This window comes from Thunnus maccoyii, chromosome 23 (genome assembly GCF_910596095.1).
Source record: "Thunnus maccoyii chromosome 23, fThuMac1.1, whole genome shotgun sequence".
Lineage (NCBI taxonomy): Eukaryota > Metazoa > Chordata > Actinopteri > Scombriformes > Scombridae > Thunnus > Thunnus maccoyii.
The window spans coordinates 4,813,724-4,884,707 of record NC_056555.1 but is presented as its reverse complement, the minus strand read 5'-3'; the positions used below and the strand labels follow the sequence as shown (position 1 = coordinate 4,884,707).

At 39.6% G+C, this 70,984-nt stretch overlaps 5 protein-coding genes across 7 annotated transcripts in view; 2 read left to right on the top strand and 3 right to left on the bottom strand.

Moving 5' to 3' along the window:
- Positions 1-19,147: 19,147 nt before the first annotated feature.
- LOC121891068 (cAMP-regulated D2 protein) lies at positions 19,148-37,528 on the bottom strand. Its single transcript, XM_042403800.1, has 8 exons — positions 36,528-37,528; positions 32,206-32,407; positions 31,639-31,772; positions 30,123-30,250; positions 29,776-29,894; positions 29,092-29,232; positions 27,212-27,384; positions 19,148-20,087 (listed from the first exon to the last, which is right to left on the bottom strand). Exons 1-8 carry the CDS (start codon positions 37,011-37,013, stop codon positions 19,635-19,637), a joined length of 1,836 nt encoding a protein of 611 aa, XP_042259734.1. The 5' UTR covers positions 37,014-37,528; the 3' UTR covers positions 19,148-19,634.
- A 940-nt stretch (positions 37,529-38,468) lies between these two features.
- Positions 38,469-51,824, top strand: LOC121891067. 2 transcript variants are annotated; one of them, XM_042403797.1, is made up of 19 exons: positions 38,469-38,703; positions 38,900-38,958; positions 39,061-39,121; positions 39,745-39,899; positions 39,994-40,058; positions 40,171-40,264; positions 41,065-41,328; positions 41,645-41,938; positions 43,491-43,742; positions 44,809-45,123; positions 45,676-45,797; positions 46,298-46,517; positions 46,674-46,829; positions 47,882-48,072; positions 48,846-48,997; positions 49,146-49,403; positions 49,815-49,968; positions 51,197-51,326; positions 51,684-51,824. In XM_042403797.1, exons 1-19 carry the CDS (start codon positions 38,633-38,635, stop codon positions 51,806-51,808), a joined length of 3,138 nt encoding a protein of 1,045 aa, XP_042259731.1. In that variant the 5' UTR covers positions 38,469-38,632; the 3' UTR covers positions 51,809-51,824. The 2 variants fall into 2 exon arrangements, with proteins under 2 accessions (XP_042259731.1, XP_042259732.1); XM_042403798.1 differs by lacking the exon at positions 38,469-38,703 and adding an exon at positions 38,710-38,813.
- Positions 51,825-53,511: 1,687 nt separating this feature from the next.
- krr1 (KRR1 small subunit processome component homolog) lies at positions 53,512-59,762 on the top strand. The gene is made up of 10 exons (XM_042403163.1): positions 53,512-53,621; positions 55,094-55,269; positions 55,707-55,841; positions 56,074-56,199; positions 56,556-56,639; positions 57,173-57,229; positions 58,670-58,840; positions 59,110-59,187; positions 59,419-59,515; positions 59,599-59,762. The coding sequence occupies exons 1-10, from the start codon at positions 53,546-53,548 to the stop codon at positions 59,751-59,753; spliced, it is 1,155 nt and encodes a 384-aa protein (XP_042259097.1). The 5' UTR covers positions 53,512-53,545; the 3' UTR covers positions 59,754-59,762.
- Positions 59,763-60,222: 460 nt separating this feature from the next.
- glipr1a (GLI pathogenesis-related 1a) lies at positions 60,223-64,269 on the bottom strand. The gene is made up of 6 exons (XM_042403164.1): positions 63,942-64,269; positions 62,550-62,798; positions 62,266-62,384; positions 61,809-61,894; positions 61,351-61,377; positions 60,223-61,156 (listed from the first exon to the last, which is right to left on the bottom strand). Exons 1-6 carry the CDS (start codon positions 64,110-64,112, stop codon positions 60,993-60,995), a joined length of 816 nt encoding a protein of 271 aa, XP_042259098.1. The 5' UTR covers positions 64,113-64,269; the 3' UTR covers positions 60,223-60,992.
- A 6,098-nt stretch (positions 64,270-70,367) lies between these two features.
- cmah (cytidine monophospho-N-acetylneuraminic acid hydroxylase) overlaps positions 70,368-70,984 on the bottom strand; it is a 21,319-nt gene continuing 20,702 nt past the window's right edge. For both annotated transcript variants that reach the window (XM_042403161.1, XM_042403162.1), the window contains exon 15: positions 70,368-70,984. This exon is cut by the window's right edge and continues 237 nt beyond it. The gene's annotated coding sequence lies outside the window, so the exon portion shown is untranslated.

Below are 70,984 nucleotides of genomic sequence, written 5' to 3'. Positions count from 1 at the left end.
ACCCCAGGTTACTAAACACTTACACACACAATAAAAGAGTGAAACAAAATTACATGAAAAAGAATGGGCCCAAAATACCGAAATAAACAAACAAAATTACACCCCTGGGGGATTTGACTTGGTCTGTATAGTGAGTGCCAGCATGCACCATTAAATTGTGAGATTTCAGTGTTAAAATCGTTTATTCTCCTACCACTCAAGCAGAATCAGCAAAGTTCACAGTCCAGCCAAAGAATATCAAATTCTCTTAACACCAGTCATTATCACAGTGGATCCTGGTACACCGGCTCACCATCTTTGAAGTGAATCATCATTGAATCATACATCAAAAACCTGACCTGTACAACACAGTCACATTGATATTCAAAAATCTACACCCAACTTCCTTATCTTTTGTTGAACAGTGTACACAAACAAACCAAAAACATTGGTAAGGATTGTTTCTTACCAAAGGGTACAAGAAAGAGGGCTCTCCTGAAGCCTCAAAATGGCGACTGTGAAGCATCATGGAGCAACTGCAGGAAACAATTTTATGTGTGCACTGCATTGCACAGAATATACAGCTACGTTCGGTGCACGAAAACACACACACTTTCTACAATGTGCACATCACTTGTATTACATATATACAATGTTAAAACCAGCTAACTACATCTTGTAGAAGATCCAGCCTTTACAATTTCACATGTAAAACTTGCTTAGTCAGCAGCGCTAACTGTTAGCATATCATGGCTGTGAGTTTAGTTAACAGTTTCTCATTCAGAAACAGTTCAACTCAAGTCCATCTCAAGAGAACAACTTTCATTTGGCTGTTTAACAAGTTTTTTTTCTGACAACCTTCTACCAAAGGAAAGCATCCTCTCTTTCTAGCTTGGAGGACGAAAGTTTTTTTTTTTTTTCCACCCTGTCTCTCTCTCTCAGTACCTCACAGCACACACACAGATCGGAGCCCACTCTCTTTTCACTTCACTTTCAGAACAACATTCAACTGCCTATTAGTTTAATGAACATCAAATTAATTTCTCTCAGACACATAATAGACAGATTTCTTTTCTGCAGCATTCTGAGTAAATAAGACACCCTCAGTAGCCCTCTATGCTAACAGGGTTACACAACACCCAGCTTTATGTGTTCAAGGTTTAGTTTGCACATTAGATGTGTGCTGTTGTTGAAAGGGTGATTCATGTGGATGCTACAGACAAATTTTAGGGACAAAGATGCTCTGGATGCAGACATTATTTTATTTTATTTTTTTAAAATTGTGTCAGATCTTAGCGGTTGGAGCTAAAGAACAACAGATACTCTAGTAAAGTTACATTAGAGTGAAGCTCCAGTGTAAGGCAAAGGCCTTATAATGTCTAATTCTATTGGAACCAACAACAACATGGATACAATTATTAGCTAGTGTGTCAAACTGACCTCTTTTTTTTTTCGCATTTTCCATTTAGCTAACTTATTCTCTCAAAAACAACAGTTCTTTAGCTCAGTGCAAGTTTTATCTAATCTTTATTTGTCTATGTCGGCTGATCATGCAAGCATGCTGAGCAAGCACTTCAACCAGCAACTGGCCAGTTTACAGAGATGAGAGGGTAAGCAGGGTTGGAACTTCTCTCTCTCTCTGGCTCTTTTTTAAAATTCTTCTCACAATTACTTCTGTCACTTTTCGTATACAAGTGCAACACCACAAATGCCTTCCAGGAAAGCCCCACTTCAAAAATAATCATGTCTCGCCCCTTCACTATGGTGGGAAGCTTTTCAATCCGCCTTTGATTGTAACCGTTCTGAACAGCTATAAACATTTTTGCTTTCAGGCGTGGTTGGACAAGACATTGTACGAACATGTTAATTTAAAGCACAGTCAAACCAGAACAGCATCCAACAAGTTTTGTAACTTTTTGAAGCAATCCGAAAATCACATCTACTCCATGCAGCGATTGGCCAGTTGTGTGGATTTGTGAAAGTAAGGCAGGGTTTAAAGCTTTTTTCATTCTTTAAATATCTACTTGCATCACTTTTTTAATGCACTAACAAGTGCAACATCATGAAGGCCTTCAACGAAAGACTGTCCAACAGTGTCCAACAGTGTGCACCATTATCCCCATTTGTACCATTCATAGTATCAAGACTACAAGACACACAAAACAGTTCTTGGATATAGATCTAGGAGGCAGTGTGATGCAGCCAAGAGGAGACTATGACTGCAGCCTTTTAACTCCATCTTCAATTGTGGCCATTCCGAACACAAATATACCATTTTCCTTTAGATGTTGTCATACATGTGATATAGGTTCTTTTCAAGCATACTAAACCCTTTACATTTACAGCACGCCACTTGATGAGGGAGGAGAGAAAGCACATCATGTATTGTCAAATTAATTTAAAATAAATCATATATCGTAGTGAATGAATATATAAGTGATCCACCTGATTCCACCTGTTCTGTAACCATCACTGGATGAAAATTTGACCAGTCTACTCTGCAGCTGATCATCATGATGATTTACTCCTCTGTCCTGGGAGGAATACTTGGAGTACCCAGAAGGATGATAAGCTAATGCTTGTTGACAGATTGGAGCATTTGCAGGTCATTTTCAAAGGAGCCCATATATTAAAATTCTGTGCTGCTCTGACTGCTTACTGACACGATTATTCCACATAAAGAGGAAATGGCCTCATAAACTAACTTTATTTCATGGTCCATAAAACTGCTGGCCTGTGGGACTGTGTCTGATGAGTGGCACAGTTAACTTAAGAAGCAGCCAGGTGCACCTTGAACTGTCTCGGTCATCAGTAGAGCAGCCCTGGGCTCATGGACAGACCGATAAATTTACCCAACAGAGATGAACTTGAACCGCTGCATCGATCCCTCCGTCCATCACCTGGTGGCTGCAGCTCTGTTCTCTTAGCCCCAGTGCTGTGGTTTAATTAGCTGCTAATGACTTTTTTTGAAACAGTGCTAATGTCTTGGCCAGGTTAAAGGTCTGGACCCTGGATACCTTGTCCTTGTAGCCCTCGGTTTCTTTTACTGTAATCCAACCATTTTTACAGGTTATCGCTCTTCCTTTAGTCAGTTGTTGCACTGTATATAGCCATTTTCCATTCCACTTCTAAGAAGCCAATAAAATAACTTACACACAAAGCTACATGTAGCTAGTTAGCAGGTTTATGAGCATGAATGAATGTACTCTGATTAATCCGAGTTGTACAATTGGTTCAACTGGTATTTTTTAGTGGGTCCTTCTCATTATTGATACAATGCGTAAGTACTTTAAATATTAAAATTCTTCTATTGACCAAAAAATGCTGGCTCCAACAAAACTCCAACTCCTGCAAGTAAATGTAAAATCCCCAAATACTCTCTAGAAATGCAAAATAATAAATCCTTTCCTTCCTTGGGTCACAAAAGCTAATTTCATTTGTGTGACAAGACAGTCTCAAATCAAAGGTCCACTTACAAGCACTTTTCGTAGCTTTCAACATGTTCCAGTCATCTTTAGTGAGTGGCTTTGACTTAAGTGGCTCAGGTGTAACATGATCTACCTGTATCTAATAACAAGTTGGCCTCTGCAGTTGGATGTAAATGGCCTCCATGATCTTTCTTTGGTCATCAATGCTCTAATTTATGGCTACATTTCTGCCAGTCCCATGCATGTATTTGGAACTGGTGGCGACCCCCATTGAGTGATTTCAAAATAGTCTTACACATATGGTTCAACATTGTTATGAAACATGTCCTGCGAGTTTTGTATTGATCGGACGAACAATTTCTGATTCATGGTCTAATTTGTGTTAGGTCACGCCAATTTTTTGCATTTGTAGCACCCCCTAGTGTTCGATTTAAATGAAACTTTCAGGGTATGTTTCAGGTATTTACATGGAATTATCAGTTTTTTGAAGATTGGTCAAACAGTTGTTGACTTGTCTATTTATGTGCTGAGCCAAGCCCTTTTGAAGTTCATTGGTCAATATCTTGAAAACTAAATAAGATATCAACAAACTTCATGGAACTTTTGATAAGCTTGGTCAAATAATGATCCACTGAAAATTTGGTAGCAATCGGACCAACGGTCTAGGAAGAGATGTCAAAAATGTGTTTTTCAAAAAATTCTAAATGGTGAGAAATCTATCTAGGTGCAAATGGGTGTGGATTATATGGATAGATTTGTCTGGACCCACAGAATCCAGGAAAATAATTTCGTTTGTGGCCAGCACTTGCACACAACTTCTAATCAATGGGCATTTCATGGGAATTTGTGAAAACATTTCTTAAGAAAAATAATAATAATAAACCAGCACAAAAACAATAGGGTTTCAGACCTTTGGGCTTGAACCCCTAATTATCACTCAAGTCTGCAGTTCCCTACAACTTTAGCATCAATCCCTTTTACCATCAGCAGCAGGAAGCTGTTTTCTGATCTGATAAATCCATTGTATGCTACCTGCCAAGCACCAAACCTACCAAGCAGACAAGCAAAGTTAGCAATTAGCTGGTTGACATAGTGGAGCATTTAGCTGCTAAAGTGCCAGATATTTCCCTCAGTAGGTAATGGACACCAAAACAGAGCCAATATTGAATTTACAACCCTCAGGTGGCCAGAAACACGACTCTAAATGAATGCTAATGTTGCTGTGTGTCTGCTGGATGTGTAAATAGGCACCTGTTTGCTAAAATGTTCACCATATCTGTGAAGGAATTTTCCATATATCAGTATGTCAGCCAGCTGTCCCCTCTTGGGTCAAGCTGTACCTCTCTTCAGGGTATTATGTTTTATCTTGAGACAAGGCTGTCTGAGAAACTAATCCTTATCTGAAAGTTTAACTAGGCATGCAGAGTCAGATATTTTCAGTCAGACTTTTGGAGTAGCATTCATTGTGTCTGGACTACACTTTGACTGTAACCAGATGTCTCCTAAATCAAATAAATCTTCTTGCATAAGACATCCAAGGCTCCTAATACTTATGAATTGACAAGCTCAAGATTTCCATAACAAATTGGTGTTGTCAGCAGGATCTCAACAGAACTAAGACATAGTAAGTGCAAACTTTATTTTCTTTTGCCTTGCCCTGTCTGTGTTTGATTGTAAGGAAACTGTGTATAATTTCTGCAATTTGGCTGTGAACATCTGATATCTGAATAAAATTGGATTTCAGTGTCTGGGGAGCAGAGCTGGGCAGAACATTTCTTTTCACAGGATCTTTTCCTTCAAGTTGATACACGTAAATTTATCGAACCTTTTGAGTTTTGATACTTTTTGCAAATTATGGCGTCAATTTCTCTGTGATACTCTGTTATAGTACATGCACATTTGACAGCAAGTGCTGCCTGCCTTATAAAACTTCTCTTCAATACATTACCAGTCATCATGTATAAATTTACATTAATAAACAGTGTTTCCCACAGGATTTTGTAAGACTGTGGTGGGGGCACTTCAGACCCTCTAGGGGGCTCCAGGGGCATGCTCCCCCGGAAGAAAATTTTGTCAAATTTAAAGTTAAATGCATCAATCTGGTGTGTTTTGAGAGCATAATTAGGAGGCTGGATCTATGAAGAACTTTGTGCCCTTGTAAACAATTTAATCATAAACAAATATAATTAACTATTCTAACTATTTTTTGACATATTTTTTGTGTTAACCACTTATTTCTGTTGAAAACAGGACAAAAAATTAGAGCTGCAATGATTAATCGATTAGTTGATTGACAAAAAAATCAATCGGCAACTATTTTGATAAACAATTTTTTTTTTAAGGAAAAATACCAATGATGTATTTATTGCAGCTTCTCAAATATGAGGATTTTAAGCTTTTTGTGTCATACATGATAGTAAACTGAATATATTTGGATTCTGACTAAATGTGACATTTGAAGACATCACATATCATAACCAACTATAACTATTTTCTGACATTGAGTTGTGTTACTTGTTTCAGCTTGTTTCACAGGAGGACAAAACATCAGTTAATGCAGGTTTAATGATTTGTGCCACTTTGCTCAGAGATATCAGTTGAGCTAAAATTAAAAAAGGTTTGTTTAATTGCATTTACTGAGACTTCCAGGGTGTCACTGAACATGGTGTCAGCTCAGAGGCAGCAAAGCCTGTCAGTCACTCTGGATACCCAGTGTGAGTGGCAGAAGAACCAATGATACCGGGCGGCGGCAGAGGAGGCTGCACCTCTGTGTGGTTCAAAATGAGTCCAGCCGACTTCACTGCACTCAGCACTGGAGCATGGAAACAGAAATGAGCTGTTTGTTTCCAATACAGCTAGTTTTGCTCGTAGATAACATTAAGACAAGACATTAATGTTTATAGTCGCTCATGTTGTTGCAAACTGACACTTGAAAAAAGACAATGAAATACACTTGTAATGCCAGCACTGAGATAAACTTGTTGCTGTATCTTTCAGTAATTCCTCTCCTTATTGGTGAAATATGACAAAATGAAGTTGCAGCTTTGTGTTAACTTGGAGCCGTGATGGTTGGCTTAGCATGTCTATAGGTAGTAGCAGCTGCTAATAGCTAAAGCTACCCATATTTACCCTGCATGCAGCAGGGCTCTGGTGTTGGCAGCTGAGTGAAAACATACCTGAATCATTTCACACAAACAACTCACCTTCAGACAAACCCAACAACAAAATCGCGAGCACAACAAGCTTTAGCATTGCTAAAGCAACAATGTTGAAATATCTGTTATTGTGATAAGTGTAAAAATATTTTCGGTTCATTATGAAACTGTGGCAGGACAAATTAGACTGTGGTGGGCAGCCACAGTCAAGGTAATTAATGGGAAACACTGCTAAAAGATAAAGATAAAATATTAATTTTAATGCACTGATTCAGCATCCCACTTGTATGTAGGTAGGCTATGTAAACTCAATACAAAGTTACAGAAATGTCACTGACCAACGAGCTGCCATTTCTTTTAGAGGGGCAAGCAGCAGACGTCCTAGTTCAAGAGAGCAGTTTGTTCAATTTCGTTCACTTAAACCTACTGTCTGTCTTAACTTGAGTCTGTTTCAGTCGCTTCTCTTTCACTCATACGCCCCAGTTTGAGAGAACAGTTCCTTTGATCTCGTTCAGTGAGTAGCTGCCAGGCTGTCTCGACTCAAGTCACTCATTGACGTCCTCATTTGACACAATGATTCCTGCTCATTCATTGGTTGTCCCGCTTCCTATGTTTTGAGCGACTGCACCACCATAGCAGGCAGCGTGAGCACTACCCTGGGATAACAGCGAGTGGACATGGGTAGTATGAGTGGGAAAAGTCTGGGATTCATGACATTCAGTACGTTCGACAGGCTGACCCAGTACATACTGGACACTAAAAAGAGTTGATGAAAGAGATTTGTTTGTTCTTTTTTTACTCATCACTGCTGGGGAGTGATGACTGTGCATTACATATGTGTGCAGACATCAAAACTGATAAAGTTGTAATATGCAGAAAAGAAATCAAGTGAGATGAGAAATGGTTTAACTCAATATGTTGTCTGAAATAGGTTAAATTAAAAGCTGGTGTCTGTGGTCAGTTAGTAAATTTGAGGCTCCTCCCTGGGGGGTGGAGTGTTTTTTCTGGACCAGCTTCAGGTTGCAGTCTGACATAGATAAAATTGATCAAATTCACGAGTGGAATTACACCCTCAGGAAGACATTCTGATAGATAAGCGGGAGGCTTATTCCGGTGTAATTGATATCAGTGAGTCTATGTCCACAGGGAAAGGAGATTCTGGAAATGCTTCTGGCTTCAGAGATATAGACGCCGATAAAGTGTACATGGGTTCATTTAATATGAATAAATAAATGGTTATTGTCAAATTGCTGCCACTGACATAAAAAACATAAAAAATAAAAATTGGACTAGAAGAGAGCAGAGATTTTTGGATGCTGGAACAGGATTTATTGATATTGTCTGCGTGTTGTGTGTCTAATGCTGTACTGTGAATGTTGCAAGTGTGGGTAGTGGTCAGTCCACAGCAGAGGTTAACCCTGAAACAGTGAATCACTCACCAAATGACGCTAAAACTCCAAATTCACCAAAAGACGCTGAACCTCCAAAGATGAAGCAAAAAGATCCTGCTGCTAATAGTCCAGCAGAGACAAAATCATACTATGAGGCACTGTTTTCCCCTCGAATGCCTGCAGGAATAGTAGGGAGGCAGAGAAAACGGGGTTATGTGTTAGCGTTCACAGCGCTCATGTGTGACTGGTCAAATAGTGAGTGGTCGTATGAGGGATCGTTTGAGGAAACTGCGACTGGCAGAGGCGATGACTGACCCCAACAAAGGAAATCCAACCTGGGATTTCAAATAATGAGAGAGTGTGTGCGAGTGTGGGCTGGAGCTGTGGGAAAGATGAGAGAGCGTACACACAGCAGCAAGACACAGTGGTTGAAAAGGAAAAAGGAAAAAAAAAAAACGGGTGCCGGTTTCAGGAAAGCAGCAACTTTATGACTAGCAAAGTTGGGGACTAACCAGTTACATATAATGGCGTTGCATAATCATATTACAATATAAATGTAATTCTAATTATAAATTTAAAATTCCAGTCTTAATTCTAGTTATATTGGAGAACTTTTAATATTTTTCTGACAGTAATCAGTATTGAGTACTGTTGTGAGGTTTATACTACCTGGTTTAAATGCATGCTTTTAGGCAGGGACTACAAGATCAACTGTAGTGAAGGAAAAAAAAACCAAAGATGAATGTGTGAGAGAAAGGCAATTCAAAGATCGGTTTATAATAAAAGCTTTGAATAAAACATTAAAAGCATCAAGACAAGGTGTAAACAATTAAAAAGAGCTAGAGGGTACAAAGGAGCAAATGTCCAGTCTAGTTTTATATAAATAATGCAATATATATATAGACCTTTTTTGATTTAACATGATTGATGTGTGTGACAATTACTGAACACAATTTTTCACTCTTATTTTATCTTTATCTAATCCTCATCCTCATTGAGATTAAAATCTCTTTTCCAAGAAGAGATCTGAGAACAAGAAACATTCATAAAACAAATCACAATCAGGCTTAGGGAGGCCGTGGGGAGACAGGATCAGAGCAGCAACCTAAATTACAAGCAGCAGTAAGATCAAACTATGCCAACTGAAGTTGATATTTTGGTTGATAGTGGAACTACCATTTCAGCAGTAAAAGCTAATGAACATGTGTTACCACAATAGGAGTTGCCGGTATTCCTATCGCAGAGCCCATGTCAAAAAAAAAATGTATTGTAACTGTTGAAGGTTCAGATGTACAGTATTCTTTCCTTATCTCTGATAAAATTACAATACAATACAATTCATTTAAGGGGGTGAAATATGTTATTTAAACTGAATGCTAACATTCATTGTACAGGTGGAGTGTTTTTAACCATTCCTGATGACCTGCAATCATTTCAATTCTTACAATCCACCATTGACTGTTTATATTGATGGACCTCGACAGATTTTGATATTTAACACATTTTCAAGGTGTCAAACATTCAACGAGTTGCTAAAACATCACCAGCATTTTCATCATTGATGTCTGCTATGAGACCTGTCCTGCATTATCATTGTACAGCAGCATTTACCTTCAGACGAATACAAGCAAGTGGCTAACAAATACACAAGAGTGGTTGAAGAGTGAGCAAATTTTGTATGTGGGTCCCCATGGGTGTACTTTACCAGTCCAATTACCTGACAAATCCAGTACATTGTTTAAAACCAATAAATCATGTTCATTCATGTTACTGTAACAGTAACACCAGGATACAAATGAAAAAAACATGTTGGAGAGATGATGGCCTGATGCCAATCATTGAGAAAGGCTGTACCAGCTTTTTGATCCCAGACTGTAACATACCTAGGTGATAACTTGCACGTTACACCTGAGTGAACAAATTGTTCTGGTGTGTTGGTTCAAACCACCAGTCCATGCAACCCTCTTATTTTGCATATTTTGAAAACCAGGCCGTCCAGATGAATGGAGATGTGTACAAGATTTGCAAGCCATCAATAACACTGTAGTATCTACAGCTCCAATTGTGCCAGACACTAATTCAATTCTTGCATCACTGCCTTCTAACTCCACTCACTACACGGCAGCATTCTTTTTGATTCCTTTGCATCCAGATAGCCAGTATCTGTTTGCATTCACTTTTAAAGGTAAATAATACTGTTGGACCAGGTTAGTCCAGGGATTTGTAGAGAGTCCAACGGTGTACGCAACAGTTGTAAAACGAGATCTGGAAGATTTCCAGTTACCAGGGGGAAGCACCCTTCTCGAATATGTTGATGACCTGCTGATAGCTTCTCCATCAAAGGAAGTTTGTCGTTCTGACTCCATCTTGCTCCTGCGAAGACTGAGCTGAGCACGGTCACAGAGCCTCTTCGGCTAAGCTGCAGTTTTGTCTGCCTGAAGTGGCATACTTGGGATATGTTCTAAAGAATGAATATCGCCTCCTATAACTAGAGAGAGTGAAACCTTTGAACAAGATGCCTCCTCCCAAGACTAAGAGAAAGATGCCCTTGGTTTTGGGGATTGAAAGCACTTGATTTATGAGTACGCTGCTATGGAAATGCACAAAGCTTTCCATCAACTGAAACATGCACTCTATGGAGCCCCTTGGCCCTTCTAGATTATCTTCAACCACTTCACATGCATGTGCATGAGAGGGATGGCTGTGCTACAGGCATCCTGGAGCAGAAACATGGGTCTCATTACCGGCTTGTTGCGTATTACTCGTCTCGACTTTCGCCTGTGGTCCTTGGCATGCCAGGGTGCCTTAGATAAGTGGCTTCAGTTGCTGCCATAATTGAGAAATCTTCTCCCATCGTACTAGGCCAGGACTTTGTGGTGCATGTTCCTCATTCAGTATTAAAATTTTGTGGGTTTTTTGTTTTTAACAGGTGAAATGATGAAGGCACTTACAAATGACAGGGTAGTAAAAAATGTGAACCATACTTTGGGGTTTCATTTAACTTCTTTAAGATGCTCTGCTACTCAGCATATGACGGCAGCACGTTGCTCAGGATAGGAGGTGATCATTCTTTCCATTTCCCACATATGTTTGAAATGCTTACCTCTTTAAATCTAGTCACTCTCCTTCCTTTGATTGAGGCAGAAAATGAGCATGATTGCCTCACTATTATTGAGATGAGCACGTCTGCAAGACCAGATTTGTTGCAGACACCAGTACCTAATTCTGATCTGATTCTCTACACTGACAGTTTAGCATGTAGACCATCTGGTGATAAATACCTTGCTGTAGTGAATCACTGGGTACTGATAGAAGCTTGAGAATTACCTAATGATACCTAGACACAAGTTGCTGAACTGGATGCATTTACAAGAGCATGTATTCTAGCCAAAAATAAAGTTGCAATCCAGGGATCCTGTGACACGTGGAAATGCGTTGGCTGATTCTGCAGCCAAACAAGCTGCCATTTCCTCTTTCTCCATTGTAAATCAATGTACTTTCTCACAACCTGCAAATCTAATTTGTGTACATTTGGTTGCGCGTCTTTCCTCAGTCTATCCCCCATGTGCTGGTACATGATGCTCATGGGCCCACACATATAGAGCAAGGGGGGATAAAGCAATGGTTTGGACATAAAATAACAATAAAAGTTGCTCCAAAGAAATATAGGTAAATGAATAACTCTATAATAATATACTGTAGTGGACAGTCTATTAAAGGAATAAGCTTTCACTTTTTCTAAAGATGATTGAAGCATGACCATTAGGAGGGAATAAACTTTGCAGGAGTTAAACAGTGGCAGCCTTACTGGCGAAGATAACTCAGAGTCTTGTAACTGTGATAGGATTTCAGTGTACTATAAAAGAGAGATTGCCCAAAACAATGATGACAAAAGGTCTAAAATGGCAACTTTAAACTGATGCAATTGAGCCTTTGATGCTCTGAAAGTAAGTAAAGTGTGACAATATTGTAGAGATTTTTGTCTTGTTCCTCGTCAGAGTGGCATTGCAAAATTGCCATAACAGTCTGGGTTCATTTCTGGGATCCTAACTCATACCATCCTCTGCCACCTGCGCGCACTGGCGAGGGTTCAAAATCGCCCATGATCCAGAAGTCTACCACCCCCTGGGACGACTTGTAATCGACTCCTGGGGTGAGAAGAGACTGCGTGTGGAATTGTGTGTGTGTGTGTGTGTGTGTGTGTGTGTGTGTGTGTGTGTGTGTGTGTGTGTGTGTGTGTGTGGGGGGGGGGGGGGGGGGGGGGGGGGGGGGTGATATGGCATTCCCATCAGATGAGGATACAATATTGAAGACCACAAATGGCGTAGTAAACAAAGGAAAAAAAGTAAATTGATAAATGAACTAATGAATAATATCAATAAATGTCATGTCTAGGAGACTGGAGAGTCTCAAAGTAATTGCAGTATAACAAAATGGGAAGAATTCATAGCAAACCTTTAACTAACAAGTCTGATTTAAGGAGATATACTGTATAAATCGTATCCTCATGAAGTGCTACTGGGGAGAACCTTTGACACCCCATAAAACAACTCTGCTTTGGACTGATGAATACCTGACAGAGTATGTTAACTAACTGACTAACTGAACTAATACTAACAGAAATGTTGATCAAGTTGATGATTTGATGATTTTTGATGAGGTTGGTGATTTTGTATTAATCAAATCTCTGGACAAAGTGCCTCTGTCTCCTAGGTGGAAAAGGACTATTCCAGGTGTTGCTGACAACAGCATCAGCAGCTAAGGTCAGAGAGAGAGACACGTGTCCAGCCATCTGGTCCATGCCAGCCGATGCAAGTGGTTTCTAGAAACAGAAGAGGGATTTCCACACACCACAACAGACCGTAGCTGAGTAAATATAGCTGAGTAGTTTCACCTGGCCAAGCCCCTGACTAGGTGAGACTCCATGGTTTCCCAAATAATGAGGGAATCTGCTGAGGTGGCCACACTCAGGAGTGAGCAGGGTTCTTCCCAGACTGCACTGCCCTCTCATGTATTATTGTTACAGTAAACTGTAGCAAACCAGCTCTGCTATCTCTTCCCACCCACCTCCACATTCTTCCAGCCTCCGCTCAGAATTACAGCACTTTTTGTGATTTATGAGCAAATTGCACTGTAGTCTACCTTCTGAATTTACGCTGATAGCTCTTGGGACCAATTCAATTCAGGTTGGGGAGTGAAAAAAAAAGCCCTGGCTGCTGCTTTCCCATTACGTGGTAAATCTCCAGAGAATGAGACAGAGGCGTGCGAGTCAGCAGAAACTGAAATCTTCTGAAAGCAGCAATTTATATGCACATGGTTTCTGTATCATAGAGTAATAAAAAAGCTGATTAAGTGACTTTTTCCAGTTTTAATTGCCCTTTGAATGGGCCTATATGCCTAAAGGACCTACTGTGCATGTGCCAGTGTTTTTCAGACCACATGGAGGGGCATGACATTCATAATAACGATACATATAGGATCTGGGTTTCCCTGTAGAGTGAAAATGTGACGGGGAGGCTGTGGCTAAAAGCAGAATAACCATGTCTTTACGTAGTATAAACTGAAGAAAAGTTTATTTTTCTAGATATAATTCTTAGTGGAGACATAAGACACAAGAGGAATCGTTTGGAATAATCCAATTTTGTTAATTTTGTTTTGTTTGTTAATTCTTCCTCTGACCAGGTACTTGGTTCAAACATTAGCAGTACCCCATTGATTGTTTGGTCCCATGGTGCTGTAATCCATAGGCTCAGTCACTCACTCATCAAGCTGAATGTTAAGCACCACTGCACTGAACCCAAGAGCTTAACTGGAAGGAATACTTAATCAAAAAGGATCTTTTTTGCATTACCGACTCAATCTATCATGCAAAGTGCTAGATATTTATAAACAGCAAAGCAAATAGAGAAATATATGTAAGAACTTACCAGTGAACAGTATTTGTGTTGCTTTCCATTCAATACTTAGGTGATTGCTGGTGTAAGCTCACTCTCTTTGGTTCTCCTGACACTATAAGCCACAGGGTAATCAGCAAATGACCACCAGTGAGCAAATTACAGCACTTTGTAACTGGTAGTTGGCAGGAGCAGTCTGTGCACAGCAAACATATGGAACTTGCATAAATATTGATATGACGCCCTGAAGCTATGTTAAAAAAAAAACATTCATAGTGCCCACAGCTACTACCTGCATTAAAGGAATAGTTTGGAAAGTAGACATTTTGGAAAAAGTGAAAATATACACCTACCACCACCTCCAAAGCTGTTTTACACGGAGTATCTTATTTGTTTAACCTGCACACTAAACACAACATTTTGTAATTAGCTGTTAAACATTGGAGCTATTTCTTGATGTATAACAGTTCATCCATCCATCTGGTGCTTCTGTACAGTGTCTCAAGCTGTAGGGCGGGTTGCCAAAAGGGGACACTGAGCACAGGTTTTGGTCTGTGTGAAATTATGACGGTATTAAACTCTGCAACCTCCCTATGATGACAAGATGTCCTGATGCTGCACACAGTCACTGCTCCCAGCTGTTGCTCGCCAGCAAATAATTCCAACGACCAATGCCAACTAAAATTGAAACAAATTGTCATTTTAACATTTCTGTTTACAGGTTATTTTAGTCAGCGTTAGAGATGTTTTAAAAATTTTGACAGAGTCAGGCTAGCTTTTTTCCCCGCCGACAGTCTTTATGCTAAGCTAGGCTAAATGCATCAGTATGCTTCATACAAAGTACTTGCTGAATGGTCAGACAGTGTCTTAAACCCCCTACCCCTACACCTCTCAGACTTTGGAGTTGAGGGGGCTGTGTTCAACAATTTCTGTAACTCTTTGTAACTGAAAATTTAACAAGTATGCCCATTTTATACAGGGATTAGCCAGGTGTATGGAAGTGAGAAAGTAAGCAGAGTCTGAACTTCTCTCTCAAGCTTTTTTGATTCTTCATGTCCTCTGCCATCACTTGGACATCATCCCCATTTGTAGTATTCTTGGAGTCTCAATGACAGCGGGCTACAAGTGTGGCCGCTCAGAACCATTATAATCATTTTCACCTTTAGATGTGTTTGGATGACACTTTGTAGGAACTAGTTTGTTTGAAACATTCTGAACCCTTTAACTCAGGCCGAGTCCAACTCCTGGCTCCATTAGATTGATTGATTGTCATATCACACACACACACACACACACACACACACACACACACACACACACACACAAAACAAGTTGGCTTTTTCCCCAAAATATTAAATTATTCTATGGGTCATTCAATCAAATGAAAATAGTTCATTGTATCACAAGGTGAAAAGTTTGTACTTGTTTGGGTTGACTTGGTTTGTTTCCTTCTGTAAAGTGTTTGCTGAGTCTGCAGTACCACAGTATGGAAAATTATACAGCAAAACAAAAGATCAGGCTGCTTTTTTCAGAACACAATAAATGGCATGTCTTTAAGAAGGAGTTTGTTCTCAATATTTGCCTGCAGCACTAAAATGTAATAAGAGAGTATCCCACTTTGGGCATATTCAAAGGAAAAGTGTAACTGAAGATATAATGTGATATTTCTGCCAAAGGCCTTTCTTTTCTGTTTTTAAGCTTCGAAATAAACAACAGCCATCCTAATTTCATCTCGCCTCTCATATCTGCCCTTGAGCCTTCACTGTGTTGAGACAAATCTCGAGTATATGTGCTCGCTTCTGTTGCTTTTCATTCATGTCCCCTAGCCGAGAGCAAAACCAAGGAAGAGAACAGGCAGAAAAAAACCAAAAAATGCTTCATTATAAAAGCACTGCCTCATTTGTATTTAATGTCTCATCTGTCTGCAGTGTTATTCCAGTTTCTTTTCCAAAAACAAAATTGGCAAACAAAATTGTCATATAGCTTTTTCTAGTTTAAAGGCTCAGCATCATTTCATAGACATTATGAATTCAGACATTACTATTGACATCTACACTGTTTCTTGTGCCTCTTTTAATCTATTTTCAGGCCTTAAAGGAGTAGTTTGACATTTTGGGAAACACATATTTGCTTTCTTGGTTAGCTTGGCTTAGGTTAAAGAACAGTGGGAAACAGCCCCTCTAAAGCTAACTTACATGTTATATCTCGTTTGCTAGTAGTGTGCATGTTATGGACACTTCTTAAAGCAGGGGAGTGATATCTGACACAGCCTATTTCTTGGCTGGAACTAGCAACTTTTTGGAGTCTCTGCTGGTTGCCTGGCAACTGTTCCTGGCCAAGAAATAGTCTTTTTTTTGTATAGATTGAACAAATGAGATATAACATGTTAATCAGTGAGCTTTAGAAGTACTGATTGGTGGATAGGTGGACTGCTGCCCCCTGGCTCCTGTCTTCATACTAAGCTGAGCTAGCCAGCTGCTGGCTCCAGCTACATATTTACTGTAAAGACGTAGGAATAGCATATATCTTTTCTTCTTTAACTCTGAATGAAAAGGAAGCGTATTTCCCAAAATGTCAAAGTATTCATTTAAGTTGAATGAGGCCCACTTATATGAGAAAGCTGCTGGTGAACACTGTGCGGCAGACAACAGCAGCCCCCCTGCTGCAATATACTGCCTCGGCTGAGTGGCATGCCAGGCGCAGAGAGCTGTCATCTGATTTTTAATTGCGGCCGCAGTGCCTATAATCAGATCTTATTGGAATGCACCCAGGCAAAGCCAGCAGCCGTGATTTAGAGCCCGCGAGTGACGGCCAGACATTGATTCCATAACCTTTCCTAAATTATCCAGGCAACAGAGAGGATTGTGTCTCTCTTTTCTCTCGCTCTCACTCCGTCTCCCTCTTATCAGTTGTCACTATAATGAGCAGCAGGATTTTGGGGGGGTGGGGGGAAGAAAGGGACACCCTGTGAGAGTCCAGCCGTGGGCACGGAGCTGAGATGAACTGCAATTGATTAGCTGTGCGGCCATCTCAGACAGCTCAGTCACAGCCGGGCCATGCTTTGATAGTGGATGACAGCAAAGTAAATGTCTGCCGAGATAATGAGGTGGCCTCGACACGCCCTACGTGTCAGCACTCTACCAATCAATGCGCATGTGTAAACAGCCAATAAAACTGAGCTTTTATGTGTGTGTATGCATGTGTGTGTGGCATATTTTAAACTGATGCCAAAAGAAACAGGACAATTCACAGTGGCCGGCAGCGAGAGGCCTCTTCAGATGGTCTGGAAAGACTGGCGAGGCTGCTGGGCGCCTGAAGGTTAGAGGAACAGGGTTGTGACAGGACGCGTGCCAGTTTAGCTTCTAGATGAACTGGGAAAATCTGGATGGTATCTTTACAGCTACTGTTGAGTCATCCTCAAAGTAATAATCTGCATAATCGTTTCATAAATATCACTGTCTGCTTTGCTCCCTGATGATAGCACAACTTCAACCCTGTGTGTGAAATCTTTTATATTTCAGTTGGAAAAGTCTTCTGCCACACAGGAAATTATGTGGTTTGTAATGAATAAATGAATAAAAGAAAGCACACCGGTGCTTTGAGCTAAATGCTAATATTACCGTGCTAGTATGCTCACTAAGAATCTGATATTTAGCAGGTATAACGTTCACCATCTTAGTTTAGCATGTTAGCATGCTAAAATTTGCTTAATTAACACAAAGTAGAGCTGAGGCTGATGGGGATGTCATTGTTTTCTAGGTATTTAGCCATACACCAAAGTATTGGAAATACTGAATGACATTTTGAACTGATGGTGGCATTAACAGAAAAGTTAATTATGAGAGATAAATTGATATCGGTACAAAATGTTGTGGTAATCCAACCAATAGTTGTTGAGCCATTTCATTAATAGCTAAAGAAGAAAGTTGTTAGGATTCATCCAGTAGGCAAAATGAAAGTCTGCTTGCCCCAGATGATATAGCACAACTCCAGCCCTGATTAAAAAAGCTTTAATATTTGCATTCAGTTGGAAAAATCTCAGGAAATGATGTGGTTTCTTTGTAATAAATAAAATAAAAAGCAAGCAGTTGGCATGAACAGCATGGCACATACTGAAACTCAAACTTCAATACAAGATCCAAGGAAAACAAACCAGCTCAATCACTCAGAGGGAGATCCTAAAACTGTACATGATGGTCTCCAGGGCTAAACTGAAACAGACCCCTATGTCTCCTTTTCGTAATTAAAAAACACTTCAAGATAAGATACAACTCTAGAGCAGTGCAGTTGTAGCTGGTTTTCTTTCGCATTGAAAGGTCTTGCTATCATTTATCCTAGGGCTACACTTTAAGGAAAACACTTCTTCAGCCTGAGTACTCCAGAAGGGCCAGCTGTAACAAACAACAAATATTCATATTTGTCCTCCTTACAAAACAGAATTTTTCCTAGTCTCTTTATTCAAAGCCAGGGAGAAAATACAAAGGCTGAATGTACTGCATTAATTACCATGGCTGCAGAAATGAAAAGATATTAAAGTTTGATTACAAAAGACTTACCCTCTCTTTTTGGGGGGTTAATAATTCAATGTTACACTATTTTATTTATTTATTTTTCCTTTCTTTCTATATATTGCTGGAAGGTAACAACATAAAAAGACCTTTGAAGACTCATGTTTTGTACCGTTTAAACCTGGACCTTCAAAAAAAGGAAGCATTAAGTTACTTTATATCTATATGATGCAAGCTGCCTGGAGCTTCAGATTATTGTCAACCATATTGAACTGAGCCTTCAACTGACAAATCAATACAATGTATTGTTTTTGTAAATGATAAGATATACCTACCTGGAGAGAAAGAGAGAGAGGGAGACAGAAATAGAGAAGAAACACAATTTGATTTTATCCATTATGGTTAGCTTAGCTTAGCATGTATTTTCATTCACTAGTTTGGCTCAGTGATTTGCGCCAAACACCACAGAGATCCTCAATTGTTTCAAGCTTGTATAAATGCTAACAACTCTACATTACAAAGTCATTTTTCCTTTCTTTACTAAAGTTCTTTCAAACATTTACAATGTAGTCCAACAAAGGTTGTGATATGTAGCACAACAAGCTAGTGAAGGACTGTAAACGGAAAAGGGTTCCTGCACATGCTCAGTGGCGTCTGCCGTACACGGAACTACTCTACTGAGACTGAAAACATGATTGCTGTTATATGTCTTAGGAGCTGTTTCTAAACAAATAATGTGCACAAACTCTTCATAATGAAGGAACATATTCTCCAGTGCAGCGGTGTTGCTCATTGACGAGTTTTTAATAGTTTTTGGACAACAATGGAGGTCTACAGCACATATACGGTATATCAGGCTTGAGATACACACACAATACTTAGTAGAGTAGTATCAGGTCATTGTTGGTTTGGCTCTGCACGTGAGACTTGTTGATAATAAGTAAAATACAAAAAATCACCAGCCTTATCCTTTAAGTAGGTTTAAAACATTGATATGTAACTCTTGCTTCTGTCTTCCAAAGTATGAGAAAGATTAAAGCAAAGACATATATACAATTTAATAAAAGGAGACTTACTATTGCTATAAATGCTGCTTGGTAGTGAGTAAATATTTTAATACTCACAAATGTATATTTTACGAGTAACAGCAACTTCAAACTGCAAGATTTTGTGATTGAACTAAACAAACCAAAATAACTGTTGGAAAAAGAAACAGCATATTGTGAGGCTACTTCAATGCAAAACAGCCCAGCACCTCTCTGTAAAGCCTGTCCTCCCACTAGTAGATGCCCAGCTGGTCCCAGAAGTCACATATATGGTTCCTGGTTCCCACTTGTGCATGTGAACGCACCGTTAGGTTCATGACCAGCCAGCCACTGGTGTCAGAGTAGCGCGGCCAAACGGGCAGACGCTGCTCCCGGCAAAAAGTGGTCTGTTGGGCCCGCGAGGAAGGGTCGCCAGTATGGGAGAACGCACCCCAGTAGCACAGCATCCGATTGGACAGCAGCTTCTCTGGCAGCGACAGTGTGAAGTTGGCCACCGAGGCTGAGTTGAAGAGGAAGGGCAGCTCGGCACCGTGGCAGGCGTGCTGGTAGCAGAACGTCAGACCTGACCAGACGTGGTGGTCTGATGCCACATGGTCGAACACGTACATCCACACCTTGCTGCCTGCTGCTGTGCCGGCACGTGCTGACCTCCTGGATGGACAGAGGAAGACGTAGTCGGTGACGATCTGAAGAGATGGGAGAACAAGAGAGGGATGGTCAGGCTGAGATAACTCACAACACAAATGTGTTTCTGAACTGATTTGAATGATTTTCCTACTTGTTAAAAGTCAAATTTAAATAGGTCCCATATGCAGCATCTGTGTTCCTGTCATTTTATCTGTGCACTTCATGGACAGATGTGACTCACAGCACAGAAACATCGATAATAACTTTACATAAGATGTACCTTTTGCTGTTCCTCTTGAAAAAACATCTCTTCTTCCTCTGATGTCACACACACACTTTCCCTTTTCCAATCTTGGAATAAAAGTACACAAAACCGCCCACTCATGACCATCATGACTCATTGTGTATCATTCTCTCCCATATTGTGTATTAAATATAATTTCTGTTTTATGCCTTTCCTACCTTTATAAATATCTTTTCTTTTTAAATTTCCTTTGTTAAATTAAGTTACATCTTCCAACGTGTCTGTTGTTGGCTAATAAAGACAGAAAGGAGTTGGTTCAAAAAGCAGCAAACCAATTTGACAGAAATTTGTTGGGCCCTTGGCTTTAGGATCAGTTGATTAGATTTTAGCGATGATCGAGATCTGGCATTCTCAACATGGCTGCTGCATGTGTTGGTTACAGCAACTGCTATTTTTAGGACAATGAAACATGGCAGATAAACCAACAACAAACTGTTATTGCCAGTTACAGTGTTCAGCATTGTTGAAGATTTATGCTTTCCAGTGTATCTTCTAGTTTCAGCAGTATTTTTTTTTTTTTATGAAACAAAATGAATAAAACTAATTAGCGTGCCATCTACAAAGAGACAGGCTGAGGGCAGAGCAGCAAAAACTATTGTTCCCTCTCGGCTAAAAAGAAAGCGAAAGAAAATGAAGGTAGACCGTCTTCTTCTGTCTGTTACCTGGAAACCAGTATGCCTTTTTCAGCAGCACACAACCTACTCCCACACAGCCGCACATCTGACACCTGAAAACAAAAAGGCTGACTGTAGGAAGCTGACAGACAGACATGCAGACTCTCTCTCTCTCTCTCTCTCTCTCTCTCTCTCTCTCTCTCTCTCTCTCTCTCTCACACACACACACACACACACAGATTCACTTCTTATACTCACACACCCATTCGTGTGTTTCAAACAGGCACATGCATAAACATATTTGTGTCATGTCACGCTTTGAGTTGGGTACAAGCACAGGTAGACATAAGTTATGTAATGTGCACCATGTATTCAAATATGGTGTTCTTCATTTCCTCTGCTCTCTCCCTTTTGCCCCACCACTATATTTTTCTCCACCTCTGCCTACTTTCTCACGCCAGAGTCTGAAAGAAGTAACCAACTAAAATAACTGCCCATTCCTGCTTGATGACTGGTGTTGCACTTCTATAACAAAGGCCTTTGTTTCTGGTGGGAAATACGAACACGTCTCAGTCATGACCTTTTATCAGCTTATGATGTCTATGGTCAGGAGCGGTCAGGAGTGATGTACGTACATGGGTATTTTTGAAATCCCCAAAATACCCATGTTCTCAAAAAAAAAATCCCGTCCACACAAGCACAGTTTTAAAAAAAAAACCTGTGTCCAAGTGAAAACGAAAAAACACAATTGAAACACTGTCAACAGCATGCCAAACCAAACAGGCAGAAATATAACCCTAACCCTAAAGCCATGTTGGCTAATCAGAAGCCTGTAAAAAAGCTATTTCCGGTAGGCTACCTGCAATGGCACATCAAGAAAGGGGGGAATCATATGTGTGGAATAGCAAAGTGGAGTTATTCCTAAATATGCAGTTGGAAAAACAAGTAACTGTGCATTTATGTGTAAACATATAAAAAAGTGAGCTGAGGGGAACCGCAGATTTAGGTGATAATTTTGTTTGTCACCATGAGTGACCCCTTTCACACTCATTTGGCCATATTAAAATATTCATTAGTGCAGCTTTAAACATGTTAAAATGTTAACCATACTGGTTACCATTACAGTTGGTTGCCAGTTTATAAGGTAGCTAAAATTAATGCAGTCTTGTGTGTGTGCATAAATTACCTCTAGTCTTGTGCAATTTTCACAAAACCTGCAACAAGTTGTGTCACATCTCTTATCAAAAATAAATGATGTATCTGAGTATTTTGAAAATAAATAAATAAATAAAATGTATTATTAAAAATCAGCCAATTCATTAGCTGTTTTCTGTGAGATACTTAAACCAGTTTGGATATTCTCAATCAGAAACCCCTCTGTAGCTCTCTTCCGTAGCTCCATATGCGAGGAGCCTGGTAGTTAATGCTCCCTCTAAAGTGGAATTACTCAATGCATCCCAGACTGCTGGCAGCTTCTCATGGATGAGCTTGTCAGTGATTGAGCTGAAATTCCCTTGATAACAAAAGAAAGTTTAGAGTATCGTTCTCTTTTGTCTGAATCTTTTATAACAGCAGAAGTGTTTTTGATTCTGAAAAAGATATTTCGTGGAGACACTCTTCATAGAGCCGATCTCATACAGTTGCATGGTATGTATGTGTTCAGCTGGATAGAGGATGATCGTGATGGCTGTGTTGTGTTAAGGTAAATTCAGAGATATCGGGTGTGTGTTATTACAGAAAACACACACACACACACGGGCAGACCTATAAATGCTACAAAAGGAATAACGCTGATGTCTCCACATCAGCCTGCTCTGTGATGGACTGGTTGACATTTGTGCTGACCCCCCGGTCCTCTGGAGAAGTGCCCTTTATGAAGAGATGCAGGAGGTGTGTGTGTGTGTGGGGGGGGCAAGTTACGGTTGTGATTCCACCGTCTCCCTACTGCACCATGAACTGTGACTGAATACTAAATATGTCCGGGACTGTCACCTCCTGACCCCCTGTCGCTCCCTGAGTCCGCCACCTTGCACTTTGCATCTGAAATGCTGAGAGAAAACTGCTGGAGGCTCTCTTTCTCTTCTATGTCGTCATGCGCCATTCCACCTCTGTATTTACACAGTAATAAAAACTTGAAAGAGGGACATAAACATACCGTAATAAAGCCAAATGATAAAAAAAACTGTAAAAGATGAGTAGAACGACGGAGCCAAGGTGTCATTAATGTCTGATCACAAATTATTGATTTGCTGTCAAATTAATGCAGAGTTACTGTTTCATTAGGAACTGAAATTTCAGGTTGTTGTGGCTACTCTGGTCAGTTAGGCAGGGCTACAATGCTACAGTGTTAAAGATGGTGTGTGCTTGAAACTAACTTGTTCATACAATATGTTGTCCAACCACATGAAGACAAAAGTGTCTCTAGCTGTTCTGAAACAGCAACACTCTGTGGCCAGAAGAAAAGCCTGCCATCATACAAAGGGGCAAGACGCCATGAATTGCGTACAGCCGGGGCTCAGGAGGTAGAGCGGGTCGTCCACTAATCGGAAGATCGGCGGTTCGATTCCCGGCTCCTCCAGTCTGCATGTCAATGCTCCTGATGCCATCATTGTATGAATGTGTGTGAATGGTTAGTTTCCTCTGATGGGCAGGTTGGGACCTTGCATGGTAGCCCCTGTACCCATTCAACGTATGAATGTGTGTGAATGGGTGAATGTGATCCGTAGTGTAAAAGCGCTTTGAGTGGTTGGAAGACTAGAAAGGCGCTATACAAGTACAGTCCATTTACCATTTACATCAGGATAACAGCATGCACTTTCGGATGCTCTAAGAGTTTGGGTTTTGCACTCAGTTGTACAAACAGAAAGTGAGAGAAGTATTTGATATGAAGAATAAAAAAGAGCATGACAGAGGAGCATATTTTCCCTCACCTCCACGTTTTTGACCAATCACTGTGTGAAAAGGGGGTGGTTGTCAGATTGTAGGTTTGAGAAAGATACAAAACTTGTCCGATACAACGCCCCCACTAAGTCCAACATTGGCGAGGTGCAGAGGTAGGAGGTTTAAGACACTTGCAAACTGATCTGGCAAGCACTTCACTTCCTTTAGCAGTTGGCTAACAGCTGTACTTGGGTATGTAGTTCATTACATTTCTTTCATTTGAAGATGGGCACAAACTAGGGCTAGATGCACATAGTAGGTGTTAGGCTATGAACAATCTAACCTAAAAGGGCCACCTGTAATTAATTTAGACTGATGTACTTTGAATATTGCCCTTTAAACATCATTGTGTTATCCTTGACATCCCTTAAAGCTGCATTACTCTTTTTTTGTTTTGTTTTGTGGCCACATGGAGCCAGAACTTCATGAGCTCAACATTACACACACATTTGAGATACCATATTTATGATACCTCATAAAGTACTTACAGCTAAGGTGTTAGTGAACAGTTGCCTATTTATAAATTCAGCACACACAGAGCAACATTACCATTAACTTGGAGTCAGTGTCTCTGGCCAACTTCTAAATGTTAATCCAATAATCTCTACTTTTAGCTCTATTTGGTCTCCACCAGCTCCTGGGGTAAATATCTGGATCTATAGCTTCTAAATGGTCAAATATGTTCACCAGCTAGTTGCTAACTTTGTCTGTTTGCTGTTTAGTGCTGAGCAGGTCATGTACAGTTGATTTCTTTAGATCTTTTTGCTGAAAACAGCTGACTGCTGTGGCTGAAATGAGGTACTGAGAGGACCTTCAGAGTCGGGTGAAAATTATCTGTAGGTTTGTCACCACAAGCAATTTCACATTACACATAGTCATTTGATCCATTGTTCATATAATAACACTGATTAATGCAACTTTAAAGATGTTAAAATAATGTTTGCCATTACAGTTAGTAGCTTGTTTAATCCTGCCTTCGGTTTTTCTTGACATTGTTTTAGAGATGTTTTGATACAACTTTGTCATTTGGACTGTAGTTTGTCTAGCTGAATTGTATTATATTGTGTTATAATGCGATATGTTTCTAATATTTAGTCTACTATCATTAATACAAATGTCACCCAGTCAGTGTTTCTTCCTCATCCAGTTCTTAGTTCATCTGTGATTCCAGGGCTGATCCCTCCTGTCACTGTAGATGTTCATGAGAGACGAGTCACTTCTTAGCGCGAGCAGTCAGGCTGCATCTCAGCCCTCAGCAACTCCCTGTCTGCAGGTGGTCCTCATGCTTCTCCCATACAAATGATGGAGGAGGAGGAGGAGGGGGGAAATTGGTCTGTCTTGAAATCAGACTTTGAGAGAAGCTGGAGTTGTAGCTCCCTCTATAGGCAAAATATAGGATGTGTTTGTGGACTGAAGGCTGCAAAGTCTGTTGAATGGTGCAAAACTTTTGCTCAAGCTCGAGTTGGACAGCAGCAAATATACTGCAAGTGATTCCTTAATGTTCTTGAAGAAATGTGGCATTTTTCAACTAACAAATCACAGCAGAAAAGAACAATTGTTTCAATTCCCCATCAGCCTTGATAGGTGCAGAGAGGCTGGAGAGAGCACAGGAGACAGCTGGGTCCTTGTTACACACCAAGCTCCTGCTGGGTGGGATATTGATCATGCATGACCACCTGTATTTTACTTATTCTATTTTCTCTACACTTAAATTAGAGCGTCCTGCAGCAGAGAAAATACAGACTCATAAGTGACTTTTTCATAATTAGCCTTTAGTCTCTAAACCCTGTAAAAAGATGACAGGCCTGCATATTTAGTGTCATATTTTCAATCACTGAATTTCATTATTCTTGCTCGTGTCTGGTGTATTTATGTGTGCGTTGATGAAGATGTGAAAAAAAATATAATAGGTGTGGGAGAAAGTTTTGGGATGTTCTTTTAAAGAGGGAGTATTCTGCACATTTCCAGATCTGTATTTTTAATCCCAAGCTCTACTGGAAAATCTTTGAATGTTTACATTACATTTACATTTTTAAAACACTCCTTATTTATCTTATACTGGGTCTTTATACAGCCCCTCAGTTCAGCCTCTTTCTGAAACAGGCTGTTTAAGCTCCTCTCTCTTTAAGACACCCCTCCAGATGAGCCCGCTCTGCTCTGATTGGCCAGCTCTTGGATGCTGCTCCTCGGCAGACATCTGTCAGCTCTGGAGGCTACATCATGGATGTACAAAGAGAACTGGATACTGGAACAGTGCTGGGCTTTGAAGCAAATTTGACATAGCGGCCAGACCATGTAATTACAATGTCACATGATGCACACTGGCCCAAAAAGACTTTTTCCCATAGACTTGCACTGTGAAAAAGACGTCTATAATTCAGCGGATGAATCTTTTTGAGCATCACAACCCCCACAAAATGACTTGTTTCACTATTAGAATTTGATCCATTCGGTCTGATCACATTTCGAAAGTCTAGAAGAGCTGCACGTTGGCACATGTGGCCCATGGAGCATGTGCAGTATGTTTTCATCCGGCTAATTTCTTTACAGTGGGAAGTGGCTTTTTTACTTCATGTGCCACTGAGGAACTTTCATAACAGGGCCCCGCCTCCAAAGCTTTTTCTCGTTCTTTACTCAAAATGTCAACTTTTCAAATACATGTTTAAGCCGACATCTGATCCGAAATATGAGAGTGGACAACACAAATAAGACATGTAAAAACCTTTGCAACAACCTTAGCAACCAAGGCTACAGAAACAACCGCGGTTTACAGTGTTTAATCCAATAGTTATTGAGTTATTGAGATATTTCATTCTTACAAAGTGGATCATCCTTATACCCAAAATGTTAGCAAGGCTGCTGTTTGGCATAGTATATATATATATATATATATATATATATAAAAAAAAGCTACAAAGAGTCATACTGAGATAATGTTTGTGTCATTCATGTGTGCAAGCTGTCATCAGTTGAAATGCTGAAATTGAATGAAAGCAGGAGAAACTTTTTCACTAGAAATCCTAAGTGAGCAGCAGCTTACAATGTAATGAACGGGATTCCTTGTTCATTGCTATAATTGTAAATGGGATGTGGAGTCACATGAGTGTAATTTGTCCAACAAACAGCAAAAAGCATTAGCATCTTGTTTTTAATTCTATATGATAAAAGCTGTTTAGACATTATTTCTGTTCCATGACTTCACCCACTGAGGTCTAAGTCAACAAATGAGATTATTTTCCCTTCAGTTTTCTGCACCTGTAGTTTGGACTCTGCAGTTTTAGACATAGCATCAGCTGAATTGTTAATCAAAAGCTCCAGCTCTTACCTGAGCTAGCATATCCCTGCGGTCAGCGTCCTTGTACAGGGGCAGGTACTTGTGCAGGATCCGCAGTGCATGATGTTTGAAAATGGCTGTTATGTACACAGTGGACTCCACAGCAGAGACAGGCTTGCTGAAGACGCCATACACAAAGATCACACCCTCTTCTGAGGTCGTACCTGCAGAACAGAAACAAAGTCTCAGTCAGAATTAACAAGTAGACTGTTGTGTTGCCTGAAGCCTTCCTGCTACTCACTTGCACAATCTTTCTGTTGTCTGATTGTCACTGGGTTTAAAAATCCATCTGTAAAATGTATTATTATGACTGTAGGCAATTTTAGACTAACAAGTAATTATGCTTCAACTATCACCTTGATTCATGTTCTTAACACCTTATGAACATATTACAGCACTCACACTTTTTAAGAGTGAACATTGCCTTAAGCCTTGTTGTGATCTTGGGAATTTCTGCATCGCATCTTGTTATAACGAGAACCAGGGGGAGTTTAGCACAGAGGAAACAGTGTGAGATTTGCCAGACTGGCAAGAGGTTGCTCTTAGGGCATAGCAAGCCCACAATGATTTAATCAAACTAATTGCTGAAATATCTAGTAGAAAAAATGTCACTTTTTTCCCCACATCTAATCGTTTACATTGGAGTATGCCATAGGCCACGTGGTGCATCTGTATTCTAGATCTTTGTGGTATGTCATTAGAGCAGTGGTCAGTGTGTTGGACTAAGTGAAATTTCAACCTGATGATGGCACCAGAGGAAAAGTCAGGGAATCATCAAGCTGAATACAATTCATCCTGTTAGAAACATATGACCATCTGTACCAAATTTTATGGTGATTCATCCAATAGTTATTGAATTATTGAGATATTTCACTCTGTGTGTGCAACTGCACCAGTAAAGCGCAATTCAGTCTAAAATGAAAGGGCCTTAAAGTGGCTCCTGCATTAATCCTGAAGCCCTGGTTTGAACAGAGCCCTATAGTTTTTAAGTTAAAATTTTTAATATTTCAGTTGATATGTGTTCATGGTGCATATTTTTAAACAATTTTGCATTCATCATGATAAATTGGTGGTTATGAACACAGAATGGACACAACTAATGATTTTTAATACCTACATATAATTTGGGGGAAAGCATTTTATGCCTATTGTATTTAAAGTGCAGTGTGTAGAATTTAGTGGCATCTAGTGGAACAGACTTGGCAGAAATGGGATATAATATTCATAAGTATGTATAATCACATGAAAATAAGAATCACTGTGTTTTTGTAACCTTAGAATGAGCTCTTTATATCTACATAGAGAGTGGGCAGCTTCCAAAGAACCCACCATGTTGCGCCGCCATGTTTCTACAGTAGCCCTGGACAGATAAACCAAACACTGGCTCTAAAGAGGGCCTTTTACATCTTTTGTGAGTTTCGCAGCCACCGTAGGTTCTCCTACATGCTTGGAAGGGGAGGGTGAGGGGAGGGGTATTCAGTTGGTTGCAATCTGCAACCTCACCACTAGAGGCTACTAAATCCTACACACTGCACCTTTAATGACAGTAAAGAGGTTACAAGAAATGAGGAAGGTCTGCTGCAGGAATCAGATTATGGACATTGTAGTTATGTGGCAAGCATCTTAACCAGTAGGCTATCGGAGCACACCATAATTAATCAATTGTATTAATGACAATGAAATATATGAAGTATGAAGTAAAAATATGCATTCAATCAAATTATAACACATAAAATGGAGTGGGATGTAGGGCTAATTAGGGGCCCACAATTCACTTTTGCCCTGGGCCCCACAAGCAGCTTAATCCGGCCCTGACTGTTGGGTGGTTTGATCTATAGCAATGTGTGATGGCCTCTTGTTCTGTGTCTTACCCAGCAGCACTGGCTTTTCTTTCTGCCAGTGGCCCTTCTGGAAGGCAGTGACAGCCTGCTCTTTTATTAACTCCCCATCGATATATGGACCCCACGTCTCAAAAACCTCCAGGAACCTGAACGGGTTCACAATCTTGGAACCTGAGATCAAAAACACATCAGTTAGATAAAAAAAGAGCAGGGAGCTTGATAACTAAAATATAAAGAGGTCTGACAGAAAGAACTGTGGAGTTAAACATCACTATGCTAAACACTGTAATAATAATCCTGCTTCTCCTTAGATTCTTTAAAAGTCATCATAGATGAAAAGTCTTATCATGGTCTTTTTGTTCCACATTTTTGGGCCTGAAAGTGAATTCAGACAGGCAGATAACTGCAGCAGATGACATCATCACAGAGTCACTGATATTGATCAATAACTCTGTCGAGCCTGCAGATATATTACAGTCATTTTGTGCTGTGAGGCAGTAAAATCCCTCTAATTTCCCCTTCAGAGGCCCACTACTCCTCAGATTTCATGATTTTGTTTTCCCAATATGTCACAGCAAAAGATATAAATGTTTTTAATCAACTTTTGCAGATAAGCACACTCCAGTATATCCTGTCGTCTTATGTAAGTGTGTGGGCAGCCCTTGGCGTTGTTCTAAAATTGGTGTGTGTGGGCTGGTGTTTGTTGCGTCCTACTTGTTTTCATCTGGGCAGCCAGGACGGCCTGCGGAGTGAGAGACAGCAGGCAGACGATGTCACTGACAGAGCAGTTGGTCTGTTTAGCGAAGTTCTTCCCCAGCCTCAGGGCGTCGTGTCTAGGAGAGAAAAACAAAATTACAGCTCAGCTTGAAGTTTTCTCTAAGCATTCTGGGAATATCCCTGCAGGAGCTCAATGTGTATCACTCTCATTTTATTTAGAAAAAAAAAAAGGAAAACTCCTCCTTTTGACAGATCAATGTGTTTTGATTCAATAATGTTTTGTAACCCACAGCCAGGGACAGATCAGACCCGTCAGTATCATCCCAAGCTCGATGCTTCTTTACCTGGTCTTCAGAGGGATGGAGAAGGGCAGACTCTGCAGGACGGCTTGTTTAAACAGAGGCTTGCTGCTCTGGATCATCAGGTGAAGACTCACCGACTGAGCGCCAGCACTCTCTCCAAATATTGTTACCTGGCACAAAACACAACACACAGAGACTTAGTATTAAAAGCCACACTGGGCACCCTTGGATTTTGGCAATTAGAGGTATAAACTCTTTAAAAATGTGTGCAAGCTTCACTTCTCAGCAACCCCATAAAGTGACATCAGTAAACTGCACACAGCATGCTGCTATTTTTTTCAGTCTAGCTTGTTTGTCATATTTTATAATAAAATAAATAAATGAGAGAAGAAAAAAATAATGGTAAGTCCAATTTTCTTTAGTTCTGTTGAGAAATCCTTCCTATTATGACTGTGACTGAGTTTAGACCAACATGAAATTACAGTTGTGCTGCACTTTTCAGTTTGTGCTTTGCATTTTCTTTATCATTCCCTGTCAACAATATACTGATTTTAAATTAATTAGGTCATCAGTACACAAGGTACCCTGTCAATCATTAGCACTTTTCAGCATTCAGCAGAACAGGAAATCAATGTCAGGACACTAGCTGAAAGTTGCTGAAAGATCTGTTAAGAATTAAGTAAGTAACCATTAGATGATATATACAGTATACTATAATCAAGTGGAGTTACGGCTAAAGATTATTTTCATTATTGATTAATCTGCCCATTATTTTCTTGATTAAGGGTTTAGTCTACAGAGTGTCAAAAAATTGTGAGATGCCAATGTGATGTCATCAATTATCTTGATTTGTCTGACCAACAGTCCAAAACCTAAAGATATTCTGTTTCATATCACATAAAACAAAGAAAAACAGCAGATTCTCATGCTGGAACTGGGAAATGTTTGGCAATTTTTGCTTGCAAAATGACTTAAAACGATTAATTGATCGTCAACATAGTTGTTTTTCTGTCCATCAACTAATCATTTCAGCTCTAAAGTAGAGATGACATGAGAGAAGTCGTGTTATCACATTTTTATACAACTTTCTAATTTTCACAACAGTAGCAAATATTGAATGAAGATAAATGTTTTGGAATTAAGCATATTCTTCAGAATCAAAATGATTTTTGATATAGCAATCTGCAAAGCTATGCCAGCTTTACTATTTCCTGTGTCAATGCTTGTGGTCATTTTCCATATTTTTTCCTTGTGTTTCTCCTTTTATTTATGCATATTGGTTTGAAGAAATTAAAAAAAAAGAGTGCATGTCTTTGTAACCATTGTAAAACCCAACACACTGTTTTGTTATTGTAGAAAAATAAGTGGAATCATTACTGGAGATTTTTAAAAGAACACAATGCAAAATAAAAAGATGTTTCTTTGAAGTTAGAAAATTAAATACAGAGCTCCAAAAAATACACTGAATGACTGTCATATTTCTAGATAATTACTGTGTGTGTGTGTGTGTGTGTGTGTGTGTGTGTGTGTGCATGCGTGTGTGTGTAAACTTGCTTGCCTTGCTGGGGTCACCTCCAAACATTGCAATGTTCTGTTGGATCCAAAGTAGAGCTGCCTGCTGGTCCAAGACCCCATAATTCCCTGCAGCTGAAGTGTGAGGGTCTTTGCCCGACACGAGGAACCCAAATGCACCTTAAATCATGCATCAGTTCACATGATCAGCAACACATAATTGACTCCAGCAAGACATTCATTTCCTGAGTTCCAAATTACCGTTCACATATCACTGCTCCTGTTTTGTGTCTTGCAGGAAAGCAGAGCAATTACCAACAGACTCAGTCATTTAAAATAATGACACGCACACATTATCCAGCATCATACTGTCTCATGCACACAGACACCCACACACCCACACTCCACAATAAACACACCATTATTTTAACTAAGTGATTAATGTCTTCCACGAGATGCCTGTTTGTTGCCTTTACCAAGCCAACTCCAGTGCTAAAGTTCATCCTTCCTTTATCTCTGCACATACAGGACAATTTAGAAAAGGGTCATTAAATGACATAATACACAGATAACCAATAGATTTATAAAGTAAAATACCACCAGACTTCCTCACCCAGTCGGTACTCCACGCTTACAACAACAGTGTGGGTGAAGTTACTGAGGAAACGTCCATCATACAGCGGCTTGGAGGCGGAGCCTGCAATGAAATCCCCACCATGGATCCACACCATGACAGGCAGCAGACTCCGCAGAGGGGAGCTAAAGTTCACATCCAGAGGGACGAAGATGTTGAGGTAGAGACAGTCTTCGCTGACCTTTTTGGGGCATGAGAAGACATAATGTTCGTTCAGTTCTGTTCACTTAGAATCAATAATTTGTGGAGTTCTAGCCTTAAGTTGCTTATCTGTTCATCAGGTAAGCTTTCAAATAAAAATAAAGTATAAGCACATATTTTTATGACTAAGTAAAGTTAATTTAAAGCTCAATGAAAAGTGCAATTTGAAAGAGGAGGTGGCTAATATAATGAGGCCTAGCATTCTCGCCAACTAAAAAAATGTAATCTCAGCCTTCCAGGTTCAAACTTCCTAGTTAGCAACTATTAGCAATCATATATTCTTTAGGCTTAAGTTTTTCAGTTAGCTAGCTTATATGCAGCAGCAAGTTGGCCTTAGAATGCATTCATGCTATGTTGGTAAAATGGGACCAAGACCAAGAAAAGCTTCCATTATTCCAACTTGGTGGTGTTACCTCCTGCTGCTAGCCATGTACACCATTTAAAGGTGCAGTGTGTAGGATTTAGTGGCATTTAGTGATAAGGTTGCAGATTGCAACCAACTGAGTACCCCTCCCCCTCCCCTTCTAAGCATGTAGGAGAACCTGTGGTGGCCATGAAACTTGCGAAAAATGCAAAAAACGCAAAAGGCCCTCTCTAGAGCCAGTGTTTGGTTTGTCCATTCTGGGCTACTGTAGAGACATGGCAGTGCAATGTGGTGGCCTCCGTGGAAGGCATGGATGTATTATAAGATCTAGATACTGGACCAGAAATGGCACCCATTCAGTCCTATAAGAATTGCTCAGCTGGCACATACACCAAAAAAAAGGCTTCCGGGTTTGCTTACATGTTGTGCAGCCCACTGGATATGTCCAGTGGTGTTTTCCCCCCATCGGCCCTGCCCGCAAGCTCCTGCTCGGCCCATAGACTTTACATTGTCATGACGTCACAGATTTTAAAATTGCTTTTCTCAGCTTGAGGAAAGTTTGATGAATATAAATGTAAATACTTTTTGGGCCACAGGGGTATTTTTCGCTGCAATACAACAAGTGGGCACTGGGAAAAATTGGCTGCAAGGCTGAGCTGCAGAGCCCTGTACAGCTCTTAAAATAGATATAAAAAGGGATATAAAGGGCTCATTCTAAGGCAAGGAAAACACGGCAATTCAGTTGATTATGCACTAATGAAAACGTACTTATGAATATCATATTCCATTTCTGCCAAGTCCATTCTACTAGATACCAGTTCTACACACCGCACCTTTACACACCTTTAAGTTACTTGCATTGACCATTTGCTCAACTCCTCCCCAAAATAACAATTGTCCAATCATAGTTTAGAAACTAGGCACAGCTGAACTGTCATGATAGGAATTTATCAGCATCTTAAAGCCGGTGTGCATGAAGTTTTAGTAAGAACAACGCTCCATATATAAAGAGTTTATGATGGTTTGGTCTTTGTTTCTTTTATAATCTCTCCAAATCAAAAAGCACAATATAAAGAGTGTAAGGAATGAATTCAACAGTTTGTTTGTCCGTTCCTCTGTAAGCTGTAAGCTACAGTAATAACCTGACCCAGCTTCCAAGACCATTCTACATTAGCCTACATTATAATGTGGAGTTATGTTTAAAAAGAGGCCCCTAAATCTAACCTTTGTCTTGTTTGTCCAAGTATGTAAGCTAGCAGCTAAACAGGGTCATGTAAAGATGAAATAACAGTAAAAATGCAATAGGACTATCTCTACACAATACAATAATTCTGTCTTTTTCTATATCTTCTTCATCAACTGGTAAGGATATTGAGTTTTTGCCTGGGACATGTACCTTTAGCTTAAGCACAAAATGATGTAGGAAACCATCAAAGTGCATATTTCACATCCATTTACAGGGTTCTGCTTTTAAGTGAGTCAGCTTGAAACATAAGTCAGCCAGAGACAGCGCTCTCAACCAACTCATGAAGCTATCGTTAGCTTAATTAGCTAATTATCTATGGCTGATAAAATCTGTCAGTAACAGTTTGCCTACCACTGTCAAGGCCCAATTGTTTCAAAAATGACAAAGATTTTCGGGGGGCCCGTTATCATGGTAAACTGTGTATGTGCTGTACTAAAAAAGGAAAACCTGGCAGTAATTAAGTAGGGGTGGGCTTAGTAAATGGTCAATTAGCTTTTAGCTTTTTTTGTTACATATTTGTAGCAGTGACGCCACGTACAAACAGTGTACATAAATACAAACTCCTTTTAAACTCCCTTTAAATCAACCACATTGATTGTATTAGTGTTAATATAGTGATGATGTATTTGCTTTGTGGCTTGCAATGGTTTGTTGACACTGTACAACTGTTGACAAGACACCTCAAACTAGATAGATAGATAGATGACAGAGGTGAGGTGTTGTAGTGAGTTACTGCTTTGGGCAGGAAATATTTCCTGTGTTGGTGCTTGTGACAGCGAAGCTGAACCAGTCTGTTAGAGAAAGAGCTCTGCTGTCTGTCCAGTAGGTGGTGGAGAGGGTCGTCAGAATTATTCATAAAAGGAAAACAGTTTGTTCAGTGTACTTCTCTCCACCATAACTTCAAAGGTGTCTGGTTTGCAACAAGTTACAAAGCCGGCCTTCTTAATCAGTTTATTAAGTCTGTTGGTGTCATCAGCTCCAGTACTGTTCCACCAGAATACTACAGCAAAGTACGGTGAAAGGGCCACAACAGACTGGTAGAAGATTTCCAATATCTTGCTGCACATGTTGAAGGATCTCAACTTCCTCAGGAAATAGAGTCTGTTCATCCCCTTCTTATATACAGCCTCGGTGTTGGTCTTTCAGACGATGTGGAAGCCCAGATACTTGTAGTCCTCTACCACACCAACATCCTCTCCCAGAATACACAGGGGTTGTGTAGCCGTCCTCTTCCTTCTGAAGTCGATCACCATCTCCCTGGTCTTGGCCATGTTCAGAAGCAGATGATTTCTTCCAGACCACTCCACAAAATCATCCACCAGTATTCTGTACTCCTTTTCCCACCCATCACTTATACACCCAACCACTGCAGAGTCGTCAGAGCACTTCTGCAAGTGGCATAACACAATTGTACTGAAAGTCTGAGGTGTACAAGGTGAAAAAGGAAGGGAGACAGCACATTCCCGATGTGGAGCTCCTGTACTACTCTCCACCATTTCAGACACAGCACTGCCCAGTCGGACAAACCACAGTCTGCCTGTCAGGTAGTCAGCAATCCAGGAGATGGCGGACGTGTCTACCCTCATTGCTTGCAGATTGCTCACTTGTGGCATTATCAATTTTTAAATCACGAAATTTTTATATTTGTAAAACTTTCCCAGAGCCTGTAAAAGCTATTTTTATGTGTGTAATGTCATTAAATAGTGTCGTAACTACCATTGAAGACACTGAGGTCCTATGTTTTATTCATCAGTAAATGGGGGTTATAGTAACCTGGGGGACGTTATATTCTTTTTTATTTTTTAAAAATATTTTATGTACTGATTACTGTAATTATAGACTCTGCATATTTAAATTAATACACTTTTAAGAAAATATGAAGTCTTTTCCACAGTCTAACAGTTAACTGAACAAATAAAATATGAAAAATCCAAATACTTGAGAGCATTTTATAAATGCTTTCTTTTGGTGCATTGAGGAAACTTGGGGAACTTGGACTCTTGGCCTCAGTGTTTCTAAAATCCTGGCTCCGGCCCTGCAGGGAGAGGCTGTGCATGTGACATGGGCCACACAACATGGAAGCAAACCAGAAAGAGAGAAAACACCTTTTTGGTATAGACTGGATGTTCAGCTTTCACTGGAATGAATGGACGCCATTTCTGAGTCCAGAATCCAATTTTTGTAATACATCCATGGGTTAGCTCACACGCCCAAAAATATTGCTGGTTCTTTAGCTCTGTGCACTATCAACCAGATTTATGTGTCCACAGTATCTTTGACTTTGAGAAAGGTTATCTGAAACTCTAATCTGTTTTCAGGGCAATAGGGCCCTTTTCTGTCACCGTAGTACAACTGTCATCTTGAATTTGTTGGTGATCTATGAGGTGAAACTGCAGCCAAAATACCCTATAATGCAAACATGCTAATTATACCCTGAAGTCAAATATCACAACAGCATGCAAATAAGTGAGAAATTGTGATGTTGCTTACTTTTTGAGGACACTCTGCAATGATGGGTCCTCTGCAGGCCTGCATGCATGCCGCCCTGGGGAAGGTGGCATCATAAACTCCCGGCCAAGGACTCACAGGTCTGGGGGCCTTCCAGCGGTAGGCTCCAACAGGGGGGTCTGCAAATGGTATCCCATAGAATATATAAGCCTTATCCACTGTAATCCCCTTGATCTGGCCATCTTTGGTTAACACCACAGGTCCAGGAGCCCCATTATTATCCTGATTGACTGATTTGTCCTTGGTTTCCTCTGTGATCGAGAGGACCTCTGGGCGTCCCGGCTCCTTGAGGGAGTTTATCTCAAAGTCTTGGTTGATGATGAACGGCTCATCTCTCAACAGCAGCCCGGGGTAGATTCTTCTCAGAAAGCTGACAAGGTCGATGTCATCATCATTTTTCGTTGCCTCTCCAGAGGCCAAAACTAAACTTAGTGTGCACAGCAGCAGCAAACAGTGCCAGCTCTCCATATTGTGCTAGAATACTCTTATACTTCCCCAGACCCTGCTGCTCAGATCATAATTTGACTTGAATTATGTCCCAGCTGAGGTAGAAAAGTCGCAGCCCCTACAAGCCTGCAGCCCGAAACTCTCCACAGACTGTGCATACTTGTGACTCCAATTTGGCTGGCTGCTTGTTAAGATTTATCAGACAAAAGTTGCTCTGTCTGTCTGTGTTCAGTGCCGTTAAGTAGTCCCTGGACAGCTGGACATGGACACTGTAATGCGGGACCACTAATAGAGGACAAGTCGTCTTTGCTTTGCTTAATGTAATCACAAAGTCACACAGAGTACATTGGGATAAATTATACAGCAGGCTTCATGGAGGAAAACTTATTTTTTTACATTTTCTTTCTCATTTGCCATTCAAGTTTGCATGTTACTGATGTTTAATTAAAGCAAGAAAATACTATATTTGTGTGCCTCTTGACTGCAGATAGTGGACTGTAATTTTGCATTAAGGTGCACACTGCCACCCACAGGCCTTCTGTACCACAACATGCAGCAGTGATTCCCATTCTTGGGGTCTGGTCTGATATTTTTGCTTTTTCTTATGAAATACTGAATATTCAGAAACCTGAAGCTTTCAAAAACCTTTAAATCAAATAATCTGAGAGGGAAAAACTAACAACTCATGTCGACACTAAAATTATGATATGTGATGACGTACCACTACCTTTAGGTAAGAGGTCAAAGGTTTTAAGAGGTAAAAAGGTTGTGGACACTGGCATACAGTCTCTTCACACTATGAAAACATCTATTTCTTTTCAGATTGTTTAGTTTTTTTTCCTGTCTTAAAATATGCCCAAAACTCCCCCCTCACTCCGAAAAATGTTATCCTCCAGAGTTCTCCTCACTCTACATTAAAGACCTAATGACCATCAGACTACAATACTGTTGTAACAGGTACAGCAAACCACAAATCTCTGCATCACATTTGCCAGTAAATCAGGTAAAACTTAGGGCCAGTGTGATTCATCCTTGACAGGATGTGAGATGCTACTTTTTAACACTCTAGACCTGCTCTATGTGAAAAGTGCCCTGAGATGACTTTTGTTGTGATTTGGCGCTATATAAATAAAAATTGATTGATTGATTGATAGATTTTCAATGCACTTCCATACCCACGACAAGAAATGTGTAACCTATATACAATTAAAGGGGAAATCCACAAATTTTATGATTGTTTTCACTTGTTATGGGGAGTACAACTCAGCCTATGAAATCAGTTGTATCACATCTTCTCAGACTTTGGAGGAAGTTTTCTAAAGTTTGAGAAAATAATCCTAGTTATTGAATTATGGGAACTGTAGTATTCAGGATATCTTGGCCTCTACTGCATCACTTCCTTTTTAAATGTGTCTTTCACAAGTCACCTAACTTTATTTAGGTGGACAACTAAATTGCCTGAATGCCCCTTTAATCTCCAGCATTCAAGTATAAATAGTCTGCCAACATACCTTACTTCTAGGGCCATAGTAGTGAGGTCATGTCCTCTTGTTTCTAATTGGAAGATTCAATAACCTAAAGATGAGTTAACATGCTCCAATTACATGTAAATCGGTTTTAATGTTGTATTAGACACTAAAATGCAGTTACTGTCATCCACAACTCTTTTCTTTGTTTTCTTACCTTCGGGAGTTTTGGTGAATCTGAGCAGGTGAGTGACAGAAGCGCACACCTGTCACTCATTAGGAGTCTGTTGTTTCCAGTCAAGCCTTGTTTAATAAACACAACCATGCTTTCCTTTGCTAGAATTACAAGGAAAATGTAAGAAAAACGAGTATCCGCAGTCAGTTTTATATTATACGTCTCACTCGAGTGTAGTGGATTAATAAGCTTTTTAATATTTACAGGAACTCCTTGCAGTTTTCGTGCATCTTTTTCATACTGGTGCCTCATACCATATCGTTTGGTGAGTAGCACATTGCATTCGACGTATTATTGATGTGAGATCAAACTATCTGGGAGACACAGTTAGTTACATTTGGAAAGATTCCCACTGATTTTCCTCCAGGACGCTGCGATGATATTTCCTTCTCCATATGCTGGATGAGCAGGGACGGTGCTTGGGAAAGGTAAACACAATAGAGACACGTTTTTGACCATGTAGTATTTCAGTCAATGCTTAATCGACTTGTTAAAGAACATTATTTGCTCTATGAAGAGAATCTCACGCCATAATTAATTCACGAAAACACAATTTTATTCATTTCTCTACTAATCGGCAACATTATATTATGTAATATTAATATTTTACTCTGTTATCAACCCTACCATTTACATCGCTATGAAAAAAGTATAAAAAAAAATATAACAGCTGTAATTTGGTTTAGGCTATACGCTTTCAAATGCAGGACAGGACAAACATTCTTGGGGGGACCAAAGCAAATTTTAGCAAAGGGACCCAGCTGAGAACCATGACAAACAGCCCCAGATCATAACTACACGAAATTAAATGGGTTGTCCATATACTTTTGACCACCTTTTGGCTTACTTATTGTACCAGATGGATGTTGAATTGAAGAGTGGCTGGTAAAATAAAAAAATTTGTAAATCGAACTCAAGTCTTAGAGTGCAAATGTGCCAATATGCATGGTAACATTAAACAGGCTTATTTTAAGAAATTATTTGGAATTAACCTCTTACACAAGGAGGAAAATGCTATGTACCATGATTTTATTGTTTTCCATCACTGTAGGCAAAATGGAAACATATGGCTCAATGGCACAGCACTCAGATTCATCAGAACGGCAGGTAAATTGACATCCCTGACTGTGTCCCCAGCTGTGGAAAACAAGCTAACACTTCAGCATGGAGGCTCTGTTCTGGCATGGACTTTAACAATTACTCCACGTAAGCATGCTAACTTTTTCTTAATTTGATATTTTTACCTTCAAAGAACCAGTAGCTATTAAATGTAACCAATGTGTTTATTACTCGCTCCAAGGTACAAAGTTCACTAAAATCAGAGGCCTGCAGAAACCCCTAAAACATCCAACAAATTCCACTCAGGTACCCCTGACTTAACATATATCAAACTACAGTTTCATAAAAAGAGATGGGTAGATATTCATACAGTCCATCTCTTCTTTAACTACTTCCATGATTCCTCCTCTGTGTATAGGCCATCCTGGAGTTGTTGAGTCCCACTGAGGTGTTTGCATGTGAAAATGGTACACTGTTCTTCCACCAGGATGAAAACTTCTTCCTTGCTTTTGGTGAGATTATCTGTTTGTGTTTACTTGTATTCTCATCTTGTACCCTACATGTTGGCCTGCCCTCAGTTTTTTAAGGGGATAATTTGGTTTGAATTTGGGTTTTGGATTAAGCTTGGACAGAGGTAAGGTGGCGAGCTTTGAATCACCTCTTAAAGGAGTGATTCAACATTTTGGGATATACACCTTTTTTTGCTTTCTTGCTGGAAGTTAGACAAGAAAATTAATACCACTCATGTCTGTATGTTAAATATGGAGCTACAGCCAGCAACCGGTTAGCTTAGCTTAGCATAAAGACTGGAGACATGGGGGAAATAGCTAGCCTGGCTCTCCAAAGGTAATACAATCTGCGTACCAGCACCTCTATAGCTCACTGATCATATCTTGTTTAATCTGCACAAAAACTGAAGTTTAAGAATGACAGAAGTTAGAGTTGTACAGGGAGTTATTTATGATACTATTTCTTGGCAGGGAGTAGTGACTTTCTAGGGTCTCAGCTGGATGCCTGGCAACCTCACAATAACAACAACACTACAGGATTGATTCCAGGATTGATCTCCTCATCTAACTCTTGGCAAGAAAGAAAATACGCATATTTCCCAAAATGTCAAACAATCCTTTTCAATTTGCTGTGGATATCCATGGTTCCCATAGGATGAGTCCTAATGTTTTTGGTGAACCCCCTTGACCTCTTGTCTAATGCCTACCTCAGGCCAAAATGTCAAGAAAGTGCTATGAAGTTTGCCAAGTACATTCATTCAAGCATAAAAAAATTTGACTACGATTTCCTTAATCTATCCCAGGCTACTCTACGCGCCTCCCTGTCAAGCTGGAGTCCAGGACTCCCTCCATGTTGCTGGTCTCCTGGGTGGAGAGCCGCCCAGCTGCCAGCGACAGCCACTCCGTGACACTCTACCACACTGAACTGGGCTCCTATAACACACTCAGCATGGACACCACCACCCGCAGCCACTACCGCTTCACAGCTCTGGACTCCTGCAGCCCCTATGTGGCGTGTGTGGAGATCACAGGCACTCACTCCTTCACCTGCCTCTCTACTATAACTGGTGGGTAGATGGGTTAGAAGTGATCCACAATCAACCACACTGTTCACCCAAATTACTAAAAATAAGTACTTTTTCACTTACCTTTAATGGTATCCAACCATGCTGTTAGTTTTGGCTTTATCCAAGTTATACTGTTTAGTGTAACTTGGATAAAGATTTTATTTCACATCTAGAAAATATGTACTGTACATGGCATTATCATTGTTATGTATAATTTCAGCCACTGTTGCCATCTTGGGTAATGTTGTCAAATTACAGAAAGTTTCCAGCATATAAAAAACCTTTTCCAATTTTGTTATCTTTTATTTTCTGTCAGACCCAGATGTTCCCAAGGACTTTGAGGTAAGTTCCTGGAACAGCAGCAGCATATCGTTGGCCTGGGACTGCCCCAAGAACCGCAAAGTCTCCCTCTTCCTCCTCACCGCCTTCTACCTCAACGGTACAGACCACATCATAGAGGAGGTGCCCTTGTGGCACAAGAAGGACAGCTTGGAGTTCATATTGTCTGACCTACAGCCCTGCAGCAGGGTTAAGTTTGGCCTGCAGACTGTTTGCCAGGCAGGGATGGAGTCGCGCTACAGCAAGATGGTTCTGAACGATGGAAACTCAGGTAAACTCTGCATAGGTTGAGAAACTGACTAACCGTCTCAGTTTATCCATATGAACCCATTATACACCACTGTATTAAGTTGATACTGAACTTAGATATTTCACATTCACTGATTTACAGCAAATGATATTTAGCTGCTAATACTGACCACAGCTAACAGTTACTATACAATCTGTGGAATCTGAAATAATGTAATTTTCTTTGCACATTTTATTTTGCTATTCATTTACAGGCAATAACACATGCCAGTGCTTTCCTACTGTTGATTAGTTTGGTGATTCAACCCTGTTTAAGAGCTACTAACCCTGAAAGGATGTCATGGCTTATGTGGTTTTAGTGCAGAGATTAGGTGTCACTGTGGTGGTAATCATAGTAAGACTTTTCACACTAACAAGAAAATCTTTCTCAGGGACTTCTTTGTTCATGAACTTTCACAGTATTAAATCACTTCACAATATTCTAAGTATCAGCAGCTTCTCAGCATCCAGTGGCGGGGGACGGTTCTTGGCTGGTGTCAGCAGTTGTGGCTGTGGACTGAGCTGACAGAGCTGAACAGTGTCTGTCTCCCATACTAACACACTCATGCACTCCATTAATGGCCAAACCAAGTCTACAGGAATAAATGAGTGCCCTCTTTCAAATTACTACATTCCTGCCTTGACCTGAAGTCTGGATTGTCTAGCTAAGTTCAGCAATATTCCCCTCACTGTGTTTAAAGATGGAAAGAAAAGAAAATGGTGGTGGTGGGGTTAAAATACTTAAATAATTTTATAGTTATTTTTTTCGAAACTAGAATTTATCTTTTTTTACACCAACCAGCATTGCACTCCTGTAACACTGTCAGACTTACCATAAGCATCCTCATTGTCTTTTTTTGTTTGGTGCATTCTTCCTCCTTGTCAAAACACTTTCTACAACTTTTATTACATATGTACTCTCAACATAGTGCTCCCCAACACCTGGAAACACACTTTAATGTGTAAATCAGTGCATTTCCACTTTAACAGTCTCATAATTTGTCACGTTTTACAAAAAAACTGATAATTACATAGAACTGTAATAAATATATACTGTATGTAAATTAATAATGATAAAGTAAAGCTTTGTGCATGGGGGCCCCTCAGGCAGTTGCCTAGCTGGCTCCTATCAATAGCAGCCTCCTGACTGCCCTATATCAGTGGGCCCCTCTACATTGTTACATATCTCGGGCAAAAAATTAGTTCCTTCTGTCCCTGTCAGTATCAGCCTTCAAACTATAAGTCAGATTTCTGTCATTCACTCTATGAAAAGTGACGGGTTAACTGAGCACAAGCTACATTTTATTGCAATTATGAATACAATTTCAACTACCAGAAAAAAAGATCCTTACATTTAAAGAAAGCATGTGAAAGATATTTTTGGGAGATTATAACAAGCAACTGTAAAAAGACAATATAATATATGCACCAGTTGGAAAGTAGATTGAGAAAACAGACAGCATTCATCAGTTCAAAGAAAAATGGCAATGTGAAAAAAGACTAACAGTTAACGTAACCCCCTCTCTGCTCCACAGTTCACTCCAGCATCGAGGCCTTGCGTCAGACATCATTTGGCCCCGACAACTACACCCTGAGCTGGGAGGTGAAGAACACCTCGTCAATTTCCATGTTCAGAATCCACCACGAGGGGGTGCTGCAGGGCACCACGCTTATCAACAACTACACAGTAGAGGGGCTGCAGCCATGCCACCAGTACCAGGCCAAGGTGGAGGCGCTGTGTGGAGACAGTGTGCTGATGAGTGCCAGGACAGTCAAAGCGCATACAGGTACTGTAAAGCCTGATGAGAAGACAGGGCTGTTACAATGCAGTTTAATTACTGCTATGTTGAGATTAGAAGGTGACTTTGGGAAATAATTAAAGGGCTGAAAAACTGTTTGTCAGGTTGAGATACCAACAAGAGGGATTAAACATCCAATCTGAAAGCAGTCTGAAAGTCCCTGGAGTGACAAATGTTAGGCTATCTGATGAGTCAAAAGTATAACTGAATACAGAAATAAATGACACAATGAGTTAAAACATTTGAAAGGATTTATTCCCCTGTTTATCTTTAACTGGCTGTTTAATAGGAAAAAGGAGGCACTAGGAAAGTTAGAAGAGCCAGTAAACTCAATTGATTTGTAATAGTGTTTTATCAAATTCTCAGACAGATTAATGATGATATATATATATATATATATATATATATATATATATATATATATATATATATATATATATATATATATATATATATATATCATATCTACACACACACACACAGTGCTGTGCAAAAGTTTTAGGCACACTAGATGTTTAGATTCTTATGCATTATGCAATACCATCAGGGAGGTGTCTGATCGGTCCCAAATTTATTCATGACATGACAATGACCCCAAGCATACAGCTAGAGTCATAAAGAACTATTTTAAGCAACAAGAAGAATGATGAGTCCTGCAACAGATGGTATGGTATGGCCCCCACAGAGCCCTGATCTCAACATCATGGAGTCAATCTGGGATTACATGAAGCACCTGAGACGGCCTAAATAATAAATCCACAGAAGAACATTCTTTCTACAGGATGGTTACAACAACCTACCTGCGAGTTACCATGAAAAACTGTTGCTGTTTTAAAGGCAAAGCTGCTCACAGCAAATATTGATTTCATTTAGGTTTCTGCTCTTTACTCAACTTTGTAAGAAGTTAATTGATAAATTAAAACAATTTATAGCAATATTTTTGTAAGCATTCTCACTTTACTTTTAGTGCCTAAAACTTTCGCACAGCACTGTGTATATATAATCTGTCTTTGCCTGAACTATCTGTATGGATGCTGTTTGTGTGTGTATCCAGGACCTCGTGGTGTGTCTGAGCTCAGGTACCGCTCCAATAATTCCACTGCCTTGTGGACTACCGGCACCACACACCAGTCAGCTATGGCCTTTTTTTATGAACTCTCCCTGGAGAACGGCCCCCCTCTTCAGAGCAGCCGTCTGACTGAGACGGAGCTACATCTCCCGGGGCTGGAAGAAGGGAAAACCTACGTCCTTGATGTGTGGGAAGAATGTGACGGACAGTGGGAGTCGGAACCATCTCGTTTATGTTTTCAGGGGGCTAATTCAACTTCAAAGCTCCTTGTGAGGGCTGCTGGACCTGGTCAAGACCTAGGTCAGTTTCATTTTTAAAAAAGGTTCAGTCATTTCTCAACACAGCTGCGCACTGTAGTCTTTAGTGAATGTTACTCAAACAGGAGGGAATGGTGCATTTGTTGGGGACTATTTTCAGCAGAGGACTGATACACCTGAGGTGTGCTTGTTAGTATTTACGGCACATGGGATTAAGACAAAATAAACTACAGTGCCCATGTTCTTTGCAATGAAAGAACATGTCACTCAGTGCAACAGCGTGGCTCATTGATGTGTTGGTAATAGTTTTTGGACAACAATTAATAAGCTCCATGGCACACAGGAATAATTTGGCTTTTCAGGAAATTCTCAGATGGATCAATTCATCATTCATTTGATCTTTTGGTCTTGAAAATAAGAAAAACACAGAATATTGCCAGCTTCATTCTTTAACTGTTTCTTTAACTAAAAGAAACAAAAGGAAACTGTCAAAATAACCAGAGTTGTATTTTTTCTGCCAGCGTCAATCTGATGATAATGTACATCATTCATTTATGTTAATTATCATTAATGCTAAACCTTGTTGCTGCCATAGAACTGCAGTTAGATATTTCCAACATGGTTCTCACAATGGTCGTGCCCTGGTCACTGCCTAAAGATCTACAAGACGACGTATCCGAACCAAGAGCTAAAATGGGGAACATTGTCAAAAATAAGGTGAGAGAAAACATAAAGCTTATACCAGTGATCACAGACTGTTGATCCAGTGTGCATCTTACTTTTCTAGACAGTTGTGAAAAGTACACCCCTTTAGTTTTTTCCACAATTTATCATACTATTTTTAAATTAAATCATTTATTTACTTGTATGAGATATAGGCAATTTTGTAATTGTTATTTGCATAAGGTTAATGCAATTTGAACTAATGAAAAATATTTTTGAATACCAGTTACCATTCAAAATTTAGCCAATTTAGTCAACAAAAGTTAATAATCAGTAAATGGATAATTGCTTTGAAATGATTTTAGGGTGTAGGATTGATTGAGATTCAGGAAACATGAGCTGGCAGAATGTCATGTTGACATGCGTACAGGGGTTCTATCACATGAATTAATTTTCCAGATACTGGATGAGACAGACGCATAGCAATGCAGATAGCATTTTTTTCAGAACCCATTCCTATTCTTAAAACATATCTTTGTGTGTGTGTCCTCCAGCTGCAGGAGCTGTTAAATGGTTTTGATCAGCCAGCCCGCGTTGAGGTGGCCACCTTAGAACCTGCAGACGATCCAGACAAAACAGAGGTTCTGTTTATGTCTTTTGATGCATCCAAAACAGAGGAGGACATGCCCCTGCCCATTGAAGATCAGCTGGATTACATTCGCTCCCTGAATACAACCAACATCATAGTTACAGATGGGGTCATTTACTGGGATGGTAGGTGATGGTGGAAATTGGCTTAACTTGTTAAATTCGTTACCAAACACATACACCAATGCTTGTTTAGTCAAACCATATCCAAAAATTCATTTTGTCAATTCATCAATTCATCATCTTCTGTTTTTGTGGGATTCTATTTGTTTGTTCTTTCAGGTCCAGATCTGTGTGCCTCCTCTACCCAAACCTTGTGTCCCCGTAATTCTCTGTGCGTCAACACTCTGGGTTCCTACACCTGTGTGTGTCAACATGGCTACTATGATGTGAGCTCTGTGATTGAGCCTCCTGTGTCTTCACATCCAGTTTGCAATGGTACAGTGACATCCCATTAAATTCTCAAATGATAAACTGTATATCGAATAGCAAGTTGGCTTTTCAGGTTGGAGGTCGATATTGTTTTTTTCATTTATGCATTAAGTGTTGCTGCTAAACATCAGGAGTTTCAACTGAGGAGATTTGTCAAACTAGGAATATTTAGTATGTGTGGCTATACATTGCCTCAGGAATTTAATACAGAAACATCTTCATCAGAAACACAAACAGACAGCAACCATGTGGTATCTTTGAAAACATGACCTACTATTTGGGTTTATAGCTTGTTACTACTTGTTATTTTTGTATTTATGTCCTGAATATCTGACTGTGATTGGTTGGAACACCTTTCAGTCAAGCAAATATACAAAGAAAGCATTTACATGCAATCCCCTTGGTAACATAATAATTAACCACAATGTATTGTTTCATTTTTATACAGATGTTACACAATTATATCTTCCTGTCAACCTCCTGATTGTTGTAGTTTGATTTCCCTAAAAGACCACTTTGATGATATTAAGTCCAGCTTAATGAGGTTAACACTAACAGTACAAATTCATGGAAAACTTTGCTTCATGCCAACCAATACCAAGCTGTCTGCCATAAATTTGGGAGTAATTTTTGGCCAAGTAAAAGTCTTTCTTTGCTTGTTTTTATTAGTTGAGTCACAATCTCTACAGTCTCTACAATCAAACAATATCTGCCAGCCATTGACCTAGAGGAAATTATTCATGCCTTTATTTTTATTCTGGATTATTGTAACTGACTATATTTAGCACTTCAGTAAAAAATAGCACAAAATCATCTGCAGTTGGTCCAAAATGCAGCTGCTTGACTTCTAACTAGAATCATGGTACATTTTCCAATACAGTTCAACCTTCTATTAATAATTTACAAAGCATTAAATGGATTAGCTCCATGATATATCTATATATTGCTTTTCTAGATTGGTAACCAAGGGTGAATAGAAAAAGTAGAATAATGTGTCCAGTACCTTTGCAGTAACAAATGGTGCAATGATTGTGGTCCTGACCCCTGTTTTCAAACAGAGAAAGGCCTTTTCAGCCAGTGTCTGGATAAACTGATGACTGGTGGGATAGCAAAGCCCTACCTGACTTCTTACATCGGGGGAAAGGTTGATGTGAAGCTGAACGATGGGCGATGCACTGCAAATGAGAGCGAGATTTTGTACTACTTCCGCACTTCAAGAAAAACCTCTGAATGTGGAACAGAGAGGCGGGTGAGTGACTGCACCTACTGTACATCAGTGGCAGGCAAATCTGGCCTGCCAACAAAAATATTTGGCCCCCTAACAAACCTCTTTTATAGGTTATATGACATCTTTTACACAACTTTTCATAAATCTACACTAGATAAAAATCTTGAAAAACAAGGCTCATGTTAATCCCAATAAATACGGCCTTGTAACATCTTACACATTTACGAGATGAATAACACAGGTACATAACATAATTTGGCCGATCTGACCACAACAGATTTATGTCAATAACAGTACTTTGCTATAAAGTCAGTGTAAAGGAAAATCAGAAATTTCTTTTGAAACACATTATACATGTTAGAAAATAATTGCTGAAAACATGTGAAAAGACTGTGAACTATGTAGCACTAAATTGTGGAGTTAGACCGTTGTTTTTCACGATTTCTGTGTTCAGAATTTGTTGGGTGGGCCTAAAACGGCTACACCATGATGTAGAGGTGTTACTAGCATGACCCTTCCAACACTATATAGGAACTAGAGCGCCTTGGCATCAGCTGGGTGTGTAGTCTGTTGTTTGCTAATGGCAGCCTGCAACATACTTTATACTTACATACATACTTACAAGCTTAGCATTAGCATCCTGATGTATGCTGCAGTCACAACAGTAGATGTAAACTCTCTGGGCAGGTAGAAAGGTCAACACTTAACTATGAGATACTCTAGGTTAGCAGAGCAGTGCCTGTGTTGCAATGTATGAGTTGAGCATAACAAGATGTGTGTTTGTGTTTGTCCAGGTGAACAAAACGCACATCGAGTTTCAGAACACTCTGACTGTAACTTTGACCAAAGAGCAAACCATCAGCCGGCGGGATCTAAAGGTTGTCTGGAAGTGCGTCTACCCACGGCATTATGTTCGCAATGCTCAAGTCAGCATGGATACGGAGTGGTGAGACAAATCAGATTCCAGGATTTCCAAGATTTAAACATTTCATTATAAATTAGTTATAGAAGAAAATCTAAAGTGATGATATGATTTTAGCAAAATCTCCTGCATACATACAGGATACACAGATTCTTTGTTTCTTTCGTTGCAGGCTCTCCTCTCTATCCCTGGTGGAGTTCAACTCATCACTGCAGCTGCTCCTGACCATGACCCTGTACAGTGACGAGTCCTACACCCACAGCTACAGGGATGCCATAGCCTTGGGGCTTGAAGACACCCTGTTCTTCCAGGTGGCCCTGCAGACCAACAACTCTTTTGCTTCAGACATCCTCCTGCAGGTGGAGTCATGCTGGGCCACTGAGAGCACCGACCCACAGGATACGGTCCAGGGCCTGTTTCTTCAGGATGGGTAGGTGAAAATGTAACATTTTCAACCTCAGAACCAGATGTGACCCTGCTGCCCCTGCTGGTGCACTGCAGCAATATGGGAACTATTCCAAATCTGAACTAGATATACATGCAAAACTGCTAAGCCTTAATTTAACCTGTTTCTTTTGACTGTATCACTGTGCTCAGACTCTTTTGTAAAGCTCCATATGATCAGCAGTGAAGCATGTCTAGTTTCAAAAATTACTGCTTATAATGTCATGGAAAGAAGCTGGTAACATGTATAGGCAGCTTTGACCCCTACATTATAAACTTTCTATCTTACTAAGATAAAGAGGGAATGTATAAAGTTGTAAGGTGATAACCCAAAGCTCAAGTAAGTTACTTTAAGGTATTTCAATGATAAATGAGTTTTTTCCTCTCTTGCCCCCAGCTGTCCTGTTGACAACACCTTCCAGTGGCTCTCTGTTAACGGCCTGGCACAGAAGAGCAGGTTTTCCATTCAGATGTTCACCATGCCCAAAGGGCTGCCCCTCTACTTTCACTGTCTGGCTAACATATGTGGACATGAAGAGGACTGTACAAAGGTAAAGTGAAGGGCTGTGTTAGGGCTGCACTACACCTGCCAATGTTCTGGGCAATGAAGCTGCTAGCTGAGTTACTTTCATTAATTCCAGCTAATGACCAAGAAGCTGAGGGCACAATTTCATTATCATATCAAAACTATTTCTTGTGACTCCGATCATTACCTCTAATAAATTATAGTTTTATAGTAGTTATATCATTTTTTTAAACCTGGTATCCCAAGATAACTGCTTCATTGTAATGTTAAATTACCACTTTAGTTTTATCTTTGGTACAATGAGAACATTTTCCTAGAAAGTTGTATTTTTCATTGTTATGAGTTAATTAGATTGTGGCTGCAGTTATAGTTACATTCATGCCCTCTATTGACATGTGTCCTCAGATAAAACTAGCCAAAAACAATATGGAGTGGTTGACAATTAACTGAGTATATTTACTCAAGTGCTATATTTAAGTACAATCTTGAAGTACTTGTAGATTGTTTATAAAAAATGGCACATTGTTAAAGATTAAACTGCCCAACAGTATATGAAACAGTTAAGAGTTGCTTCACTCCCACTCCCATTACAAGTACATGTAACATGTAACATAATGTTATAACACTGACAGATACCATTCTCCAGTGTAATATTCACTTTTGATACTTTAAGTACATTTTGTTGCAGATACTTTTACTTAAGTCACATTTTAAGTTACATTTTGCAGGACTTTAATTTGTGATGGAGTAGTTTGAATGTGTTTTATTACTACTTTTACTTAAAGCTGCTAAGAAATAATAATAATATATTTTATATTGATAATAGATGAAAGAGCTTTTTAACATCGTTTAACTCAATGTCTTGGTTTAATGGTTGAAAAAGCTCTACAAACCCAGTGTGTGGGGAACAAAGCATAACATTTAGAGGCTAAAGAGCTAGAAATTTCCCTCAAGAATTGGTGGAGACAAAAACAGAACTAAAAGGAGGATGTTGCTCTGTGTCTGCTGAATATATATATACTGTATGTCAGTGTCAACCCTAACTGGCCAAAAGCAAAATTATTTCAGGTTCTGAATACTTCAAGTACTCAAATCAAGGTGAAGGAGTTTTTAAAGATGTTTTACAAGGCTGACTCCATTTAGTGTTTTAAAACTCTATTTTTAAGACACTGCTGAATTTAAATGTCCTAATTTCTTCTTCCTTTTCTGTCTGGATTATGTACATGAGTCACCAGCTTCTGTTAAACTTGCAGGTTTGCAGCAGTCAGCAGCGCACCAAGAGAGCAGTCAGCCAGATGCACACAAAGAGGGAACGAGCTGCTGTGGTGTCGGCTGGACCTCTGGTGGTCAACAGGGTGAAGTCAGGAGTCCAGCCGGCTTACTGTGAGTTTGTGTGAAGGAAACTGAGCAGATGCTCAGGCCAGCACATGTGATTCAATCAGATGATAACAATCTGTGTCAAATCTACGATGAGAATTTTGATTAAAAGTATGTTTGAACAGAGGTTTAAATTACTTTTTGTTCATTTTTCTTGTTAATGTTGGGTTAAGGTGGTGAAGAGAGTTTGAAATGAAATGTGTGAAGCACTGTATCCTGATGAAAATCTCAATGTCATACAGTGTCATTTGAACTTTTGTGGATTTTTATTATTCTAAGTTTTAACATACAGTTCAATATCAGGTGAACACATGCACTCTGAATACAGAGTTGATGAAATGACCTGTGTCCATCTCTTTGCAGGGTCAGAGCACATGACGATGATCTCCATTGTGGCCGGATCAATTGGCATTTTGGGAGTAACGGTACTCTCAGTGAGTGCATCCAAAGCAATCATGACTTACTACGAGCGGCTACGGCTGCAATAAAGTGTTTGGAACACCACTGGTGTGTTTGTTATATCTGTCTTTTTTTCACATAAAATCATTTTCCATGGGTGGATGCAGCAGTGACATTCCTCCTGTAACAGTGAAGTTTAACAGGAAAACAGTCACAAGTTGAGAACAATGTGAATACAAAACAGGATTGTGAGGATTTCATAACATTAATTTGATTGAGACAATTCTTTTGGCTGGGACTTTTATTTGTATAATCATCAGTAATAATCATTAGTAATGAGGTGAAATGTATAAATAGAGAAAAAGGATCATTTCTCAGGCATAGTGTAGCAGAACCATGAAGTTATACATTACAGGTCCATATAGCTCTCTGTAGCACTGTAGGCTCAGACAATTTAAACATCTCAAATGTATATTTTCACTGGAGTTACAATGTTTGTGCTGAAGTGTTCTTTAAAAGTTGGTTGTTCCCCTTTTAGCTATAGAGCTCCCATAACACAGCAGGAAAAGCACAGCACAATTATAAATACTAAACTGAATGATGGCTGAATTCCATTAGCTGCTTTAGTTTCAGGTGCTGGTATTGTGCATGCTGGCACTTTATAGAATAACATTACTGTTATTAGTAACACTTGTGCTTTTCCTGCTATAACAAGATAAAATGTTGGTAATGCTTTATTTTACAGGTCGCCAAATTTAGAACTGATTTCCTGGAAGTGTTTTGAGTAATTTGCAGGTATTTAAGATAATTTTAGGACATTTGGTACAAATTATAAGAAAAAAATGAAATAAAGTGTTAGGTTGGTAAGAGCCTGCTCATTGTAGGCTATGTGGGTTCATACGTAGATGTTCTTTTTCAAAATTTCTTAATAAAGTAGACTTTTGACAGTTTTTTAACTGACAGAAAATACTTCATTTCCAGTGTGTTGTTTTCGGTTTGGTTTTTTTTTCATAGTATGGAGTTTCCTTTAGAAACGGTTGTGTCATCTACCAGCAATGGAGATACCCTGCAAATTACTAGACTTAATATATCCACATAGAAATTGGGCAGCAAGTAAAAAGGACATCCCTGTTGAATTCCATGTTTCACTAAATCTGCATGATGATCCATTTTTAAGCTTAATTGAAAAATTGGCATTACTGTAAAGAGATTAAATTGCATTACAAAGGAAATCTCTAAAGCTGAACTCCCTTAGCGAATGATAAAGAAAATTATGCTCAACAGTATTAAAAGCCTTTAAGAAGTCTAAGAGGATTAAAAAACTGTTTTCTGAAATTAAGTATTAATAATCAAGTAAATCTAAAACTAGTTTAATGTTTATAAAATTTGGCATCAGTTGCCACTGTAAAGTGGATATTTGTGTGGTCTGAGTCTGAGTTGAGGAATGTTCTGTAATAAATTTAGGAATAGTAGAGCAGTTCTCAAAGTGGGGTCTGGGGACCCCTAGGGGTTCTTGAGAGGGTTCTGGGGGTCCCCAGCGAAAAAGGCAATAATTTATTTTCACTCTAATTCCATCCATAAGTAACACAATGACAGAATGTATGAATATTGTGGTCATGGGTCTCATACACTTTCTGTGCTAAAACATCTAAAAGCAGAGTATTCTGACGCATACAATTTCCTATGAAAGTTGGATCAAAAGTTGGATATAAGCTTTGGGTCATCGAAATAATGCTTAGTACGAAGAGAAACTGGGCAAATATTGTCATGGTGGCAGCATCACACGAAGAAGAAAGTGTGTGCGTCACTTCCGCTTATGGTCAAAAATGGCGTCCTCCACGACGGGAGACGGCGTGAGTGAAGCTCAATCTGGGAAAAAATCGAAAAAGACTAAAAACCAGGGTAAGTTGTGGATTCTGCAGAGTTTAATCATGTTAACAGATATTCAGGGGCTCACTGAGTGTGAAGCAGAGCTGAGTTTTGTCGGCTTGTTTACATGTCAGCTGCCAGGCACGCATGGATTAGCATGAAGCTGCGTTAGCCAGTGTGCTGTGCTGTGTTGTAAACATGTTCTGTTTTGCTAAATAAATTTTCCTTCGCTGGTTTCTCTTCAAACTGGCTCTGTTTCGAGTGTGAGTTAGTGTTGCCTTGCTGTGTTAGACAAAGAAAACATACAGGTTTTTGCAGATTACCTTCATGTCAACATTTCTTGGCAACTTCTGTAAATAAAACGAAGTTTTTCTTAATTTAGTTCCTACTGTTTGTTACCGTCCTTCACTGTTTCTTTGGAAGCCTTCGTCTTTAAATATTTCACTGCACAGCTTTGTCAGACAGCTGTAGTGCATTGTACTCAAAAGTAGCTTCTCAATTGATTGTGAGAAAGGTACCAATACAGCAATGTGAAAATACTCCATTACAAGTAAAAGTCCTGCATTAAAAATCCTCCCACAGTAAGAGTACATAAGTATTATCTGCTTGGCGTAGTAATTAAAGTATTGCAGTAAAAGTAGTGGTTTGGTCCCTCTGACTAATATATTATTATATATGACATCATTAGATTATTAATAGTGAAGCATCAGTGTTATAGCAGCATGTTACAGTTGTAGCTGCTGGAGGTGGAGCTAGTTTCAACTATTTTATATACAGTTGGCTAGTTTAGTCCAGTGGTTCCCAGCCTAGGGGTCGGGCCCCTCCAAAGGGTCACCAGATAAATCTGAGGGGTCGTGAGATGATTAATGGGAGAGGAAAGAAGAAAAAACAAAGTTCTGATACACAAATCTGTTTTCAGTTTTTGGACTTTTTGTCTCATCTTTTATTTTTGCTGAAATATTGGATCATTTGAACAGTTAATGAAATGAAACCATGTGAGAAGTTTAGAGGGAAAAATCACTATTTGGTGGCGATGTTAACAACTCATAGACATGTGAAATGTGACCCCGACTACACACTGCTTTATGTAAGATGTCAAAAACCAAAAAGGTTGGAAACCACTGGTTTCATCTTTAACAATGTGTTGTAGTTTAAAAGCTTGTTATATTATCCATTGTGTCAAATCTTCATCTGAAAAGTAACTAAAGCTGTCAAATAAATGTAGTGGAGTAGAAAGTACAATATTTCCCTCTCAAGTAGCATCAAATGGAAATACGCAGGTAAATTACAAATACCTGAAAATTCTACTTCAGTAAATGTACTTAGTTACTTTCCACCACTTTCCCATCTAAACAATCTCTTGTGTCAGACAAGTGAGACATATTAGTGTACTCAACATTCCCTCTTTGTTACTGTATCCAATATTAACGGTGGAAAACAGTCTCAACAACACAAAAAAATGGAGCTGTCAAACCATCCATGATTATGATGTTTGTGTCATGCAGTGAATGAAGCTGAACTCCTGACCGTACCCGATGGATGGAAAGAGCCAGAGTTCACCAGAGACGACAACCCCCGCGGTCTGCTGGAGGAGAGCAGCTTCGCCACCCTCTTCCCCAAATACAGAGAAGCTTACCTGAAAGAGTGCTGGCCACTGGTGGAGAAGGCTTTGGGAGAGGCAGTAAGTTCACTGAGACAGGAGGGAAAAAACAACTGAAAATAGACCATACACTCCGTTGTTGTAGATGTGTTTTGCATGCACAAAGTAAACAGGTTTGTTTATTTATGTAGATCAGCATACCTGACACCGAGCTTGTAGAAAAACTGTAAAAATGAGTTGGATTATGCAGCTCAAGCAGCTGGGGGGGGGGGGGGGGATTTTGTTAATTGATTTTGATTTAGTTTTAGTCTTTGGACATAAATGTAGGTGTTAGTCATGCAGTTATTTTTAGTTCTAGTCATTTGAAGTCTAGCTTTAGCAGTAATGATATTGTTGCTGCAGGGCGATGCATGTGAGCTGAGGGAAGGGGACCTGGGGACAGGTAGTAGACCTGTACTGTGCAGTTCAGGTATTGATGATGTTACCATCCTGTATAAAGTGGATTATCTCTCTCTCAGCACATCAAAGCCTCTCTGGACCTGATAGAGGGAAGCATTAGTGTTTGCACCACTAAGAAAACGTTTGACCCTTATGCCATCATGAGAGCCAGAGATCTCATCAAGCTGCTCGCCAGGAGTGTCCCATTCGAACAGGTAATGATGTCTGCGCTCACATCCAGGAAGCTGCTGTCAGTGTACGGTTACAGTCTGTGTATTACTGTATGTATTTTGCAGTACATGCCACATGTAGATTTTGCTTCTTGAAGGTCATGTTCATTTTTATTTTGAAAAACTCTAGATGTGATAACAGCAATAACAAACACGAGTGATGCTGATTTCTGATCAGGCATTTTGCTTCCTTTTTCACGTTGCTTTTTGCTTCCAGGCTGTGCGGATATTACAGGACGACATGGCCTGTGACATCATCAAGATCGGAACCCTGGTGAGGAACAGAGAGCGGTTTGTGAAGCGAAGGCAGCGGCTGATCGGTCCGAAGGGCTCCACCCTAAAAGTGAGTCCTGCTATCTTTATTTTCATTGTCGCTGATGGTTAAAAAGTCTAGGATCAAACAGAAGAATATTAAACTCTTTTGAGGTTTTAGCATGTTGTTTTCCAATCATAATGATCTCAGAAAATAGTAAACCTGTGTCATATGAGGAGTGAAATTCAGATTTAAGAGACAGTGAGCTACAGTTTGAACATGTCCTCAGAAGGATTTGTGTCTGTAATCTGAATGCTGCAGTTTGGGATAAATGTCACTAGGTGGCAGCATAGTTTCTAATATGACTGTGCTGATCAATGCAAAGACGCTGTTAACAGTTCCTCTTAGGCCATGAATTGAATATTTTACTTTGCTCTCCTGTCCAGGCATTAGAATTGTTGACCAACTGCTATGTGATGGTGCAGGGCAACACAGTGTCGGCCCTGGGGCCCTACGGCGGCCTGAAGGAGGTAAGAACTTCAGAGCTTCAGCTTGTTCTTGTAGACCCCTGTGGTCACAGGGGTTTAGCAGTGTATTTAAAGAGCTGGGAAAGTGACCTTGTTATAAAACAGCAAATGGAAAATTAACTTTTATTCAGATGAAATGTTGCAGATTATTCCCCTAAAATATCTGATCCTCACAAAACTTGAAAGATCCTCACATCTGAAATGTGTGCTCTCTGTTGTTCGTGCATTTTGTGTGAGTGTGAGTGGTGTGAGAGTGAGAGATGTCTGCTTCCTGTATTGAGGTGCAACCAAACTCCCCTCATGTTTAATTAGGCTCTGCTTAGCCAAGATAATGATCCCTCTCGGGAAATCTTTGCAGTTGCAGTAAGTAGTAACAGGACCCAGCAAAGAAAAATAGAATAAAGACTTTTCTTTTTTTTTCACTAAATATTGAATCTGAATTCAACCTGAATACTTAAACCGGAAAAATATTTTACACAAAGTACAGAGGATGTAGAAGTATTTTAGTTATTTATGTCTCTGTCACTGTTGTCCAGGTGCGTAAAGTGGTCATGGACACGATGAAAAACATCCACCCCATCTACAACATCAAGGTACGTTCAGGAACCTGACCTGTTCTCCACAGCAGTAGCACTTGTTTGATTGATACAGTTAAAATATTGAGACTGCATTCATGCCTGATGAAGAAGTTTTCCATCCTTGTTCTTGATCTCCTGACTGAAGCAAATCTCTCTGGGTTTGTAAGCCGAGGTTGGCTCAACCTGGAGCTGAGGGCATGAAGAGTCCCAGGTGATCTGTAATTAAAGATAAGATCTGATCTATTTAGATTAGGGCTTTGAAACTACCAATATGAATAAAAATAGAACCTTGTGACCAGTACACTCTATTTTAATTTGATCAGATTGTCTAACTGGTTTAACACATTCCCCGTTCTTTGGAACACACACCTTACAAACAGCACTGAGCCGCTGAGATCAAAGCTTTACTGCTGGCATGCTGCTCTCCGTATTGAGGCATTATACACCTTTCAAACAGCAGACACATGTATGACTTGAGTCTACTCAATGGATGATGGACCCTCATTGGACCCACTAAGACAGCTGCTTGGCACTCTTATGCTGAAATTATACTTTCTGCATCTGTGACGGTCCGCTAGGGTCTACGTGACGTAAATTTTGTTATCAGAGGGTATCTGCATAGGCTCTGTGCAGACATCCGCGTACCCGCAACGCTGTCTTCCTGTAGATGCCGATCTACTGCGCATGTGAGGAATGCGTCCTCCAAGCGGACTCCAGGAGTTAGTATAAATAGAACACCTTTGCATCCGTGGTGTCCGCAGCTGTGCCGATACACGTCCACTCGGGAGTATAAATGAAGCTTTAGAGAGTCTCCAGTCTGCAGTGTAGTTCATAACCGTCACTGATAAACCAGGGAATTACAATGAATTACATAGAATAATCACCAGATAAGTTTGTTTCACCTCTCGGTGTCAAGCTTTATTCGCATTAATGTTAAAGTTACATGAATGGTAAAGCAAAATTGCATATTGAACACTCATGTTTTGCAAAAAAACTAAAATAGATAGTCACAAACTAACAAATACAGTTTAAACGGTGAAGTCCAATAGAAGATATGTACATAAGGACAAATTTAACCACATACAAAGTTTTAAATGTGCACTGGTCAGTACTGATTAATAATATGCATGAGGGATTGTTGTGGGACCAGTGGTGTTTTACACTTGAACTACTGTCGATCTAGTGATGTTGGCTAAAACCATATTATCCATGATTGAGTGGTTTTAGTAGTTGAGTAGTTGGTGAAACCCCGAGTGATCAGTAATATATACATCAGGCTGCTCGGGTGCCCTGCAGAGCTTTATAGCAACCTGCTGATTGTCAATCAAAGAGTTCCAAATGTCTCCTAGCACCAGTTTTGTCAATTAAAGCTAAATCACCACCAAAGTTATACATGTTTTTTATCATTTTTTCATTCTGCCCTTATCCGAATTCTCTGACTGCTGGAACCATCAGACACTAATGATCAAACGGGAGCTTTCCAAAGACCCTGACCTGCGGGTGCAAAGCTGGGAACGCTTCCTGCCTAAGTTCCGCCACAAGAACCTGGCCAAGCGCAAGGAGCCCAAGAAGAAGAGTGTGAAGAAGGAGTACACACCGTTCCCCCCACAACAGCCAGAGAGCAAGGTCAGGAGAAGTTTGTTTGAAAATCTGTGCGGTCTATGAGAACTCAGTAAAGTTAACATGCTTTAGTAGTAAAAGATAACATGCAACATATCATGTGTATATAGGTTTGCTCAGACATTGTGCTTTATTATGAAATGCTACAGCAGGTATTTTAAAGGTTATTATGATAAAAACATTGAGCTTCATGTAAACTAACAGAAAAACCTACACAGAAGGTCTGCCGATGTTTGGACCTTGTTTTTTAAATTAAATTTGAACATTGATTTCAGGTTGACAAAGAGCTGGCCACAGGAGAGTTCTTCCTACGTGAAAGTGTGAAAAAGAGGAAGAGGATGGAAGAGATCAAGGTGAGCTCTTTGTGTAGATTAATCTCGTACTGGGCTGCAGTACTTGTTCACATGAGTGTAATGTCAGGATGTGATTCCAGGCAGCATCATGAAAGTGTAAGACTTCCTAAACCAGTAGAGTCTCTGAAATACTGCAGACACACACACACACAAAAATGGTAAAGGAATAGTTGCAGCATTGTATGTATGTAATATATTTAGAATGTATGACTTATCGTTCCTCTTTCTCAGGTGAAACAAGCAGAAGCACTGACCAAAAAGCAAGAAGAGCGGAACAAAGCTTTCATTCCTCCTAAAGAGAAGCCGTTAATGAAGAAGACCGCTAAAGGTAGAAATCGATGAACAAGCATTTATCTGAGAACAAAACATATACAGTATATCTGAGACTTTTTTTTCCTTTTTTTTTTTCAGCTCCTGTGGAAGGTAAGCTGGACATCGAAGCCATCAAGGACAAAGTGAAAAAAGCCAAAACCAAGAAACTGGGCGCTCCACCAGTGAACCCAGCTCCTCCCACCAGCAGCACCACCGACAAAAAGAAAAAGAGCAAAACAAAAAACAAAGGCTAACCACCGACACTGCTGTTGTCACGTGTACCATGTGATATGGTATTTGTTGGACAGTCATATGAGACAGAGTAAGGACTCTGTAAGCACACAGGAAGATGGATCAAGATGAACTTTTTACTGAACTACTTTTGCTGTTGTGAGGATTTCCTGATTATATTCTCCTGTGTATCATCATCTCTCTGGAGACTAACAGACCGCCACTTAGTGATGTGATACATTTTCCTCTTGTCTGCCTCATTTGTTCTCTTCTAACTATTGTCCAGATTTTGTATGGTCAATATTTATATTTTTCCAGATATATTTTTCTCCTCCGTTAAGACTGACGTGTGTTCAGGAGGGGGCAGACTCAGGCAGATGGGATTGTGAAATTAAATGAAAATTGAATTTTTAAACAACCTGGACCTTATTTTTGTACTCATGACCTTCATCTTTTTTGGTTATGATCACATTTTGACCTGCAGCTTTATTGTAGAGGCACAGTATGATGACTGCATAGAGCTAGGGGATCATTTCTGTTCGTCACCATGAGCGACACCTTTCATATCATGTATGGTCATGTGACCCATTGGTTTATATAGTTAGGAAGAATTGTATGGTGAATAAACACCAAAATCTAGGTGCTGGTCATAGCAATGGCATGTATCCAAGTGAAGACAACTAAGCTCCAATGATTCTATTATATGATTAATGTATTGACCACACATTTAGAAAAACAAAGTGTGGTTGAAACATTGGTCATATAGTAAAGTCATTGGAGCTTAGGTGTGCCATTCGTTTATATAAAAATATTGATTGCTGCAAATTTAATCCCTTGCAGTCACTGTAGATGTACACTCCAGTAAAGTAAATGATCACGGTTTGGGTATGTTAGCTTCTCTTTCAACCCTGTGGTTTCCTGTTTAGTGGCTAGTGGTGTAGCGTGTGTCTCTTCTAGCAAACTGCAGGGTAAAATGTTAATATAACAGACAGGAATAATGTAGAAGTTAATATAACGCATATTTGCCAGTTGTTACTCAGTGATAGGAGAAGGAGAACAATCAGATTCCTCTGTGGCTTAGGAAAAGCAATTTTGGAGCCTTTTTTTTCATGTATATGTACTTTTTGGCGATTTATGTACAGCTCTGTTGGGACCTAACAGCTGTGCATAGACAAAAAATAAAAAGATTTAACTTTGATGTTTATAAATCATCATCCTCGTCTTAGCCCTGGCTGAATGTTCATCAGGTCATCACAGGACGTCTATTCATAGCAGAAGACATCGGGGTAAAAGTAGTGGACTGCATATGCGGCGATGAAGGTGCAGATCAGAGCAATGGGCCGGGCGACCAGAATAGCCACATAGTTGGAGCCACTGGTACCCTTGACAGGGTCAAGGGTATCCCAGTCTGGGGTCCAGTTGTAGCCTGGCAACACAAAGCAAGGCAGACCGAGTGGGTTCCATATTAGTAGTTATACAGTACTTACTTTAACTATGATTTATTCAGTGGAATATATTGCTCATTCATTCACTAAAAAGTTGCTTCACACTAGTACTACTTTTTAAGAAAAAGCATCTCTGCAGCACAAATCATCATCATGCTTGAGTGCTGACACTTACTTTTCTGTGAATCCCGATCTTGGCTACCTGTAAGGATATTAAAACACAGTTTGTAGTTCTTTACTGAAATGTCTGTTGGATGGATTGTTGTAAAATTTGGATCACACAAATGAATTATAATAACTTTGATGGTACTCCTGACTTCATCTAGTGCTATTATCTATTTAAAATCAGTCAACTTTCATTTTGCCTAATACTTTGGTTTCTCTAAACATTCTCATCAGCCTCTGTTGTACTTTATGCTTAGCGCTAGTTAGCAAATGTTTGCATGCTAACACGGTGAACATCAACATGCTAGCATTATTATTGTGAGTATGTTAGCATGCCATTGTGAGCCTTTAGCTCAATTACTGTCTCACAGAGCTGCTAGCATGACTGTAGACTCTTAGTGAAGACTTGAATTTAATTTGAAATCAGGATATTTTTTTGGCTTCACCAATGGGGGACTGAATACTCACGGCAGAGATTCTCCTTACAGGTGCCTTCACATCTAGAGCAGACTGCCCCTTTAGATTGATATGGTTGCATTCCATTCATATTACCCCTGAACAAGGAACCATCATCTGAGTTAAATCACATTTTGTAGGTAGCAAATGTTTGTTACTGAAGATGTACATCTTTAAAAATGCGTCACAAATATATACAGTAGTTTGTTTTTTAGTGAATGGTCAATAATTTCCTAAAACAGTAGGTTACTATAGTTTGTAGAAAACTTTACTCAAACAGGAGGAAATGGCACATTTGTTGGGGACTATTTTCAGCCGTGGATTAATACAGATTTGGTGGGCAAGTGAGTATTTACATCACCTCTCACTAGGATGGTGCATGTGGGATTGAGTTAATGTTTGGAGCCTTTTTAAATTAAACATGTTTCTGTCTTAAAATCAAACTTAGATATAGATGTGATCAACTTACGCTGTAGCATAGTTGCACACAAACATGACACTCTCTCTAGTACCAAAGTTGGTTTTTTTGACACCATTCGGGCACAGGGCGACGGCACAACCAACCTTGTAGCTCCTTGCCCATACAACCTGGAGACAACAGAAAAGGATAAATTGTGTGATGCAGAATAAATGTTATACATACTTAGCAGTTTTACTTTTTATTGGCTTTTTTATAAGACATTATTTGAACAAAATTGGAAACTAGCACATCCACATAATCATAGTATATTTAGAGTAAAAAGTCGCACACACCTGTGTATAGTGGCCGCAGACATCTGAGCATTGGTTCGCTTTGTAGTTGTAGGCTTGTTTTTCATCCACCCATCTTGTTATTGCTGTGTCCACTGTAAAATGTGATGGTGGGTAGCCTGTCCATATGTTCTCTCCCACAGAAGGGAAGGTAGGGTGCACACGACGGACATCTTTGAGGTAGATGTTGTGTTCAAATACGCAGTGCCTTGCCCATGCTCTTGCAGTAATGGCCAAGCCCTCATCCCATGTCTGAATGAGCAGAGGCAGAAAATATGAAACAACTATGCTTTAAAGTGACCCACTCTATTATGTATAATTAAGGTTTCTTTTCATAAATGGTCAAGATAGTTTTGGTTTTGTTTGTCCATGTTTTGAGATGTCTCTGACGTTTAATATATGTAAACAGAGGTTTGTGGCATTCATAGTATTGAATGATTGCATCAAAAAATGGCAGCGTATTTCCAAAAAGTGTGTCCTGGTTACTGAGGATAAGTTGGTGTTGAATTTTAAAAAATCCTTTCACCACCATTCACCACTATCGTCTCTGTGACCTAATAGTCACAGAGACCTTACAGTGACATTGTGTTTACTAGCTACAGTAGCTGGTGAGCTAATGTGATTAGCAGTACAATACATGAAAGCTGGGAACATGCTAGCACTAGCCACAGTAGCAAGCTTGTTACTTATGGGACAAGTTCATGCAGTTTATTCAAGAGATGTATTTGTACTGTTGACTGTTTAAAAACCATGCTTCTTATGTAGGGTAATTTTCAACAGAGGAGGGTTAAATAAAAGAGAATGGTGCAGTACAGCTAATAAAGCTACAATAGCTTCTTCCATTTTAGACTCTAACATAATGCAAAATATTTTGTGGATTGACTTGATAACATGGCAAACTTTTTTTTAAAAATTCTGATGTAACCAGGTCTTAAGGGTGGAAGCACAGACAGATATATCAAAACCTGGACAAATAAAACCGATTTTATCTGCACAGCTAGATACCACTCGAAGCATTTCTTCTGTAATTTAGGAGATCTGACCCTTTGATCTACTTTACGGAGCAGACAAGCTCTTTTCGTTTTAGCATTTATTTCCTAGATGGCTCCTGCTAGATTCAAACCAGCAACATTCCAATCTCAAGGCCTCTAAAACCTTCTAAAATCAACAGAGGGCTGACAAAATAATCACTTCATCAGAGGGGAATTTATTTTTTTACTGTAATCATCACTGCAAACAGTGCTGAAACATTTTAAAATGTTAGCTGAAATCCTTACTCGTCTGCTGTTTTTTTGTCTACCAACTGTGGTGTTGGTTAGGTCCTTTAACCACTACCTTCCTATCACTTGCTTATCATAGTAAGAAAGTTAGTGAGAGAACGTTAGTTTTGCCTACCATGTACAGCATGTCACTTGCAGGTGGTTTGACGGATGACCGCACCCTGTTGTGTTCCCTTACACATTGCTCAATAAACTCCCCATCTGTGATTTCTGGCAGTGAGACTGAATATACCCCAGATTCCAGGACAATACAGGCCCACAGTAAGATCTCGACCATTAACTCCATGCCTCAGAGAATAACACTAAACCGCCACCAACAAAGGCAACGAAGCTGTGGTTTGTGAAATACACCACACTTGCATCTGTCAAACTGACACAGGAAATTACGCACTGAAGAGGAACAGAATGTTTGTGCTGTTTTTTTAGAGGTAGTAAGCCAGTTTAAAGAGAAATTCTAAATGCTGAGTGTGCGATGTAGTTGAAAGTTGAAAGTTGAAATGAAAAATAAGGGCAGAAACTCAACCTTATATGCATCATTATTCTTTGTCTTTTTGTCTTTCTGTTTCACACAACAATAAAAGGTGTAATTTTAACTTTTTTAAAAAAAGTTTTATTCCTTTTAATTAGTTTGCTTTTGGTTTTCAGTTTACCATATTTTTATTACACATTACTCCCAGCAACTGGGAGCCAGTGGAGGGATCTGAACAGTGGGGTGACGTGCTGTTTTGAGCCTGTCCTCCCAAGTAAAATGAAACAATAAGTCATAATGTCAGTTGGAAAAGACTACCCATAGTTACATTTGAGTTACAGATGCCATCTAGCGGCTGTTATAATTATGACCAGGAGAAGTGGCACAGTTCAGATGACATCTATATAAGGTGACAAATTTCTAGGGTTCTCAAAATCCACAATTCGATTTGACTTTTGATTTTAAAGTCACGATTTGATTCGATATAAAGATCAACAGATTGTTGGTTTCATGCCCTGACAACTGTCATTTACATTTTCAAATTCTGCTTTAAAAAGATAGGCTACATGGTATCAAGTGTGATATAACCAAGAAACCTCCAGGGCTGAAAAATGAAGCTGATGTGGAAGTGCAAAAAACTGCAGTTTAAGAGATTTAACCGTCATATTTTTCACATTCTTTGAACACTAATATCTGAATAATAAATAGTTGAACATGTACAACACTATTAACTATTTAGACATTATTTTATCACACACTTTTATTACATTTCATTTTTAGACAACTGTCATTTACATTTTCGAATTCTTCTTTAAGAAGATGAGTATGTTCACATTCTCTGGAGAGAGGGCTTGTTACGGTACCTGAAGATTCCCTAGTGTTTCCCTGTTTTTTCCCCCTTCCCTGTGTTTCCAGCTTGCCCGCTCTCCAGCCTACTACCACCTATTCCCTTCTGCCTGCCTTTGCCACTCTCCCTCACTCCTCTCAGCCCTCCAGTCCTTGGCCTCAGCCTGCTTCATCCCCACTGCATCCACCTCAACTTCCCCCCACTTCCCTGGCAATAAAGCCATACTTCATTTAACATCACTCTAGTCTGTGTCTGCATTTGGGTCCACACTGCAAACCACAACAGGGCTGCTCTTTGAGCTGTCACAATGTGCCCCTGCCGTTGATAACACTCTCTCACTTGCCACACTTGTTGCTTGTACAGCAAGATAACATTTGGAGAGCTTGGACAAATGTGGGTACAGATGCTCATTTTCTTTCCACCATTTCAGTGGATCTGAATCCAGAGGGATGACTTTTGCCATCTTGTAGAGCTGCATTTCCTCTTTAACAGCACCATGCCATGGTTTGGGTATTGATGGTGTAGTTTTAATGTAATGGAAGTGCACATGTGACAATTTAGGTGAATCAACAACAAACAGAAAAGTTATTGTGATGGTGTGCTATATAATCATGAAATTAAAATGTTCTGATATTAAAATTAATAACTACCTTTAATAATAATTTATCATTGCTTTTTAATTATGAAATTTTACAATAATTTGCATTATTATTACTTGTGAAATTTGATTACATCAATTGACCACATAGCTGTGTGGGATGCTTTTGCAAGATTTTCTCAAGCAGAGTATTGAAGATCTCACTCCGAAGGAAGTCATCTGGGTGGGATAGAGACTTGAACCTTGGATCTGCAGTTCTCTCATTCAGGAACTGTTGAAGTCTTGGGTCAGAATACCTCTCCTCAAAGTTATCTGCTATAGCATATTTAACATCCTTCACAATCAGTGAATCTCTCACTGTACCTCATAGATGTCAGGATTGTGTGCTTGAGGGGAAGGACCATAGACACAGTCGGTTGCTTTTCAGAACTCAGCAAAGTTGTGACTGTTTTCAGAGGCTTCAGTACCTGAACCACCTCTTCAAGAACAATCACATCTTGATTGGAGAAGTTAATGAGGTTCTTGGCACGTTTTTTTTCTGTGAGGGCAGAATAAACAGCAGCTTGTTGCTCTAAGTACTGTATAAGCATGTCATAGCTGGACTTCCACCTTGTAATGATGTCTTAGACCAGTTTGTGAAGGGAAGCTGAAGCATGTTTTGTTTGGCCTTTAAGACAGCTGCTACAGTCACGTTCCGGTGGAAAAAAATACCACCTTCCTGACTTTGCCCAAAAGATGGGCCATCTGGTTCACTCCCAACGCCTTCTGGGATGCCAGATTCACTGTGTGCGCAAAACACCCTAAAATATATGTAGTTACAATCCAGCCTCCTTTGTGGCATTGGGTCTATCCAGTTTCCATTCCACTACTGCTTCCTTCAGCACCTCTGCCAAAGTTTAACTTGTGTGAGCATCATAGATGGGGCAACTTTAAAGGACTGGATTTTCAATATCCCAGTCATCATTAATGTAATAATAATAATAATAATAATAATAATAATAATAATAATAATAATAACTTTATTTATATAGCACCTTTTAAAAACAAAGTTTACAAAGTGCTTTGACAGACAAAGCAAAAGCAGAACAACGCAAAGCAAAAACATGAAACAGAAGACAACAACAGATCTGACCTTAAAAAGATGGTGGCCAAAGGCAAAGAAAGACAATAAAGAGATGATAAAAAAGTTTAAAAGAGAGATGATCTAAAGACAACATTACATAAAAGAAAGTCTGTAATAATGGGTTTTAAGAAGTGATTTAAAAGAAGTTACTGATTCTGTGAGCCTTATCTCCTCAGGCAAGTTGTTCCAAAGTGGAGGGGCCCTGATGGCAAAAGCACAGTCATCTTTAGATTTAAGCCTTGACTTTGGAACAGCCAGAAGGGCCCCACCTGAGGATCTAAGCCTGCGGTAGTGTGCTGTGATGGTCATGTAGCTTTGTGTTGCTCTGGAGGTCCAGCAATCTGTCATCAAGGCAATTAATTCTGCATTGCTCAGGCCTTCAATAACTTTTGCCTTCACATTTTCATACATTGGGGGCAACATGTTTGTACGACCTGCTTGGTACTTTGTAGCGTGGTACTAGAACACTGATTAAACGCTTAAATCCAGAATTCTCCACCACTGAATAGGGTCACATGTCTGAGGCTACAAACACCCCTATTGCACTTGTTGTTTCTTTAGTGTGAGTTGAAATGTGAGTTTGAATTGATTGTGTTGAAGTTTGGCTCTAAATGAGGATGGAAGAGTTGCCAGTGTCAATGTTTTTCCCAGTCAAATCTATTTCTTTATGATGCCTGTGAATATTTCCTGCCATATTTGACGTGTTGCCTGAGGTGGGGTATGGTACACGCATGTGGCATAGCCTGCAAACTGTAGTTTGGGTTTTTTTTTTTTTTTGTCAACGACACGTTCGTTGTTTAGATAATTCAATTCAATTTTATTTTTATAGCACCAAATCATAACAAAAGTTATCTTAGGGCACTTTTCACATAGAGCAGGTCAATACTGTACTCTTTAATTTACAGAGACACAACAATTCTCCCATGAGCAAGCATTTGGCGACAGCGGCAAGGAAAAACTCCCTTTTAACAGGAAGAAACCTCAAGCAGGCAAAGTGTTGTCACACCGGTGACTTGAGGGAAGCAGGAGGATCTTCCAGTTCTGTTTCTCCATCATTTCTGCCTACGGCAGTGGCCATGGTGTCTCGAAAAGTAATGCAGACTACAGGTAGGCTCATTAACTAGCAGCTAGTCTTATTTGAAATGTTGTTTTTTTCTTTTTTTCAGATGTGCCCAAGTAGGCGGGTTGGAGAGAAGAAAAACGCTGTGAGAATCTCAAACCTGTTTGTGATTTCGAAGTTTGAAATCGAATGCTTATTTTGATCGATTTTCGATTTAGAAGCATATTTCCATATTCGGAAGTGGCAGGCTTGATGTATTATAAGTGAGTTCCTGGTTAGATCCTAACTTGCAAAAAGAGGACTTAGTGGACTTCTGTGCAGGAGACCACTGTTCGCGTCCCATTTCCAACCATGAGTGTCACGTTTCCAACTGCGAGTCAAAACAGTTTTTTAAAAAACATAACTACCATTGTCGCAGTGTTTACTGTTGCCATGATAATGAAGGTTGCCTAACTTTAAGGAAGTAGTAACTTTAACCCACACCACGTTTGAAGTGATCATTTTAATCCAAACCATGATCTTTCCCTAACCCTAACCAAGTGGTTTTTGTGCCTAAACCTAACCAGACCTTAATCACGGTGTTGTCACATCATAAATCAATTATTTTTTAACAGCAGTTTGTTACAGTTTTGGAAAGCACAGACAAATGATGTCCTGATGATTACTGCTGATAGAGGCACCAAATTAGAAAACACTCCTATGGGTCGTTCCAGAGTGCATGGTCAAACAACCTATTTGGTCATTTAATTTGAGGACCTGTTCGCTGTTTTGGGCTGGTTGAAGACCAGACGTGCTGCCACACTTTGGATCATCTGCGGAGGTGTGAACCTGCATGCGGGGAGACCTGCCAGTAAGGAGTTACAGTAGTCGACGCGTGATCTTACGAGAGCCTGTACCAGGAGTTGTGCTGCATGATCAGACAGATAGGGTCTAATCTTTTTGAAGTTGTACAGGGCAGTTCAACACGACCAAGCAGTCAAGGCCACGTAACCTTAGAGGTTTGTTGGTCATCAGTCATGACGTCCAGGTTTTGGGCAGACTTTGTGGGCATGAGCTGGGCTGATTCGAGCTGGATATTGGTGGATATAAGTGCTGGATATAGGTGTAACAAACATTAGCAAGCACAGGTGTAACTAAAAACATTAAAGGGAAACTTAGGGATTTGATGAATGAAAGTAACGTTAAACACAGGAACTAGCCACCTGCAGCAGCATTATCATTAACTGCAAAGGGATCTATATCCAGGGCAGCTTGCTGGCTAAACTAACTTCACTGCTAGCTCAATGTTATGGCTTACTGGGATGATTAATGGAACAGTGACATCATTGCTGTCATGTCAGTAGTTACACCTGTGCTTTTCTTGCAACAGCAAGTTAGAATATCCGCTATGAAAAAGTTCTATTGTAATGCCCTGTGTATCCTCTGATCAGTGCTATAACTTCAATCCTTTATTACCGTTCTGAAGTTTGATTGTTTTTGTGATATCACTGTTAAACCCCACAAAAAGAGCGTAAAATGTTTCCACAAAGATTTGTTATTTTTAGTTTTCCTAGTATTGCGGGGTGATCGTGTACAACTGTATATCAACAGCATACTCAGAAATGTAGTTATTTAGTCTGCACACTGACTGTTTTGAGTAATTCTGTCATTTTTCCAGTGTGATATACCACATACTCAGTTATTGAGATAGGACACAGCTTTAGGAATATATTTTTGAAACAGAGTCATATTCATTTTTTTTTTGCTTTTTAAATTCTAATCAAAGATTGCCTTTGAATGTTTCTGCCTCAGTGCAAACAAAGTTTTAGTCTTGGAATGGAATGTCATGGAATCTCAAAACAATCTAAATCTGAAATAAATAAATAACAGGAGCAGTTTACAGTGATGTGATCTGTAAAAGCACTGTACTGACTTTCCATTAGGTCACTGGACCAACACACAAAATTCAGACTTTGGGGTCACACACTCACAAGTTTTCACCAAGCTGCTTGAGAGCATCAAGGGATTTCACGTTAAGTGCTGCTCCACAAGGAACACCACAAATGCCTTTATCACTATGATTTCTATTTAACATCACATTCCTTTAATTTTAATGATAAATGATCAAGTAACAATTAATGCACCATTGATGCAATATAACTGTATTGCTTTAATTAATCCACTTTTGGGTTTTTTCTTCTGTTCCAAACAGCAATTTGTTCTCATTATTACATTACTGTTGTGAGATGATGCAGTGGAGTTGTTTTGAACTAATAAAGGGTGAGTTTTATTGCTATGAACACAACTTTTCATTTGTTGGAGAAAGTTTTTTTATTTATATTTTAAAAATTACATAGTCTTGCTTTAACCCTCATCCTACCAACATATTTAACATACAAGGACTACTAACTGGGGCCCCTGGTGATCCCAAGAATAAACTACTGTAAGAAACAACAATCATAACAAAATCTTAACTTATTTAATCTCAAAACATTATTAGTTATGTAATTAATGTCACCTGAAAAAAACAGACTTTCTTGAATACAAATCACTACTTTTATCCAAAGTACAATCTTTCCACAAAGCCTTCAAAATAACTTGACAGAGTACCCTGACCCCCCTGATAGTGTGTGATACTTTAAATTAGGAACCAGGGCAAACATAACCTCAATAAATAGTTCCAGCCAGTAAAACTGCATAGGTGCAATGGGGTGCTTTTGACTGTGGTCCCTCAGGACCCCAATACATTGGTATTTTTTAAAAGCACTAATGAAAACAGAAACAGAAAACAATGATATGAAGTCATTAGGAACAAACTGATACAGACCCAATGTTCAATATGATAGATTACATAACTCAAGCCAGTCTCAAGAGTCTGTAAACTGATTTTTATACCATATAGACATTAATGGAGGCCAGTTTGTAGTTAATTTATAAGCTGAAACATGAAAAATAACTGGCATGGTCCTTTAAAGACAGAGAGTCTTGAGGGACTGGTTTTCTTATCTCATGTGTCTGTCATCTCTTCCATCTGTCACTCTTCACGTGTTTTGTGCAATCTAGTTAAAATAAAGCAGCAAAC

What these genes read in the sequence shown, in the direction of transcription:
- LOC121891068 (XM_042403800.1), bottom strand. Translation starts at nt 37,013, where the DNA reads ATGGAGAGCTGGCACTGTTTGCTGCTGCTGTGCACACTAAGTTTAGTT. An exon ending in GGCTGCCCAGATGAAAACAA is followed by an intron (nt 29,233 to 29,775) that starts GTAGGACGCAAC and finishes TTTTGATCTCAG; the next exon opens with GTTCCAAGATTGTGAACCCG. An exon ending in GCAGGGATATGCTAGCTCAG is followed by an intron (nt 20,088 to 27,211) that starts GTAAGAGCTGGA and finishes CCATCTCTTCAG; the next exon opens with ATCGTCACCGACTACGTCTT.
- LOC121891067 (XM_042403797.1), top strand. Translation starts at nt 38,633, where the DNA reads ATGCAGTTACTGTCATCCACAACTCTTTTCTTTGTTTTCTTACCTTCG. An exon ending in ATCCAACAAATTCCACTCAG is followed by an intron (nt 40,059 to 40,170) that starts GTACCCCTGACT and finishes CTCTGTGTATAG; the next exon opens with GCCATCCTGGAGTTGTTGAG. An exon ending in TCTGAACGATGGAAACTCAG is followed by an intron (nt 41,939 to 43,490) that starts GTAAACTCTGCA and finishes TCTGCTCCACAG; the next exon opens with TTCACTCCAGCATCGAGGCC.
- krr1 (XM_042403163.1), top strand. Translation starts at nt 53,546, where the DNA reads ATGGCGTCCTCCACGACGGGAGACGGCGTGAGTGAAGCTCAATCTGGG. An exon ending in CGAAGGGCTCCACCCTAAAA is followed by an intron (nt 56,200 to 56,555) that starts GTGAGTCCTGCT and finishes TCTCCTGTCCAG; the next exon opens with GCATTAGAATTGTTGACCAA. An exon ending in ACCCCATCTACAACATCAAG is followed by an intron (nt 57,230 to 58,669) that starts GTACGTTCAGGA and finishes TGGAACCATCAG; the next exon opens with ACACTAATGATCAAACGGGA.
- glipr1a (XM_042403164.1), bottom strand. Translation starts at nt 64,112, where the DNA reads ATGGAGTTAATGGTCGAGATCTTACTGTGGGCCTGTATTGTCCTGGAA. An exon ending in TCTGCGGCCACTATACACAG is followed by an intron (nt 62,385 to 62,549) that starts GTGTGTGCGACT and finishes TGTTGTCTCCAG; the next exon opens with GTTGTATGGGCAAGGAGCTA. An exon ending in AGATCGGGATTCACAGAAAA is followed by an intron (nt 61,157 to 61,350) that starts GTAAGTGTCAGC and finishes TTGTGTTGCCAG; the next exon opens with GCTACAACTGGACCCCAGAC.